The 60948-nt window shown below is 34.6% G+C and overlaps 3 protein-coding genes, 2 long non-coding RNA genes and 1 other non-coding gene across 7 annotated transcripts in view; 4 read left to right on the top strand and 2 right to left on the bottom strand.

The window, feature by feature from the left end:
- The first annotated feature begins 535 nt into the window (after positions 1–535).
- LOC127873895 (uncharacterized) lies at positions 536–3166 on the top strand. Its single transcript, XR_008046428.1, has 3 exons — positions 536–601; positions 1006–1107; positions 1464–3166. It is a non-coding gene; the product is annotated as an uncharacterized LOC127873895 (long non-coding RNA).
- A 6272-nt stretch (positions 3167–9438) lies between these two features.
- Trnac-aca (transfer RNA cysteine (anticodon ACA)) lies at positions 9439–9520 on the bottom strand. Its single transcript has one exon. It is a non-coding gene; the product is annotated as a tRNA-Cys (tRNA).
- Positions 9521–19138: 9618 nt separating this feature from the next.
- On the top strand, positions 19139–22592 carry LOC127873489 (tripartite motif-containing protein 5-like). 2 transcript variants are annotated; one of them, XM_052417381.1, is made up of 2 exons: positions 19139–20276; positions 22013–22592. In XM_052417381.1, exons 1-2 carry the CDS (start codon positions 19382–19384, stop codon positions 22126–22128), a joined length of 1011 nt encoding a protein of 336 aa, XP_052273341.1. In that variant the 5' UTR covers positions 19139–19381; the 3' UTR covers positions 22129–22592. The 2 variants fall into 2 exon arrangements, with proteins under 2 accessions (XP_052273341.1, XP_052273342.1); XM_052417382.1 differs by having other exon boundaries at positions 19204–19634.
- An 8914-nt stretch (positions 22593–31506) lies between these two features.
- Positions 31507–32931, bottom strand: LOC127873492 (uncharacterized). Its single transcript, XR_008046181.1, has 3 exons — positions 32757–32931; positions 32462–32572; positions 31507–31823 (listed from the first exon to the last, which is right to left on the bottom strand). It is a non-coding gene; the product is annotated as an uncharacterized LOC127873492 (long non-coding RNA).
- Positions 32515–38004, top strand: LOC127873491 (uncharacterized). The gene is made up of 2 exons (XM_052417383.1): positions 32515–32864; positions 35655–38004. Exon 2 carries the CDS (start codon positions 36044–36046, stop codon positions 36506–36508), a length of 465 nt encoding a protein of 154 aa, XP_052273343.1. The 5' UTR covers positions 32515–32864; positions 35655–36043; the 3' UTR covers positions 36509–38004.
- Positions 38005–49379: 11375 nt separating this feature from the next.
- LOC127872745 (protein phosphatase 1 regulatory subunit 37-like) overlaps positions 49380–60948 on the top strand; it is a 36560-nt gene continuing 24991 nt past the window's right edge. Inside the window, exons 1-6 of the mRNA XM_052416120.1 lie at positions 49380–49810; positions 55923–56020; positions 58695–58740; positions 59096–59196; positions 59692–59811; positions 60146–60296. Of these exons, the coding sequence (XP_052272080.1) occupies positions 49507–49810; positions 55923–56020; positions 58695–58740; positions 59096–59196; positions 59692–59811; positions 60146–60296 (820 nt within the window). The 5' untranslated portion in view covers positions 49380–49506. The remainder of the gene's footprint in view (positions 49811–55922; positions 56021–58694; positions 58741–59095; positions 59197–59691; positions 59812–60145; positions 60297–60948) is intronic.

The following is a 60948-nucleotide window of genomic DNA, read 5'->3' as shown; positions in this document are numbered from 1 at the left end:
AATCAACATTAAATGAAAGGGGTGTGTAACTTAGATGCTTTATTTACCTATTACCATGTAATGAAATGCATTTTTGTGCATATTTTACTGAAAATCAGCAAAAAATGCTCCAATTTTAGGGGCAAAGACTTCTTTCTTTATGTATAACTATCAAGTATTCGATGAAAATGTACTTAAAATCAGGTAAAATTAATAAGTGTATTAATATCATTAAAACAAATGAAAAAGAAAACTTTATGGTCAAGAATGCGATCCAGATATCATTAAATAATATTTTAATTGATGAAGTGATTTGTAACTGTACTTTTATTTGATACATTGTGTTAATTCATAGCTTAAAACTTAAATTATGATTTTATACCAGTTATATGTTATCCATTTAAATGAAATTATATACCATTTTTATTAACTGAGTCAACTTTGAACTCTGAAAGCTATGACAACTATAATAATATAAAGAATTATTTGATTTTAGATACTAAACATTTGTTGAGTTACTCCCCTTTGATATAAATTTACCATATACATAAAAGTTAGCAGACACCAATGTCAAACTTGTTTTGTCATTTTCACAGTTTCATTTCCATGTACATCTAATATGGTAAGTATTTAACATGTTTATTCATTGTTCGTTTCATAACTACATGCTATGTTTATAGATTTTAATTGATAAAACATTTTCTCAAACATCATCACAAGGAAATTTGTCTGCAATGTCATTGATGGTATTCATCACATATATTTACTAAAACCCGTTTGAATACATGCAAAAGTAGTGTGCGTGAACATTTGAAACCCTAACATGAAACCTACACTGTCTTTTGTATTTAATATTTGTTTTTCCAAAACTTGAGTAGTACTCGGATAGGAACTAGTAAGCGGACATTGTTATCACTTATTTTATTATCTTGTAAATTAACTTATTTCTGTTGATGAATTATTGTGTATGCCTAATATATGTTAATTTCTGCCTATTCTAAACTATTGTTTGGAATATATTAATAGGTTCGACAAAAGAACTTCATCAGCCAAAGGAATGCCACATTCTTCGGGGAAGAAAACATGGCTACATCTGGAGAGAGCTTAAAGATCTACTATGACTGTAAAGTAAGAAAGTATGCATTGTTAATTGTAATTCTGTTGATCCTTTATTACAGTCATTTATTAAAGAGGTTTACTAAATAGTTAGATATAAATGTACTTACAATGAGAACACAGGCAGTTATAATTATTATAAAATCAAAGATGATTTTTGTTTGCTTCAAAAAATGAAGCAGAGGAGTGTACTGAAGACATAAATGACTACCATGTGGTGATCCTGGTCTGGTATGACAAAAATAATGATATTCATAAATATCATAGTTTGATTTCTCTCAAACATGATCATTGAGAGTAGAACATTAATGTCATTTCAAATTCTCTATTTTTCTGCAAAGTATTTCATATGTATTTCTGTTTTTCAGGCCCAGATGGTCCTATGATGACTCAACAATAGATGACAAGGAAAACACAAGAACACCTTTTTAAGACGAGGTCCACTTTTGAGAACTTTGACTGGAAATCATAGTGCTTCATTTGTGGCGAAAAGTGCAGCTGTCATAGAGACAATACATCAAGAGGTTTTAGCAGAAGTTGGTCCCTAGGGCCAAAAAAAAAATGTGTGTTTCGGGAAACGGCTGAATTTTTTTTAGGTATGGTAGGTATTTTTGTCTGATCTTTGCGATGGCTCACATGCTTTTGCAATGGGAATATCCGGAAAAAACATCGTACCGAAGTATGCGCGTCCTAGAAATTGGACCATATTCCGTTTCTTGTTGAATTCTCAAATGCGCATAATTGAATTTGAAATCCGAAACACTCTTCCCTATTTATTTTTTACTCGACGTTATCACATTCTTCAAACAAACTGTAAATGTACAGTGTGTTTTTATCTTTTCTCTCGAGAAAAGCGCGCGCAAATTATTCCCTACATGAACAACGTCACGTCAAACGCATGGAAAGCGTGCGTGCATTAAATTTCCGTTCAATGTTCCGTGGTAAATTTTAACAGAATGATATAGCGAATGATTTGGAATTTGACATTTCCTCAAAATTAATTGCAAATCAAACACAGTGTATATTTAATTTATCGTTAAGGACGTTTACATAAGTCACTATTGAAACAGTTATTGTACTGTATACTGGTGCAACAGAAAATCCAGACGAAACTGGATTAAATGTTGGGTGTTGTCAAAACGAATCCCGTATTAAACCCCCTTGGGAAGAAACACCCTTCCCTAAAAACAGCATAGCGGAAGAAACTCCCTTTCACATTTTGCATAAACGGAAGAAACACCCTTCCATAGCGGAACAAACCCCCTTCCAGTTTTCAGACAGGCGGAATAAACCCCCTTCATAACTGTTATTCAAACTGTTCGAAAAACATTGACACGTAATTAGATTCACAATTTTCCTGTTTGAAGCAATAATAAACATTTTGTATATTACATGCTCACATTAGTATCACTACATTATATATATGATACAGAGACAAAATATAAACTCAATCGTGATACATCGGCTATCTCGGATTCCTCCGTAAGATAGGCCTCGTGGCTAACGGTCGCCATATTGCCTTGTATTACTACTTTACTACCCAAAAGGTTGTCAGTCTATTGTTATGAGGCTGTATACGATGCGCGTTGAACTAGCGCCAAACTTTTTACCGAAACTTTGATATTAATAGCACTATTAACGTTCATTTGTGTTGCATTTTGACCTATTATCCAAGCGATTTACTTTTCCATTATTATTTAATCACCCTATCATCCAATTTTTAAGATGAAATTACGGTGTTTACAAAACCAACCAAACCGAAAGTGAAACTGGATGCATTACGTTTCGCGATGTAAACATTAAATATTTGTTCAGTTTGAGGAAGCGAATCGATAATAGACGTTGGAATATGTATGCAATACAGACTATCATTGCCGATTGTAATACTGGCTAAAAAATACCTTTTATGACAGGTCATGTATAGAACGTTAATCAAATAGTGACCATAAATCACTACAAATGTCTGGGTTGTTCATTAATATAATTAATGCACGTTTCTGATCTAATTGCCTGTATCTAGTTGTAATTACCATGATATTGATAAAATTAAAACGTTTTTTTCATAAATTAACATTACATGTTTTATTTTTATCATTTAGGGAATATATAATTGTATCATTGTCATCATTAAATATTCTGAAGATCTAAATTATCTTGATTACTTTAAAGTAGAATTTTTAAATTTTACTCATTATTTTTAATGAATTTGCACATTTGCTTGATTCAAAATAAAATGTATTAATAAGGGTTTCAGTTGTTAGTTTTAACCCATTTTTAGTTCGATTAAATTTAAAGTACTAACTACGTACATGTATGTAAAATGCTATTGAGTTCGTTTCCTGGGCCTAGAACCAGTACTTAGGTGTCTCTTGGAGATTTCTTAAGAATGCTCCCACACTGGGGATCACACCAGTGACCTCCAGAGCATTATACAATTGAGGATGCATCAAGATTAAAAATGGTACATGTATAAATTAATAAAGAATCAATAACAATCAGAAACTGTGCATTTTTTTCAGTATTGTGTGAAAGGATTTGAAGTAATTATGTTTTTTTGAAATATGATTTATGTGAATTTGAATAAATATATAAAATTTAGTGATTTTCTCAGACAAAACTGTTTATTACATACTAAAGTATTCAGAATGTATTATTGTAATATTCATTCAAATTTTTTAGTACAAAAAGCACTTTTCCCTGGCATTTGTATTTATAGTACTTACATATTTTATAATTCTGACAGCATTTATAAACTGTGTTCATGCAAGCATGAAACTGGTTTCATGTTTTGAGTATTTAAACAAGAGGGCCATGATGGCCCTGTATCGCTCCACTGCTGAAAAAAGGTTGAAACAAATTTCTCTGCATGTGCAAATACTTAAATATAGGCCCTATTTAAGCACATGTACACTTTTGTGACCTTCTGGACTGGGTCAAATTTAACCCCAGGGGCATAATTTGAGAAAACTTTGTAGAGGACTACTATATCTCACTACATACAAAATGTGGTAGCCCTAGGTCCTAGAGTTAAGGACAAGAATATTTTTTAAGTTTTCACAAAATAAGCAAGATATAAGCGTATATAATGTTCAATTTTGTGACATGCGGTTCAGGATCAAATTTGACCCAAAAGGCATAATTTGAACAAACTTGGTAGAGGACTATAAGATGTTACTGCATACCAAATTTGGTAGCCATAGTCCAAATGGTTTTCAACAAGAAGATTTTAAAGATTTCACAAAATAGGCACTTTAAAAGCGTTTATTCAATTTTGTGACCCTCCCCCCCTCCCCCCCCTGGGGCAGGGTCAAAGTTGACCCCAGAGGCATTATTTGAACAAATTTGGTAGAGGTTTATTAGATGTCACTACATACCAAATTTGGTAGCCCTAGGCCCAATGGTTATGGACAACAAGATTTTTAAAGTTTTCACAAAATAGGCCCCATATAAGTGTATGTTCAGGACTATTAGATGTCACTATATACCAAATTTGATAGCCCTAGGCCGGATTGTTATGGACAAGAATTTTTTTGAAGTTTTCACAAAATAGGCCTTATATAAGCATATGTTCAATTTTGTGACCCTCGGGGCAGGGTCAAACTTGACCCCAGGGGCATAATTTGAACAAACTTGGTAGAGGATTATAAGATGCCACTACATACCAAATTTGGTAGCCCTAGGCCCAATGGTTATGGACGAGAAGATTTGTAAAGTTTTCACAAAATATACCCTATATAAGCATATGTTCAATTTTGTGACCCCCGGGGCAGGGTCAAATTTGACCCCAGGGGTATAATTTGAACAAATTTGGTAGAGGACTATTAGATGTCTCTACATACCAAATTTGATAGCCCTAGGCCCAATGGTTATGGACGGGAGATTTTGAAAGTTTTCACAAAATAGGCCTTATTTAAGCAAATTTTCAATTTCGTGACCCCCAGGGCAGAGTCAAATTTGACCCCAGGGGCATAATTTGAACAAATTTGAAAGAGGTTCACCCCAGGAACATTCCTAAGAAATTTCATCAGAATTGGACCAGTAGTTTAGGAGAAGATGTTTAAAGGAAAAGTTTATGCATGGATGCACGATGGACACATGACCTTTGGCCAGTGGAGCTAAAAATCAAATTAAACATTTAGTTTTGATGTAAAATCAGTTTTTATATGCAAGTGTCTATTTCACTTATAAATTAAAACAGCATATTATTCATTATTGAAAAGATTATTCCAAGCTTGATGTCATATTTCAACTTTGCATAGTGTAGTTAATTGAACATTGTTTTGAACTGTATGGGCAGCTATATTTTTTAATTTATGTATGTTGTATTATACAAAATGCATTATTTCTACCACAAGTAGACCATATAAGGCCTACTGCTACTAAATAGGCACTGGTATGAATTTGACACTGTTTTTGATGCTCATACAAAACTTTAATTATTACAACACTTTAGTATATTAAATATTTTCAAGTTTTTGTTCAACATTTTTTGCAAAAGAAAAGAGTGTCTTAATGCATTTGAAAATATACTTAAAACAAACTAAAAATGCATTTTAACATACCTTTTTCCTGGTAAAGTGTATTTGGGATGATAAAAAATACACTTGAAGAGTATTAATGCTGGAAAAATGCAGAAAAAAATACATTTGTTTCTGTTAGAAGTGTGTCTTGTCTGCATTTTTAAGTGTATTAAATACATCAAATGCAGATAAATACAATGCCAATACTGTTACATGTATTGTAATGGACATACAATGCACTTGTTCTTGTAATTAAATGCTTTAGTGAATTGAAATAACCTTTTATAACGTTTTAACAATTAATAATACCTTTTTATATAAATTTTCTTTTGAAATATGACACTTAATAGATTTTTGCCCCACTAGTAAGAGATATAATTTGTGCTCATAATGCTTTATCATTACACTATATAATATCATTTGTTGTATGAAAATTACCCGTAAAATTCATGTGAAAGCTCAAGAGATCAATAGCAGCGTGCTATACCCTGCTCCTTTTTACATGACTTGATGGTATTTAGTCCCCAATTCTACATGGCCAAGGGCAAATTAATGTGCAGATTTGACAAATAAGTCATAACTGGGATCCAATAGGCAGACTTTCATATTACTTGTATTTAATTTAAATCATGATCTGAATTGCTCTTTGGCAAATCTTCGTTGGTCACAGTATTAAACTGAATTTTGTTCACGTTGTAGTGATTATATTTTCAATATTTATCAGACAACATCTTTCTTCAAAAGTTTAACACGATTGCTTGGTTAATTTAGAAACAAGATCAATGCATCATAACATAAAATGAAAAAATGTGTAATAGTAAAAATGGCAGCAAAAAAGCACTAGATTATCTGCCTTAAATCTGAGACGTTATGTTAATGTATTGGAATTTCTCATAAATAATGTGTTCCATAGTTGTATAATTGTATAGTCCCATGCATGAGTGTTGTCAATGTCACAATACCAATTAAAATCTATAATTTACTAAAACAATTTGAAGTTTGATGTGTGTTTTTTTCAAGATCTGTTATATATATACATGTATATATATATATATATATATATATATATATATATATATATATATATATATATATATATATATATATATATATATATATATATTGTTGAAAAGTTAACATGCAATAAGTTTACTGTAATTAAGTGACAAATAGTTTTACTGATTTGGTTGGATGCATATATGCAGATATATCATGGTTTGTGCAGAGGACAGTAGCAAAAACAAGAGCTGTCTCCGTAGGATGACATATGCCCCCGATAAACGCTTTGATAGAAGTTATGAGCATTTTTCAAAACCTAAACGCCGACCCTAAGTTCAAGGTCAAAGGGGTCAAAATTTGTGTGTGTATGGGAAGGCCTTGTCCATATACACATGCATACCAAATATGAATGTTACATCTGAAGCGACATAGAAGTTATGAGCATTTTTTCGAAACCTAAATGCAAAGTGTGACGGATAGACAGACGGACAGTGTGATCACTATATGCCCTCCTTTAGGGGCATAAAAATGTGTTTCACATTGTTTTGGTAAATTAGTAATGTAGTTAAAAGAACAGAATCATCAATTATAAAGTTATTGATTATAAAGTGTTGCTGGCATATTTGATGCATTCATCTAGCTATAAGAAGGTCCCTGTTTTATCCGCACTGGCACTGAGCGAGGGTTCTCAAAATCTTTAAACAATATGAATAAGTACATATAGGGTCGAGAAAGCCTTGTTGATATGGGGGCTAAACACCTGAAATCAAAGCGACCCAGGTTAAAGGCCGAGGCCAAATAAATAAACCAGACGCCGCATGAGCCTGCTATACTCTGAACAAGTATTTTTTCTTCTCAGAAAACTGGCTTAAGTGTCTTACTAAGCTTTAGACTTTGAGTTTCAGTGCAATCTATCTAAAATAAATTGGTTTAATTAAATATTTTGTAAAAAATAAACATTCTGCACAAATTCAATTATTTACTTTACCTGTGTGCATGAATCATTTCAGTCTTGATGGTTAGTGAACTATGTCAAAAGCACCATAGCTATGAAACACTCGTATTTTGAATATTGCAATGTTCCACAGAAATGATGCTGATGATAATTCTACACGATCATGACATGAAAAATGATGAATTATTAGATATATTTCTAAATTCCATTTCCACCAACAATTCGGTTATTCCACTGCCAGTTCACATGCTTCGTACACAGTTGAAAATAACACTATTCCACTCAACAACCGTGACACATGTACTCAATTTTTCAACTTTTCGCAATTAAAATTGTTTTCTACTGTTATTGTTGTTGTTGTACTTTTGAAAGTAGTTCGAAAGATGGCGACTATTAACCCAGAGATTGATTTATGAAATAAATCGTCTGCTGATCCAGAGTGAATATAAACTGTGCAGTGACAATCTTGTGTCAAGCTCGTATGTACCAATAAGGGTCGTCGTCAACCGGATTTCATGTTTTAGTTGTATACGTATACCAGGCCACTTTTATCTACTGTAAAGCATTTAGAAAAACACAATAATGAAAAAAATAGTGGTTGATGTATAACAACAAAAACACAAATAACACTATTAAAAAGTCTTATAAGCGGTACGTGGACCATATCTTGTGCCAATTTCATAGATCTATATGTGGGCTTGTAATTGCTAATTATATTTAAAAAAAAACAACAACAGATTGACATAATTATACACCGACGTTTTACAGGGAGTTATTTAGGAGTCACGCTGTTGGGCGGTCGGTCGATTGGTTGGACGGATGATTGGTTTGTTTGTTTGTCCGAATCAAATGTTTAAAGTTTGTTGAGCGAATTCATTTTTCAAGCTATTAAATCAAAACTTTGCATATGTAATCCCCTTTAAAGTGAAGATGTGCAAGACACTTTTTCATGAGCAGTGATCCACACGTTCTTGAGTTATTTAGCCTTGATAGTAAACCTATTATGGCAAACGTATACAATTTTCTCCGTTTGTGAAGTGATCTTTTTCCATATTTCTCAAGCGATAGAATTGAAACTTGAAATATGGCAATAACATGAAATGTATGATATTCAAGAAAGACACAATTTTGTTTGCTGTTTCAAAGTGGTGAGAGGACATGTTAACGTAGCGCACCTCTAATGGGCACATATCCAAATATAATCTAATTAATTATTTTCTTAATCAGCATCATTTCACTGAACTACATGCAAATTTGTAGGTAGGCTTTCCATGCTTTTTAAAAATATATACCGTTTTTTAAAAACCACCCTACGCTCAACTTTTGTACAGTTTATTTTCACCCCTGGGGTATATAAAAGTTCCATAATTCATTCAAATTTCCGAATATGGGCATGCTTTTGGTGTGTATAGATGCAGTAAAGGTGTTTAAAATTTAAACAAGATGAAATAAGTATTCTTTTACATACATTTATTTTTTTACAAATTTTTATCTATGGAAGAGCGCCATGAAATGCAAGTGATTTCAGCCAAGTAAAAATTGGGTCGGTTAAAAACAAAGTGTCATAAAATTCAAAATAGTTTCATTTAAGTTATATTTTAAACATAGTTTTTATAGAAACACTATATACAGCAAAAATACCAAGAAATAGATTTACCGTTTACTTTTTGAAATAAAAACAAAAATGCAACATGCATCATTCGTTTTTTTCAGCTGTTAATCACCTAATTTAGCCATAACGTTGTTTTAATTTTAAAAATTGAAGGATGTGCATAAAAATTTCAACATATTAAACAAAAAACATAGCATATATGCTACATTAAATCAAATTACGTTAGAAAAGAAATAAAACGTGTCGCAAAAAGTATGCGATGTCGGCAGGATTCGAACCTGCGCGGGAAGATCCCAAAAGATTTGTAGTCCATCGCCTTAACCACTAGGCCACGACAACTTCAAATTTGTGCAAGCTTAAATTAGATATTCATAAGTAAACAGGTAAAAAGGCTCGCCAATCTTTGAAGAAATCGCGAAATCGTATTTTTCAGATGATATTTGGATCAAAGTCAATATTTATTGTAAAAATAATGTATTCTAAAGGAATTACGTAAACATATAACAAAATTCGAACTTTGAAAAAAATATAATGCATCTCTCGGAAATAACCGATCATTGAAGATCGGCAATGATCGTAAAATAAATCGCGGGAAATCATTAGAGGTGCGCTACCTGAAGTCATGTTTGTGACAAAGCTGTAGTTTATGTACGTAAAATGCATCACGTATAACGATCATGAAGTTTAAACTTAATTAGTTTTAACCCAATTCCAAATCATGGAACAATTGTTAAGAGTTTAATGGGCAGATATATTGACTTTATTTTAACATTAATGAACTTATGCATATTGCCACTTTTAACCTGAACGTGTTTTTAAATAAACCTTGTAAAATTCTACTTGCAAATTATCTGATAACCTGTGTACTTATTATATTATGCTTGCAAAAACTGTGCATATTTGTTTTAAATGAGACACTCCATACATATATATCAGCACATGTAATTTAATCATGAATAAGACACAATTCTAATACAGGGAGCTTAATCTCCAAGTATAAACATGCTTGACATTGATGTCAATAGATGCTACATGTTCTCAACAAGATATTGTTCCCAAACAGTCGATACCTACAGATAATTCTTACTCACTTTAAGATCAAAACCGTCGGTGGATACCGTAATCCTGACAAGTAAACAATGATGAGAAGCTATTTATCAAACGTGATATGGAGAGTCCTCAGTTAATCTGCACTAATCGGAGCAAATTATCAGCTACATTTGTTCGAGTGGACAGAAACAAACGCATTTATCTTGTAATCTAAAAGTTCTCAGTTTAAAAATTATTAAAGGGCGGTTAACTGCATTGCTTGTAAAACTTGGTTGACGAATTAAATTGTTGCAAATTTTTGCCCAGATCTTCGACTTCAATCTGAAAGAGCCATATATACATGAACATAATAATCTGCAATTCTGTCGTGTGTGTTTCTTTCCCCATAGTAATACTGTATTCGAATAGTAAAGCTTAATGCGAGTGAACTTGTTTATATTCAAGGGTGAAGATAGCTTACTTATAGCCCTCTACTGCTTATTAACCCAAGCTAAAATAAGTCGTAGCTTGCTGATTCAAGCCGAAATAGGTAACAGTTTGCAACTTCGATTATACGCGTGTCACAGTACAGAATGCATGCTTAAATATACGTAGTACGTTTGAAAAAAGAGTCTTGCTAAACTATAATTAGTACTTATAAAACAAAGTGTCTTTTATTTCATTGAAACGAATTTTGTTTGAAGAAAACAAAATGTGTATGTTCAAAAGCGCTTGGTGCGATATATATGTTTACTTATTTTTGCGTGTGTACTTAATCGATTAACTCTTAAGGCTTCTAGCGCAATCGCTTGTATAATTATATCTATGCAATTACTTATAGCAAATTGTTCGTTATTCTACCGATTACAATGCGTTTTTTTCAGTAACGTGTTCATCTAAATTGGAATTGGATTAAAGGTAGATCCAAAAGTGTGCTTCTGCTCGTTGGCGCTGTTCGGCAAATGTTGCTGTAATTTCACCCGACTTATATTTTAAGTTGTGTCCAAATACATCCTTGCTTGAAATTAATTCTTGAGTCAGACAAAAAAAAATGTGATAAAAGTCATAAAACTTATCCTAGGCGGTAAAACAGTTTGGCCGCCTGTGAGAAGTTTGTTTGAAAAGCTCTCCAAAAACAAGGATATTATCATTAAGTGTGTGAAATCTTAACTCTGCACAAATGTAAAGACAATTATCCCCATCAAGTGATTTCTACTGATAGCATGTTCTGATTCCTTCGCCAAGCTGTTTGTTTTCACTGCTGATGTGTGCACAATGATTTTATCTTATCTGAGTAAACATTGCTCTCGACGATTTTTTGTGACAATATTATGTGCGTCGTCTGTTCGTTATCATGTACCATATTAACACTTCAGAGCACACATGGATTGCTCAATTTTCACGAAACTTTTTCAGCACATTTGTCGCAATGATATTTCGGACAACGTCACTATGTCAGATAAAAAAAGGGCTTGTTAAAACTCTAGAAGAAACCTGTGTTACACAATCTTCATGAAGCGTACCCAGAACATGTGTTTCTATGATAGATCAGCAGAGTGTTTGGAAACGATTTTTGTTCGTTAAAAACATGGCTGTCTGCGGGAGGGGGGTAGCAGCTGTTATAACATGGGTATAGTCAAACCTTGTGACACTCTAGAAGTCTGATGTTTCGCACAATCATTATGAGACTTGCATAGAACCTTTTTTTCAAATGATATATCAGCATAGTTTGAAAATGGCCCTTGTCCTTTTAAAAACATGGCCGCCGTTGGGTAGGGCAGTTTTCTTATGTGGTTTTAGTGAAACAAGGAGGCGTGGCAGTTGTTCGAGGCTATAGTGATATATTGTGGACGCGCTAGAAGACAATCATCATTAATTTCAATCAGAACAATTTTTAATGATATCTCGGCTGAGTTTGTTAATTATTCCGGTCTGGTTTTTCTTCTTTTGCGTCTGGGAAACCATGTAAACACTTAAAAACACATATCATTTTGTCCAATGATCATTAAACTGGCTCAGAACATTAGTTCTAATGATTTCGAGGTCGAGTATGAAATAAGTTCCGGTCCATTAAAAAACACGCTTAGCGGTTCTACTAACCTATTGTGTAGACAGCGATGTTTCAACAAAAGGGATTAAAATGTGCGAAAGCGACTCTTTGCGGATAATGGAACGTGTTTGTCAAAATTGTCAATACTATGCGTATCCTTGGAAAGTTATGAAATTCTACGCTGGATCATAGTGTGCAATCGATAATTGCCGGGCGTAACATCGAATGATTGATAACGATAGCGGAAGTGACAAATGCGCGGTTATTTTCGGGCACTATTTTTTTCAGAGATCTTTTTTTTACAAGACGAAAAAAGTAGGGTCGGGACCAAAATCGTAGGTAGGGTCGGGTTACTCGAAACACGCATTTTTTTGTTTGGCCTAGTTGAAACTTCTATATCTTCAGACTCTAACTCTCTATATCGCAAAGTGTAAGATATTGCTACTGCAATAAATGATGTAGCAATTATTGACAGATTGGCAAGTGTTCCAAATGGGGATATCGTAGCCATTGAGGCTCGATAACATAGAAAAAAGGTTGTTTGACTAAATACTACCAGTGTAATACTTATGCATTTTCCGGGCTGACACACAATAAGGCCACTTCTGAAAACCAAACAATTTCATACACAATAATTGATGAGATAATTAAAATGAATTTGAGCATTCTATTGTTGTTGATAAAAAGGTGTTCTTCTTTCCTAAATTAAAAAAACGTTTTGTTGAAATTGCTGAATCAGAAGGATGTTCAAATGATGCAAACTCTTATAAAAGTTCCAATTTGAAAAAGTTGTTTGAAAATTTTGGCCAGAGGTATCCTTTATTCATCAGCATGAAAAGCCTGACCTAGTTTGTTCGTCTAGTTTGACTATTAATGATGCTGTCAGAAAGTCAAAGGAGATGGAACAGGTCATTCAAGATGACAATGAGTGTTCATACGATGAACTACCAGAGTCAGAGGACGACACAGATGAAGCTGTAGTTCATAAGGGGATGGGTATTTTGAGAAGACGAATTATAGAGAATAATCCTAAATTTGATGACTTCTTTTACGCTCCGGAAGAAATCAAATTGTCAGGTCAGAAGCAGTTTGTGAAGCCTCTTCTTTACAAGGAAGTGTGTTGGTTACATACAAAAATGCTACAAGAAAGCTTCTGAGAGGAACATTACAAGATGTCTAGCTGTTGCTTGTGACCTAACTACACTTATCACGTAAAACCCATCCCCTAAACACCTGGGCTTAGAGATACACCTCAACAACGAGTTTGGCAGCCGCCATCTGATTGAAGATATGTTCTCTCTTGTTTATTCCATCTCATATCCAGATCTTCGGTTATTCTTGACATCAGCAGCCCAACAGAACATTGCATCACACAAAATAACAGACTCTGGTGGTATTGTACCAGACAATATACTACCTATTGACCAAAGGGGGAAGCTTGTAGTAGCAGTTGCTGATAACTGGAATCTGAATGAGCAATCAGTTGATGGTAAAAGGACTTCTTCTTCTTCTTCTTTGCGTTCGCGCATGGTAAAAGGACGACTCATGCGATGACAGGCATGTTGGTCAGCAGTGCGCCAGCCGAGTCAACGAGGATTCCACGACTTCCGAAAGCAACAAGTAGGACGTTTGACTGTCAGTCACTTTCTGGTTTACAGGAGTTGTTTTTCAGTGTTTGTAACTTGAAAACATAATTTGATATTTGCATCATTTGTATTAGTAAATACAATGTAAAACCTCATAATTTACAACATTTGTAAATAACGTTTATCAGTCTGTATCAAGCACTAATACCTGGTTAGATTTGATTGTTGAATAAAGATGATACATGGAACACTGCATAGCTGTTCTTTACATTTGCCTTGATAAGTCTTAAAGTATTTATTAAAGATTAAAAGCAAACTTATTAAACTTGATGGTTGTAATGCCAAATGACTTTCCACGAACCAGGAAAATGGCCACATAGCGTATGTAGTCTTGGTTACCATAGTTACCAACACAATTTTAGGCATTTACTTTTGTTTAAAATGAAGCTTGTAAATGTGGCTATATAACAAAGAGGTTAGTTATCACAGCAAATGTAAAGCATTTGAATTAAAAAAGAGAATGATATGTCAATACTCAAATTTTCGTTTATTTTTTCCATTTTGACCATGAAATGACCTTGACCTTGACCTTTGATGACCTTGGTGATCTGTATGGTAGAAGCCCTATATCAATGGATTACTTCGATCAGATATTAAAGTCAGTACATATAGGTTTTCCATAGACGTATTCAATTCATCTTTATTAGTAATTGAATCATAAAACAGCGGCCATCTTGGACGCCATCTTGGATTTCTAAGCCCTCCAGCAATTTCCAGAAAAACGACATCTTGTTCTGTAATCTACAGACCCGGACGAACATTTTTGTATCTTAAACCCTCTGTTTATGAGTTGTGGCCAGTTAGATGTTATAAAGCTTAAAAAAGTGCAGCAATATTACTGGTTTGTACTATTTCTTAGTGTTAGTACTTTTTATCATTTTTAAGTTAAATGAACTGTGTCACAGTAAAAGAGACATTAAGGCGCTTGTGGCCAGTTTGGAAATAGATCAGCCTGCAGTCGCTTGAAAGCTGTTTGCTTAAAAGCGTTTTTCTGACAATAACAAATAATTTAATTGGATACTGATTTGACTGCGCTTTTCCTGTGACCTGGCTCAAATAAAAGAATTGTCATTAATCAAATTATTTATTTCGAACATTAATCAATTGTTTTTCTTGTCCCTCGGGATCAATGACTCCAGCACTTTCCTGTTGAGAATTGAATACTGCTAAAGGCGATGCTAGGGGGCGTGAGAGATGTTGCACCTTCCAGTATCGTTCGATTGTTCATTGTCGGCTCGGGTACTACGTACATGTACCCCGGGTACTCTTAAGTATACTTACATGTATCCCGGGTACGGTAAATATACTAAAATGTACCCGGGAAATTTAATCCTAAATCAGTCGTTGTCAACTATTTTTTTGTAATAATTATATATACACATTTATGTCAATTTTCTGTAGAATGGCCTCTATATTATCGGAACACATACCCAAAAAGCATGTTGATGCAGTGTTTTTTGAAGAGAAGTGTGTTTAAGATAATCGGTTGCGCGTTTTACGACATCGGATTTTGGGCGCGAATACAACTCGGGTACAGTCTAATATGGACCGAGTACAATTATGTTTATTTACCGTACCTGGGGTACATGTAAGTATACTTAGAGTACCCAGGGTACATGTAAGTATACTTAAGAGTACCCATGGTACATGTAAGTAGTACCAGAGCCGACAATGACCAATCAAGCTTCATTATCCCTCATGAACCGACTCAAAAAACCGAGTCGGCAATATTTGACTTAATTTTTGGTTTGGTTGCTCTCGAGGGATCGAAAATTTCAGAATCTTTCTAAAAGCCCTACGGGTTTGATCCCCAGAAGCGACATTGAAAACTAGCATACTTTGTTATCTAAAAGGCTGCTAAACCTGATATACAATGATAATGTGAATTTTCTCTCACATGATGTTCATCAGTCATATTATATAAAAACTTACAGCAGTAGTAAACAACTGGACAATAATTAATGAACGCATTTTTCATTTGTCTTTGACACTTTGATTTTGACATGGCCTAGATTTAAATATGTGACTGGACTTTACCAGCACTCTTGTAACAGAGCTAAAGTTTAAATTTACCATTGAAGATCACCTAAATCCAGATTTGCTGTTATAGACGTGTGGAAAGTTTTAAGGGTGTGACAAGTAAGCAAAAATTGGTCATTACCCAGAGGCCACAACTGATCTATGACTGTATTAAAACAAGAAAAATCAGTGCCTGATTTAGATTTCCTTAGACAGTTCAATAAAAACTAATTTCATAAGCCTGGTAACAGTTTAACGGTAATGCTACCAATGTGTCACACCAGGGCCTTGAATTTGAAATCTAGGACATGCATGGTCATTTCTTCATGAAATCAGGACACAAAATTGTATTTTAAGTCCTTAATTGACCTGGCTATAGTTCTCAGATTATTATAAGCTCAGTCAGTATATTTATATCATTATTTATGCTTTGTGTATTGTAAACATATACACAATCATGCAGTTACATGATAGCAATAAATAATATCAAAGCTACCCATACTATAAAGGTCATTGACAAAGCCTATGGTCAAAATGTGAACACATTGAGTGTAATCGCCCTCTCGTGCCAGCAAAAACAACACGTTGACAGGTTGTCATTTTTGACAGTTCTACTTTCACTTTCATTTTGTGATATCAAACTATTAACAATTATGTGGCTGAGAAAAATATCGCCATTGCTTTTTATGCCCCCGGTAGGGTGGCCTATATCAGTTGAACTGTCAGTCAGTCAGTCAGTGTGTCCGTCCGTCCGAAAACTTCAATGGCCATAACTTTTTTAATATTGAACATAGCAACTTGATATTTGGCATACATGTGCATCTCATGGAGCTGCACATTTTCAGTTGTGAAAGGTGAAGGTGAAGGTCATCCTTCAAGGTCAAATGTCAAATATAAAGCGTCTGTCTGTCTGTCCGAAAAATTTAACATCGGCCATAACTTTTTCAATGTTGGCGTGCATGCGTATCTCATAGAACTGCACATATTGATTGGTGAAAGGTCAAGGTCATTCTTCAAGGTCAAGGTCAAAGGTCAAATTTTGCAATATTGAAGATAGCAACTCCATATTCGGCATGCATGTGTATGTCATGGAGCTGCACATTTTGAGTGGTGATAGGTCAAGGTCATCCTTCAAGGTCAAAGGTAAAATATATGGCTTCAAAGCTCCGCAGCAGGGGGCATTGTGTTTCACAAACACAGCTCTTGTTTTATATATTTTCTGCACATTTCTTCAAAACACTTACATCAATACACGATTTTCTTCGTTAATTCAATCATTCCTGACAGACTTGTGTACATATTTCGCTTACATTTTGACGCGCGTAGGTAGGACCGCATTACCGCTTCTGAAATGTGTATTCATACTATTGCCTTCGAGTAACTTATCTGATGTTTGACGGAAAGGGCCGAAAATGTACGAGTGTTGGTCAAGTTCCCCACAGGTATTACTTTCCCGTTCCCCCAATATTTTTTCCGTACCTAAAATTTTTCGTACCCAATTTTTTTTTCGTACCCAATTTTTTTTTCGTACCCAATATTTTTTTCATCCCCAATTTTTTGTTCGTACCCAAATTTTTTTCGGTCCCAATTTTTTTGTTCCCAAATATTTTTTTGTACCCAAATTTGTTTTCATACCCAAATTGTTTTCGCAAATTGTTTGTACCAAATATTTTTTTCGTACCAACATACACAATTGTGGTGATTGTGGTGATGTAGATAAACTTTACTTGATGCTTTTATATCCATCCTCTCAAAAGCATCGTCACACCAGTACTGTCAGTACTTTGATTTTTGTTTTTGTCTATCGTATCGCTGAAGTTATTGTTGAACTAATGTTCAACGTTTTATAAATTGAGAATATTAGCGTCAACTTTTTCCCAAATCTCTCAATTTACGACCTGTACTACGTCATTGAGTTGTATGTGAGAGCGTAACTTATTGCGTTGTTATCGCCCGTAAACTTTCCTTTGTTTATCGACAGGCGCACTATTAATAGCCTCATATCATGAATGCCAAAACACCCGCGAAAAAGAACCACGTGACCAAATAGGACGCTAAACGCAAATACCATGTGACTACGACTTTTATTATGTAAGAACGCTTCGCAATATATGTATCCCGGAAAAAGCAACTTTTTGGAAAAACCCACTAATCTGCTGGTACAAATAAACATGACCCATTTATAATCCTTTCAAAATCACACACCGTATCAACCGTTATAATTTAAAGTAAACTCTCATTGGTTGATTTAATGGACCAGCGTTGTTTGTACCGGGGTGATTAGTGGGTTTTTCTTAACTCGTGCTTTTCCGGGATAGATCTATTCCTTTGAAGCCGGGGCCTTGTGATTGCTATTACGTAAAGAATTGACCTCTAACTGAAGTAAGCAAAGAAAACGCAGCACCTAATTGACCCATTATGTGCGAAGGCAGATTGAATTTTACTAATGTATGATTTGCCTATTATAACACACATTATAATGCGGTAAATATGCGACTTAAAAGTAAAAAACACTATAATTAAACTTTTGTTTTGAATTAAGTTATTTAGAAACCAAAATTCCAAAACTTATTTCAAAACAGCAAGACTACATTTTTTAGAGAATATTCTTGTTATATTTAAATGTTTTTTTAACAGTTTCAGCGATAATGAAACATTTTTTATGTTGTCTTTCGTATCCCTGTAATAATTGTTGAATTCGTGGTCAACGTATTATTAATTGAGACCTGTGAATATAAACAAGCGTAACCTTATACTAGTGCGTTATTCTCACCCGGACTCCCCTTTGTTTATCGCCAGCCTCAGATTTATGAATGAGATGAGCGAAAATACTACGTCACGCAGACGCAGCAGTAAGTGGACTATTTTAATCATTCATAAACAATCTCCTCCGCGACACGTACAATACGATCATTTTTTTTTCTTTTCTATAAAACACCATTCGAAACTATTGCATTTAACACGATATTAATATAATGTTTCCATTTGTGAATAAACATAATTGGAGAACTCAAACCTCTTGCATAAATTATACAACTCTTTCTTCGCGCGTAGTAAGCGGGAAATGGGCTAATCATACCTAGGCCGTACCGTGACCATCTAAATACTGAAGCACTTGATATTGCGAGGCAATCTTTGCACATGACATATACATGAGAGCATTGAACGACAACTTTGCTGGGTGATTGATAGCGAGGTAGTACAGAGTTATTCGATATTTTACTTCCGAGTTGGGCGTTCGGTAAAAATACGCAACAAATAAAAAGAGAAATATCGCCATCTTCGTGCAAAGATTTTGATGTGAATATAGTTTTACTCATTTATTATTTGGTTTAATATCATTTTAAGCTAAAGAAAATCGTGTTTAATTTACATGTATCTGTGTTTGTTATTTGGAATATTAAAGAAACTGTTTTTAAAATCGAAAGTGGACGATTTTATCAATAGAATTTCGAAATGGAAAAGGAAAACACTTTTGTTTCAAACCAAGACAAAGCAAGCGATTTCGATTACAAATGTGATGCAATGCCACTATGCGAACCCTGTTTTAGAAATAAATCTTCTAAGGCAGCCACGGTTTTCTGCAAAGACTGTTCAGAGCTGTTTTGTGACCAGTGCAGTCATCTTCACACGATATTCAAACCAGGCAAACATGATATCATTATTGTTGCTGACATTGATTCAATCCGCGTCGTGGTGGACATGAAAGGTAAGGACGTTTGTCAAGAACACAATGAGAAAATCAAGTTTTACTGTCAGGACCATTCAAAGCTTTGTTGTAGTAAATGTGCCTTCTTACATCGGAAATGCGAGCATGTAGATGAAATTTCTAGCTCGTATGAACAAACACATTCTGAGCTTAATGCGCTGAAGGAATCATTGCAAACAATAGAATCCGATGCTGAATACATTATTGATTACTGTAAGAAGTCAGAAAATGGCTTGAATGAGTCCATTAAAAACATGTCTAAAGAGGTAGCTGAAATGAAAACCCGATTCATTCAACTGTTTGAAGACGCGGAGAAGAAGATGTTAACTGAGGCCAATGCAGTTAAGTGTGAAGAGTCGAAAAGGTTAGGTGGCAGGTCTGCAGAATGTGCGAAAATTAAAGTAGAGATAGCTCAAATTGTACATACGTGTTCTAGTGTTTTGGAACACGGAACGCCACAGCAAATGTTTATATTGTTAAAACTTATTGACGAGAAGCATCAACAAATGAAAGGAAGTATCAGTGCACAACAACAGTTGCAACTGACACCAAAACTGGCAATGTCATTTCCTAGAGAGTTATACGAACTATTTGCATTGGGAGAAAATGTCATGAAGCTGAATAGCTATAACAACAAAACAGGTACTTTATTAAAATACAAAATACAATTTATATTGTACGCTATATTATATTGTCTGCTTATTATACAGCGGCTGTAATTCATTTCATGTATCTTATTCTACTGTGATAATTTAGTTATTTAGTTTCAACCTGTTTATATAATCTCGATTGCACAGAAAGCCTAAGGCTTATTTAAAACGCTCTCAAGTTCGTTTTCTGGGACTAGATCCAGTGCTTGGTGACTTTGGGGGGAAATCTAAAGAACGCTACTACAATTGGGATCGAACACTTGACCTCACGATCGCTTGTCGGACACAATATCCACTTCGCCAATGTAACCTGTAAATCTCAGCTGATGAACTACAGAAAGATGGGGCAGTCAATTAATTTTGCACACAAATCGTATTACTTTAAAGTAATTATTCCAATATGTAACTATAACTTGTTTTTTGAAAGTATCACAATAAAAACAACTACTAAGTATTTAGGTAATTATATTATATCATATTTAAAGAGTTAAAGAGTTTAAATGTATTCTACAAACCAAAAAGATTACAATCCTGTATGCAAATTCCAAACACACTTCAAGGACTTTTGTTTGAAAAAAGGGTTCTTGAATCTATACATTATTGATCAGCCATCTCTTCTGAAAAGTCTATATTTTAGTAACAAAGTTGATAGTTCAAACAATTTCAACATTCAGCACAATATTCTCTTCCATACACGTCTACACAAAAATGTCACTCTTATGTTCTTAAAGTTCACTACTTGGCAGATATTTTCACAAACAAAACAACACATTTCAGTCTTTTTTAGACTGCAACAAGAAAACGTCACCAGTAATGTACACCAGTATCAAGTAAGTTTAATGAGTGGTCTAAAAGTTTAATTGCATTTAAGATTTTCTTAAGCCTTGATTGACAGGGTTCTCAATAACTTTTGAGCCAATTGGCCCAAATGTCAAACCAACAGGCCTTCTAGGGGGGTCCGGGGGGGGGGGCATGCTTCCCCTGAAATTTTAAAAAATGAGCACTTGATTTCCTGCATTTTGGACCATTTTATGGCTATTTTAGTGGTCAACCAGGCACTTAAATTTGAGCATGTTTGTGTGCATTTTATGAATTTTAGCTTTTTTAACCAACAAAAGATAAATGGAAAAAGCTCTTTTTAACTTAACATGTGATTATCAGAACGTCAAAATATTTCACTGCTTTTTGACCGATTCCAATATGCGCCTTTTCATTGTTTTTGTTGTAATGCGTTAAGGGATATAATGAAGCGACGTCTTTGCTTAATAGCAAATAGGAGCAAAATTACCGAATAGACACACACATTTCGAAAAGTCAATTGCCGATTTTCCAAATCTGAGCGATTTTCAACCGGCCAAATTCTGATTTAAAACGGCCGATTGGGCCGGCGGCCGGCTCTTATTGAGAACCCTGGATTGAACAATTTGATGTTTTTCATGCTTGTTACATGGGCATAATGCATGTGCGTCAAGTGTTGTCACTTATTAGCCTGTGTAGTGTGCATAGACTAATTAGGGACGACACTCAATGCTTAAAATTTATTTTCTTTAAGAATGGGCTTCAATTAAGAAAAAAAATACAATAAAAGGGAAAGTGTTGTTAATGATAAGCCTGTGCAATTTGCACAGGCTAATCTGGAGGGGCACTATAGGTGCATAAAACCCCTTTTACCCTAGAGTGAGGCTCTATTGTTTTCACAAAAACTCACAATTCCAACGTTGCCTGCAGGTATTGATGAGGAAGACATTGATGTCCCCACTGATGCAGGAGATGCTACCACAGAAGACATGCCACCCCTCGAAGAGGTGGAGGACGATGCATCACGCATGGAGGAAGTCGACTAAATACACATCAAGGTGCCATCAAAGACTTTTTTTAGAGGTGGCCCAGAGTGGGGCTGTTGTCAAGCTGTTTTATATAGCATCATACCATCATGTGGCTTTGGTTTTTACATCATGTTCATATCGATGTTGAGTTTATCATTTAAAGTATCATTAATACTTAGCATAATGTTTACAAATTTGAAACAATGCGTATGTGATTCAGTCTTAACATTTTAAATGTTGTTTGAGACCCAAAACTTTTCATCATTAAACCAAGCAATTTTCAGTATCAGTTTTGTTCTGTTCAATCTGTGATTATTTTGTATAAAAAGCATTTGTTTGCTTTACAATAAAAAAGAAAAAAAAACTCATGAAGAATGATTTCAAACTTTAGTGTTTTGATTGTTTCTGTAGTGTATGTACTTCAGTTTCTTCAAAATGTGTTTGAATGTTTTCTTCTATGATAAAATAAAACAGTTAAATTACTTGGTTTCTGTTTATTGTGTTTGCACATGAACACAAGTTAAACTATATTTGTGCATGGATATGTAATAATGCAACTATATTTAATGCATGTATGAATCGAATTCAATTTTTGGTGCTGAACCAGCACATAAGTTTAGATACATCACAAAAATGTTAATGGCAATAAGGCACTCTAGCTCACCTTATCATAGTTCTTAAGGGCTCATGAGGAGCTAATGTGGTCAGACTATGACCGGTCCCGTGTCGTTAACTTGGTTATAATTTTCTGAAGTGGCAAATCTTAATATTGTGCCTCTGAAAACTAGTTGACCAGGTCAAAGCGTAGAAAAACCTTATGACCTCTTTTTGCGAAACCAGATTAATGATTATCTCATCGAAACATTTTCAGAATATTTATGTTTACATTTTCTGTGACAAGTTTGAATCTGGGTAATAAGCTAATTGGGTCGAATCATTACAAAACTTGCTTCCACTCCTTAAGCCACATTGTCATGACATAATTTGATGACATTGTTGGATTTGATATTAACAATATGAAGGCCAATTTTCAAACTGGGTAATGTGTCCATATACATAATTATATATATTTATAAGTTTTGCTGGTCAAATCTAAGAAAACCAGTATGACCACTATAGAAGCAACCTGAAGTATTGAATCTGGATGAAACATAGAATGTTTATCTTGAAAATATCAAGTCCATGTTGGAATTTGGGTCAAATGGAGTAAAAAGCTAGGTCAAGTTTGCAATATTTTTTTTTCCTTCAATCAGGTGAGGTTTTCAAGGACATCATGGCCCTTTAGAAGATTTATCCTACCGGTAACTAGACATATCCTGGACATGCAAAATTTTATTAAAAACGCATTTTGAAAGTACGAACAATGCTGGACCATTTGAATAAACAGTTGATAAGGTATCTGATTTTCAAAGGCTTTTAAATGGATCAACGTTGTTAGGCCAGATAAGTGAGTTTTCAGAGATATTTGAGACCAGTTCAGGACACACTTTTGGCCCCTATGCCCTGCACCAAAGGTATATGTTTTATGTCCCGGTAGAGTGGCATATAGCATTTGAACTGTCTGTCCGTCCGTCCGAAAAATTTTAACATTGGACATAACTTTTGCTATATTGAGATCAACTTGATATTTGGCATGCATGTGTATCTCATGGAGCTGCACATTTTGAGTGGTGAAAGGTCAAGGTTATCCTTAAAGGTAAAAAAATACAATCCAGGGGAAGTAATAAGCTTGAAAAGGGAGTTTCTAAACCTGCCAAATGACATATTGAATTTTTATTTCAAAGCGGCGCAATAGGAGGCATTGTGTTTCTCACAAACACATCTCTTGTTTTCTCTATATTTGACTTCTCAATGAAAGCTTTATGTTGAAAAAAAAAACAAAAACACTAAATTTGGACATAATTGATTTCAGAGACGTTTCAGTAAATAATTCTTTACATCTATATTAAACCAAGTTTAACTTGCAGAAAATTATTTGTGGCTATGCATTTCATTAATGTTTTAGAACTAAAAACAATATAGACATGCAATCATGCTTATCTTAAAAAAGGACTCCTTTGTCTCCACAATCAAGTCCATCTGAGGAGCCGCTTGGAACTTTTAAGTTATACCCGAGCCAACAACAACCTATTAAGCATTAATGCTTCCCAAATAGTGAATTTCTCATCATGCATGATTTTAATCCAACACTAAATTAACAACTTATGAAGAGAGCTGTCTTGAAATCCATTCTCTCCCCACTCTGATTGAATTGGGGCAGTTCTCAGTACACTGTATAAAGATGTGGCAGTTCTCAGTACACTGTACAAGGATGGGGCAGTTCTCAGTACATTGTATAATAATGGGGCAGTTCTCAGTACACTGTACAAGGATGGGGCAGTTCTCAGTACACTGTATAAGGATGTGGCAGTTCTCAGTACACTGTATAAGAATGGGGCAGTTCTCAGTACACTGTATAAGGATGGGGCAGTTCTCAGTACACTGTATAAGGATAAGGCCATTCTCAGTACACTGTACAAGGATGAGGGAGTTCTCAGTACACTGTATAAGGATGTGGCAGTTCTCAGTACACTGTATAAGGATGGGGCAGTTCTCAGTACACTGTATAAGGATGTGGCAGTTCTCAGTACACTGTATAAGGATGTGGCAGTTCTCAGTACACTGTATAAGGATGGGGCAGTTCTCAGTACACTGTACAAGGATGGGGCAGTTCTCAGTACACTGTACAAGGATGGGGCAGTTCTCAGTACACTGTATAAGGATGTGGCAGTTCTCAGTACACTGTATAAGGATGTGGCAGTTTTCAGTACACTGTATAAGGATGTGGCAGTTCTCAGTACACTGTATAAGGATGGGGCAGTTCACAGTACACTGTACAAGGATGGGGGCAGTTCTCTGTACACTGTATAAGAATGTGGCAGTTCTCAGTACACCGTATAAGGATGGGGCAGTTCTCAGTACACTGTATAAGGATGTGGCAGTTCTCAGTACACTGTATAAGGATGGGGCAGTTCTCAGTACACTGTATAAGGATGGGGCAGTTCTCAGTACACTGTATAAGGATGGGGAAGTTCTCAGTACACTGTATAAGGATGGGGCAGTTCTCAGTACACTGTATAAGGATGGGGCAGTTCTCAGTACACTGTATAAGGATGTGGCAGTTCTCAGTACACTGTATAAGGATGGGGCAGTTCTCAGTACACTGTATAAGGATGGGGCAGTTCTCAGTACACTGTATAAGGATGGGGCAGTTCTAAGTACACTGTATAAGGATGGGGCAGTTCTCAGTACATTGTATAAGGATGGAGCAGTTCTCAGTACACTGTATAAGGATCTGAACATTGTACTGGTAAACCAGCAAACCTAGCTAGTGTCTGTTGGTAAACTGATCGCCAGGATGTATTTTGAAACATTGTTGAAAAACGGCAAAACCTCGAACTAAAAAAACTGAATGAAAAAAAATGATCCAAAAAATTACAAGCTTGACTATGGCAATATCGTGATGTACTTCTTATTCTCAATATATGTATGTATATATTAATCCCAAACCAATTGCATTGATGGTATAATCTATACCTTACTTAGATTTAATTTGCAAAAAGATTAAGTTTGACAGATCTGTTCAAATCTAAATTTGTACAGTGCTAATAAATTAAAATGTTACACAAGATGCTAAGTAATGTAATCTTGGCTTGTTTCTTGGGCGTCACAACTCCAAGTTATATGCCTGGTCAATCCAGGCATGCTCCATAGGATTGTCTTAAGATCTGTGTATCATCTCAAAAGCAAAGTGAAAATGGCTATCTGCAAAACGCATAACACAAGAACAGCATGCGAGTTTCTCGCAGTCTGTTTAGGTTTTATGCTGTTTGCCGCTCTTCAGTATCTAAGGGTTGGAAATAAAGCCTTTAAAACTTGAATTTAGCACGAGAGGCACATGTATTTAATTAAATTAATTAAAAGTTTGCAGTGGTGTAGTGGATGAGGTGTCCGCCTGGCAATCGGGAGTTTGTGGGTTTGCTCCCTACTCAGCGAACGTTCTCATTACCTCCTCTATAGACACCAAGTACTGGTTCTTCCCAGGAAACGGACTTGACAGTGTCCATATCTGCCTATAATAGGCCTTACTGTAATAGTCAGCAATTGACTGAAGGAAGTACGAAGTAGAAATATAACTTGCTAAGGGACCACACATGCGTCAAAAACACATCTATGTGGGAAAGGGTGAAGATCTTTGTATTAACTCAGAGGAGCCAAGAATTCCAGTGAGATGTTATTGCTTAGAATTGTTAAATAGTTTGTCCATGATCAAAGTACTGGCCTTTTTGAAATGATTTCTTAAAATCCTTGCCTGATATGTGGACAGTTTGGGCAATTTTGACTACATGTTTATAACAAAACACAAAATTTTCAATCAACAAGAAATAAAAGTAAGGGGAAAAATAACACAAGTTGGTTTTAATCCTTTTATTACATAGCAAAATTTAATTTTGGTATATATCAGATACAATACTCAACACTGACCTTTAGGCAAGAATAAATTCTTACAAATTATTCCCCAGTACTTTTTAGCTGAATCGCAATTGACCAACCAACAGCATTTGATTGAACAATGCATTCTGCCAATCAGAAAGCCTTGACTTGGTTATTTTACGGAGGTGTCTTGTAAAAACATTTGTAAACTGTTAACTGTGCTAGTCAGAGATTTAAGAGATTTAACTGAAAAGTTTTTGCTATGAATTCAATAGCCATTGGTGCGTTGATTTGAGCTACCCTCTGGGAAAACAGGGCTTAATCAATGTGCATAAAGTGTTGTCCCAGATAAGCCTGTGCAGATTTTTTGTTTAAAGTAAGTCGAGGCCAAAAGTGTCTTCCCTGATAAGACTGTGTAGACTTCAAAGGCTTATCTGGAACAACACTAAACATGTGCATTAAGCCCTGTTGTTCAAGGGGGAGGTTTATCTGGAACAACACTAAACATGTGCATTAAGCCATGTTGTTCAAGGGGGAGGTTTATCTGGAACAACACTAAACATGTGCATTAAGCCCTGTTGTTCAAGGGGGAGGTTTATCTGGAACAACACTAAACATGTGCATTAAGCCATGTTGTTCAAGGGGGAGGTTTATCTGGAACAACACTAAACATGTGCATTAAGCCCTGTTGTTCAAGGGGGAGGTTTATCTGGAACAACACTAAACATGTGCATTAAGCCCTGTTGTTCAAGGGGGAGGTTTAGCTGGAACAACACTAAACATGTGCATTAAGCCATGTTGTTCAAGGGGGAGGCTTATCTGGAACAACACTAAACATGTGCATTAAGCCCTGTTGTTCAAGGGGGAGGCTTATCTGGAACAACACTAAACATGTGCATTAAGCCCTGTTGTTCAAGGGGGAAGCTCATATTTATTGCCCTACAAATAATGCATGCATCTACAGTTCACTTATTGTCCAGTTTGTGCATCTGAGGTATACAGATTGTGAAAAAAAGAAAAACATTCATCTTGTAATTTTGATAATGCAATACTGCATTACCTTGCGAGGAAAAATCCAATTTGAAAAGATATACACAACAAAACTGAAGAATACAACAAGAAATAAACATCTAGCAAATATCAGTAATAAAAGTAACAATTATAAACTCTGGTACAAAAAAACGCTATAAATATATAAACCTAGAAAAATGATAGACACATAAAATTTGCTGTTTTTTCCATTGGTTCCCAGCAGTAAAATGAGATTAATAGGAAGGTAGTTTTTATAAAAAATGGACATAACAAAAATACTGATGTCTAACAACATTAGACTTTCCGTTTCGTAAGGCAAATGACAACATTTCAGAGTGAAGGCTTCATTATGTGTTTTTCTTAACAACCTTGATTTGTTAACAGCTTTAAAATACATACAATCTATGCATGTTATAATTTAGCAACATAGTTGTACAGTAATACTGGTAAAATACCCTGCTATATTGTTTGGCGTATTGTGGAAGTCAAACAGGATTTTCATCTCAATCGAAAACATAGTAAACAAGACTATTGCCAAGCAATATATGTCCCCTACCGGCTCCACCATTGTCAGAAATTCCACCATTGTCAGATTTTTTTTCTCTTTTTTTATATTTGTTGCCATAGCAACCAGAATTTTTGACATAGGAACAAAATGAAATGACGTGCATAATGTCCATAATGCCATCTATCCATGTTTCAAGTTTCATGAAAAAATATGAAGAACTTTTAAAGTTATCGCAAGATCCAGAAAAAACACCATGTTCAGAAGTATTTCTAGTCTATTTGATGCCATAGCAACCAGAATTTTTGACGTAGAAACAAAATGAAATGACGTGCATAATGTCCATATTGCCATCTATCCATGTTTCAAGTTTCATGAAAAAATATGAAGAACTTTTAAAGTTATCACAGGATCCAGAAAAAACACCATTTTCAGCAGTATTTCTAGTCTATTTGTTGCCATAGCAACCAGAATTTTTGATGTAGGAACAAAATGAAATGACGTGTATAATGTCCATATTGCCATCTATCCATGTTTCAAGTTTCATGAAAAAATATGAAGAACTTTTAAAGTTATCGCAGGATCCAGAAAAAGCACCATTTTCAGCAGTATTTCTAGTCTATTTGTTGCCATAGCAACCAGAATTTTTGACGTAGGAACAAAATGAAATGACGTGCATAATGTCCATATTGCCATCTATCCATGTTTGAAGTTTTATGAAAAAATATGAAGAACTTTTTAAGTTATCGCAGGATCCAGAAAAAAACACCATTTTCAGCAGTATTTCTAGTCTATTTGTTGCCATAGCAACCATAATTTTTGACGTAGGAACAAAATGAATGACGTGCATAATGTCCATATTTCAATCTATCCATGTTTGAAGTTTCATGAAAAAACATTAAGAACTTTAAAAGTTATCGCAGGATCCAGAAAAAACACCATTTTCAGCAGTATTTCTAGTCTATTTGTTGCCATAGCAACCATAATTTTTGACGTAGGAACAAAATGAATGACGTGCATAATGTCCATATTTCCATCTATCCATGTTTGAAGTTTCATGAAAAAAAGAGAACTTTTTAAGTTATCGCAGGATCCAGAAAAGTGTGACAGACGGACGGAAACACAGAGCGCAAAGTCCCCTCTGGTGAAACCGGTAGGGGACAATAAACCAGTTCTTTAAATCTTCTGTACTGTGCAGATGAAAGTTTGAAAAAATGTTGTCAATGTATTTACTATTTCATTAGCTCATTTATTTTCAAAACTGAATTTAAAATCCAACAAATCTTGTGCAACTTTTTAATAAGGATAATTAAAAAAATATCAGAATACTCCCAGTACGTGTCCAAACAAATAAGCCACGTTCTGGGAAAATAGGGCTTAATGCATGTGCATAAAGTGTCTTCCCAGATTAGCTTGTGCAGTCAGCGCAGACTTATCAGGGACTACACTTTTCACAAATGCACTAAGCTCTGTTTCCCCTTAACTCAAATATTTATTGCTGATTTATAGTCTGACACTGTTTTCTAATAGTAATTCAAGTCTGTTTTCAAAGTATGATCTATACCTTCATCTGCATTGTAATCACTGTCTTTCTCTACCTCTATGTCCAACTCATGATCTAACTCGTTCAGCTTGATACCTGTCAAAGATTGTGATACACACTTTGCACATCTAAACTACACCTCAAACCAGGCACTAATCAAAACATATGGGCCATGCTCTGCCATGCTCTGTGAAAAGGGGGTTTAATGCATGTCCGCACAGGCTTATCAGGTAGGACACTTTACTCTTATATGTTTTTTTCGTTTAAAGATTTAAGCGGAAAGTGTCGTCCCTGATTAGCCTGTGCAGACTGCACAGGCTAATCTGGGAAGACACTTTACGCACATGCATTAAACCCTTTTTTCACAGAGCATGGCCCAATTCAGCCTGCTTACTAGTATATGTCAACAGCCTACAACCACATGAGTCATGATCTTGGAAAACGGGGCTTAATGCATATGCATAATGATAAAGAATCGTCCAAGATAAGCCTGTGTAGTTCATCTTGCTTTAATGGAATTCTTCTTAATGAAAATCCAGTCTAGGGGAAAAGTGACATTCCTTCTTCACCAGTGCGGACGGCACAGGCTAATCTGGGAGGATAGTTTTCACCCATGCATTAAGAGCCGTTTTCCCAGGGTGAGGTTCATACACGTACCATAACCATGTTTACTACAAACCAGTCCAGACGAGACCATGCAAACTTAACTATGATGCAGTGATACAAGAATCTTATCATTCATCCTCTTTACTTACAACCTCTTTTTTTTACGACTTTCTTAAAATGTCTACCAACTAATTGCTGTGCAATATATTCACATAAGTCATGACTGCTGTAAACCAAAAATATAGACGCATCATTTTAAAACTTCTAAGGCAATTCTTTCTTACCATACAACATTGAATGATTACTTACATCAAAATTATAAACCTCTTAATGTTTCAGCAAACGGTATTTAGTAGCGACAAAAAACTTTTGATTACAGAAGTAATTAAACAGGACTCAAGACAGAGGTCACGTACATCTACCAAGCATCGACTTATTTGTATCTACCAAGATACAGAGGCCCGTCTTATTAAGCATTTTAAGATGAATTTAAGTTACAATACAATCTTTGAAAAAGCTTAATCACGAAGCACTAACTTCAATGCTGAGTTACTTTAAGACTCAGGCTATAACAAGAGATGTGTTTGTGAGAAACACAATGCGCCCTACAGCGCCGCTTTGAAGCCATATATGTGACCTTTGACCTTGACCTTTCACCACTCAAAATGTGCAGCTGCATGAGATACACATGCATGCCAAATATCAAGTTGCTATCTTCAAAAGTTATGGGCCATTAAAGTTTTCGGACAGACGGACAGACTGACTGACGGACGGACGGACTGACAGACAGTACAACTGCTATATGCCACCCTACTGGTGGCATAAAAATGGGCCTATATGCATGTGCATCCAGTGCCAATCAGGTACAAAACTTTCAAATTTTATACTTAAAATAAATAATAAAGTCTCCTCTTAGCAAAAATCCAGTTAAGGCAGTGTCATCTTTGATTTGCCTCTTCACACTGCTCAGGCTTATCTGGGAAAACTTTTACGAACATGCATTAAGACCCGTTTTCCCAGAGCAGGGCTCATTTGTTCTATTCATGTCATGTCATTCTTTCAAACATTTTTTTCTTTTACAAATATAGACATAAATATCAATTTGATGTGACCTACAAATTTAGTCTTTACTTAAATTTTCCATAACAGCTTTGAACGGATAGATTGCAGTAGATGTGTCCACACACAGCCTGACCAAATGTAAAACCACTCAATGTTTGTGTCTTTATGAACCACTTTATGCATTCATGAAAAGCTAATTTGGAATATTTTTCGAAAATGTACACAAGTCCTATAGACTTTATTTTTTTGTTCATCAAAATATGAAACCCACAAAAATTAGCAAAAGGAATCGATAATAAATGTATACAAAGTTACATAAGACCTCCTGAAAATGAAATGATTTTATAGTCACAATTGCCAGTGGATTGCAATATTCTGTTATACCTTTTCTCTAGCCCGCTCTGCCCTCTGTTCTCGGATCTTCTGTCTCTCTTGTCGCTCCTTCAATTTCGCGTCTCTTGTCTTTTCCGCGGACTCCAATGCCTCTTCAATCTTAAAATAAATTATTTTTTTGAATCCCCAAAGAATTGGGCCAAGCTATGTGAAAAGGTGGTTTAATGCATGTGCATAAAGTGTTGTCCCTGATGAGCCTGTGTGGACTGCACAGACTAATCTGGAACGACACTTTACGCACATGCATTAAACCCCCTTTTCACATAGCACGGCCCAATTGTTTGTGAATGTTTTACTCTGCAGTCAAATAAAACTAGAGCAAACACTTGTGGATAAGCCTTATTTTAGGAATGCTGTAATTTCAAACCAATATTTCATCACGCCAAAATGAAATAAATGTATGAAATCATTATCAATTTTCAAGCAATAAGCTATTATCTTTAAACATTGCAGCACGGAGTGTTTATTGTAATCTAGAGTCCGTGATTGCAGTAACTTGAGTTTTAAGAGCACATATTAAAATCTCAGAAAGTATTTAAACAAAATATTTAACAAATACTAGACAATCGTGTTTATTACCAACACATGTTTAAAGTAGTATATAAGAATGACTATTTAAGCATATACATATTTTAATTACTGAGACCTTTAAAGTTAGATGACATACAATCTAATTTCTCCTCAAAATGTAGCTTAATCGGGTAAAACATAAGTTAAAATAATTCTGCTTTTTATACCTTTTCTTGTTTTTCCTTCTGCTGAAATTCCTGCTCAAATGTCTGTGCCTCTAAAATTTGTAGCCGTCGCCTTGATGCTTTCAATGAAGCACTCTTTTTTCTTCGGATTTCCTGAAAAAGAAGTCAATTATCCATCATAGTTTTATATATACAGTTCTTGGCAACATTGCAATCGTATTTGCAAGATCATGTAAGAACCTACATAAAATTCACATGTATGTATAGTTGTTTAGAAGTAAATAAAATACAATAGTCGATTGAGAGAGATCTCAATTATATGTCATAAATCCCTTACTTGTTCCCTCTTCTCATCTGCTTGTCGTTGTTTCTCAGCAAGTTCTGACGCAGTCAACTTAGGAACGTTTAGTGGGTCAAGTCGCTGATAAAAGACATAGAAGTACAGGTAAACAAAGTTTTAAATTATTTTCCTATAGCACAAACTTGTGACGAATCGGCCAGTATACCAAAGGTTTTATGTGTAGACAGTAAACAAGAGCTGTCAGAGGACAGCGCGCTCGACTATTCGAGTGCTTGACAGAATAACGTAAGCCATCATGAGTAAATTGTTCATATTCAATAATTTATTAGACGATCTTTCAAGAATAAAAAAAGAAAAAAAAAATATTTTTTTTTTGGGGGGGGGGGGGTAGGGGGGTGTAGGGGGGGTGAGAGGGGGGTACAATGTGGGGTGTGGTAATTTATAAGATGATGTTTAAAAAAAAATTGGGGGGGGGTGGGGGGGGGGTAGGGGGATGAGAGGGGGGGGGGGTATAATGTGGGGTGGGGTAATTTATTAGATGTTTAAAAAAAATCTTTTTTTTTCGGGGGGGTGGGGGGTAGGGGGGTGGGGTGAGAGGGGGGTATAATATAATATGGGGTGTGGTAATTTATTAGATGATGTTTAAAAAACAATTGGGGGGAGGTGGGGGGAGGGATTCTGGGTAAGTGTTGTTTTGTCAAAGTAATAATAAAATGTGATCATAAATAAAGAAGTTATGGCAATTTTAGCAAAATGTTTAATTATCTAAGTGTAAAAGGGGCCATAATTATGTCAAAATGCTTGATACAGTGGTCTGCTCTTGTTTATAGGTTGGGGTCATGTTGGTAAACAAGTATGCAACATATAAAAGCAATACATGTATGTCAAAGGATATAGGAAATATTTGGGGTAGTACGCAAACTTTAACATAGATTTATCAATAATATGCATATTCTAAGTATAAAAGGGGCAATAATTATGACAAAGTGCTTGATAGAGTTGTCTGCTATTGTTTATAGGTTATTCATGTACATATCCACACGCTCAGTCTAACCAGAAAATACTTCCACTAGCCTTTATAATGTCAGACTTTTTTGTTGAAACAATTTCATTTCTGTGTCTTAACATCTTCATACTTTTGAAGCAAAAATTCAATAGCTTTAATTGATAGCAAATTCAAAAAAAATATTTTTTACAAACATTCTGTTAAAGAATTGCACGAGTTAAAAAAATAATGAAAAATTTCGCTATATCGCCTCTTTTTTGCAAACTTTTTATGCCCCCGGTAGGGTGGCATATAGCAGTAGAACTGTCAGTCCGTTTGTCTGTCTGTCTGTCTGTCTGTCTGTCCGAAAACTTTAACATTGGCCATAACTTTTGCAATATTGAAGATAGCACCTCCATATTTGGCATGCATGTGCATCTCATGAAGCTGCACATTTTTAGTGGTGAAAGGTCAAGGTCATCCTTCAAGGTCAAAAGTCAAAAAATACAATCCAAGGGAAGTAATAATCTTAAAAAGGGAGATAAATTCTGAGCCTGCCAAATGATACATTTAAATTTTATTTCAAAGCGGTGCAATAGGGGGCATTGTGTTTCTGACAAACACATCTGTTGTTGAGATTATCTTCGTTTGATATGTGCAGGCATTCCAAAGAAAATCGAAACGTCACAGAGATAATCAATATTACCAGATTCTCTTTGTCTGCTACTACATACTGCTTATTAAGTATGCCCCCTTCGAAGAAGAGGGGTAATATTGTTTTGCTCGATATCGGCCGGTCGGTCGGTTGCTGTGTGGGTAAACCAGTTCGTTTCCGATCAATAACTTGTAAACGGATTGACCAATCGGCTTGATACTTCCCATGTATGTTGACCTTTGCAAGTATATGACACTTATTGAAATTGGGGTCACTAGGTCAAAGGTAAATGTCACTGTTACACTTGTGAAAATTGTTTCCGATCTATAACTTGTGAACGGAGGGGCCGATTGGCTTGATACTTCCCATGTGCATTGGCGTTGGACAGTAGATGGCACCTATTGAAAATGGGTACTAGGTCGAAGGTCAAGGTCACTGTCACAAGAAGTGTGAAAATCGTTTCCTATCAGTAACTCGTCAACAAATTTACCGATTGGTTTGATACTCTGTGCATTGGCCTTGGGCGGTAGATGACGCCCATCGAAATTGTGGTTACTAGCTTTATCCTTGAGATGCATACCTGATTTACAGACAGTTTTAATGCTCACGGTATGGTGGCATATAGCAGTCAGATTGTCCGTATGCTTGTTTGTTCGTCTGTTATTCCATTTACCGGACCTTGTTTTTAAAATATTTAAGATATTAATCCGATATTTGGTGTCTGAGTGTACCTACATGACTTACAGATAAAGTGTGAGTTTTGTTCCGGTTCATAGATTTTTGGCCAAGTTATGGGCCTTGTACTTCACATTTTCTCTAAATTAGCTGCGTTGCGACTTCAAAGCGAAGTAGGAGGCATTGTGTTTCAAACAAAGGTCTTGTTCCATTTGTTTTTCGAATTCTATATGTAATGTTCAATAATGTTTTACATAAAGAACCAATAATGATTTTCATTACATAAAGAACCAAAAATGATTTAACTTTGGAAGTGAAAACATGTGAAATTCACTGCCGTCTTTAAAATTGAGTTCTTGTTGATCATTGGAACATATTTTATCTCATTACTTTGAGTTAATTGTCGAATCAAACATACGTGGAAAAACTGAGCTTTAATGCTATGTTTTTTCTTATCTACCAGTTAAAACTCATTTGGATGTACGCAATTCCGTTCTCACACTATTCTGACTATACATACTTTTATAGCAACTTCTACAACTATAACATCTTTTAACTGTTTCAGTCGGTATTCCTACTACTATTACTTATAATAATAATGATAAACATGTATTTTCAGATCATGCACGTTCAGACTGCCAATCATCCCTGCCTAGACCAGTAACTCTGGAGCTGCTCGTGTCCGTTGATCTACCAAAAATTGGAGATGACAAGAAGGATCCTTTCCTCACTGGCTTGGACTTCCTGCCGGACGGGAGACTAGTAGCAGTGGATAACAGTAATAAGAAATGTATCATATTTAATGAGCTGCTGCAGAGACAAGGATCACCATACACATTTAAGTCGCCTCCCCAAAGCGTATGTGCGTGTCAGAATGGACTCGCTGTAACAGTATATAACAAGACATTACTTCTCCTGTCCGTGAGTTCTGATAATGTCATCGGTCTGAAGAGGGAAATCAGCACATCATCAGAATTCGCCTCTATATGTCACAAAACGCCGTCTGTCATGGTTGTGAGTTCATACGATAATCCACGGCCTGCTAGAATGATTACATTGTACGGTGTTGAGTCAGACTTCGATCATGTTAAGTTCCCTAAGAAGACGTACGGAATTGGAAAGAGCAAGTGCACGTATGTCCAGTCCAATAACACGCTGGTTCTGACTGACAGACATGCACACACAGTGTACATGTACGACACCGTTAAGGGAACCTCTGAAGCAGTCATTGATGGGAATATACAGAAGCCACGTGGTGCCTGCGTTGGGCCTGGTGACTCGGTGATGGTGTGCAGTAATAAGAAGAACTCCATCGTGCACATGACCGTTAATGGTGAAATCCTCGGCACCTACCCAGTGGATATAAAGAACCCGAATTCACTGAGTATGAATAAGGATGGTACCAAACTGGCCGTGTCAAACAGCGGTTCAGGCATGAACAAACTTCAGTTGTATAAAATATCACCCACTTAAGCGAGCATGATGCAGTGACAAGAATTATTCAAGTGAACTGTTTCACAATAACACTTTTCTTCTAGTTGATTGTGGGACAATAAACAATATCTTATTGGGCATTTTAGTTGAGCTTTTATACAGTTGTGCTGCGTTTAAACCATTGTGATGTTCCTTTAGATCCGTTACATGTAGATCTATTTGATTACCAATTAAACAAGCTTTACTAAAATTCTCGTATGGTAAAAATTATGAGAGTTTTAATAGAAGTGATAAGTTGTATTTATCATTGTTTGATTTTACAGTGTGCTGTTAGTATCTGTTATACGTGTATTTACATATATTTAGTATTGTTATTATATAGTTGACACAAAGATGTATTCTTGTACTCAAGTTATATGTAATAAATGCATATCGAATCAGTTTCCATAAATAACATGGCAGTCCAAGAAACCGATCTATTCCCAACCTAGATATTGTTGCCATTGAAGTTGTAACCTTGATTTTGAGCCATAGTGACCTACGTATGCTTTTCCTGCACATTCAGATGATCAGTGTTTATCAGATTAAGTAAACGTATGCATGTTTATGCACAAGTTCGTGGAGTTTGAGACTTAGCATGGGGGGAGGGTGGGGGCATGCGTTTACGGGAGCGTACCGTGTTTACGTGAGGTAAGTGGAGAGTTACTTCCACTATAGAAAAATGTTTTGTGTTTTTCGTGAAGGAGTAGCGGATATTTTCACCCGATAAGCCACTTTATATTTATATGTATTATAAATGAATACGGTGCTTGCGCTTACGTAGGTTTTTTGTTTCAAGATCGTAGACGTGGTAATAAAAAAGTGGAATCCAGAATATTATTTATATGTATGCAATGGTAGCAACACGGTCTACTGTTCAGTTGCCATAAAATACGATTATGTAGTGATAATCTCATTAATTTTTCTGTATGGATATTTGAAGATGCGTGACAAAATATTGTTCAATTTTACATTTACATACACAGGGCCAGGAATGCTAGCATTTATGTAATTAACATGTTACTGGTAATTACATGTATATATTGTTAGGGTAGATTTTGCATACTTTTTATATTTACGTTACTGAGATTATTTACTTTGTTTTGCTTTAACGAGGTATTTGATGCATTCCCAAATGACATGCTTTATTCTAGTCAGAATAGTTTGTGATTCTGTTGAAAAATGTGTTATATACTTGCTATACTTGAGCTAAGAAATTCAATTTTTGGTCACGAGATGCCAAAGTGCGAGCTTAATTTTGTATTCCTCAGTCTTGCCAGCTAGGTGGGACCTCTCCATTACCGTTTTAAAATGTGGGGGAAGATAGCAAGCTATCTTGTTGGCCATTTTCTAAAGAAACCTCCACATTTTACTGTATAACATAATTGCTTAATCTCCTTATGTCTTAAGTTATATATATTGGTGTATATATTTATATATGTTTTGAACCTTTGTTATATAATAAAAACGGTCAGTCAATGACCATTTAACCACAGCATGTGTTTTGTTTGTTACTACCACCCAGTGCATAAAATGAATACGGTGCTTGCGCTTACCTAGGTTTTTTGTTTCAAGATCGTAGACGTGGTAATAAAAAAGTAATTGAAGGAAAACCGTCCACAAATCTCATCATTTTCTCTTATAATGCACAGTAATAACCAACGTGTACAATAAAATATAACTAAACTCACGATTATTTCAATTTTTCGACACCGTTTCATCTCTGATAACTTATTAATTGCCTAAACATTGCCGCCGCCCCACCCCATTCGGAACTGACTTCCTTTTAAGCACATTTTTAGACCTGAGTCCCAAACAGCTCTTTCATATGTTAAGAGATTGACACGAAATACCTACCCATCTTTAATAAAGTTTATATGTGTACTTCAATATTATAGTTTTATAGCATGCTATGCTGTGCAATATGTGTTTTCTTAATAATTTTACTTACTGTACAATCATAATAATGCTGTACGAAAAACCTGCCGACCAAATTAATTAATTCACCTATTTTTAAGAGGATTGGTTGTTGGGTGGCTGATGTACGCGATAATAGAATGTTCATCAGCCATTTTCAGTAATATTTTAATTAATTTAATGTATTTGATAACGTTTCGACATTATTCTGATATGAACTTAGGTTTAACAACTCTTTTACTACATGTATTTCCAGATAATGCAGGTTAGAGGGCGACAATAAGTGCATCTTTCTTTGCAGTATATGTATATGTAATTAGGAATTTAAACCAGCGGAGGACTGAGATACCATGCCCCATTAATGGACCACATGAGTTTAACTGTTGAATATGCCAGAAATAATCGTTCATAAGAGCCGGACTAAACAGCATGTAAAAACACAAGAAACAAACAAAAACCTGTAGGGCTGATGTTTGTAGTGTTTTGTATAAAGTCTACATAGACAAGTCTGACATATAATTGATATGAGTGCTAATTAATTATACGTTTTGTTCCGTACACTACAGGGCCGTACCCAGGAAATGTTGACTGGGGGGCCCAAACGGGGAGGGTGTGGGAGGGGTTGCCCCTCCCGAATAGATTTTTTTTTATTAGGCACTGTTCAAGGTGAATTTTAATGCATATAGAAACATATGTTGTGTTATAAATTTATGGATATATAACAAGTAAATCAGCACCTTTCTGAAGTCTAAAGCTTTAACCATAACGGGCCGCGTACGCGTGAGTAAGAAAGTGACAGTTTGTGACATGGGGGAGGGGAGTCAGGCCATGTGTGATGTCACACATATATTTTAAAAAAATTGTATAATTTATTTATCATTTCTTTAGTAGAATTTTAAAATAATTTTCAAAAATTTGTAAAACATTTGAATTAGTTTTATGTCAAAATAAGACGAATTGCGTATTTCCTGATTCTGTTGTTCGTATGTTTAATAGGCAACTTGGTTGGGCCGGCTTATTCAATAGGCACAACCTCCACACAGATTTCAATGACGTAAAAATTGGACTGTTCCATTTTTAGTTAGTAAATGGTTAAAAGAAAATCTAAATTATAATTTCGTTTTTATTAGAGGTTAACACGTGGATAAATATTCATACTGCTCATCGTAACAACCCTACAATTATAAAAGCCTGTAATGTGAAAGTTCTTTTACCGGTAAGTGAAATTTTAAAACGGTTTGATAGTGAATTGAGTTTTAGATTAAATTAAAATTAAGTATTAATTTTAAAAAAAAGTTCGAAAGTGTAAGTTTGTGACGTACTTTAGGGTAGGGGGTCCAAGATTTTGTAACAGTTTGTGACATGCCGGGGTAAAAATGGTAAAAAAAAGCGTGAAATGCTTTATCAACGACCCCTTGGTGTTAAATTCGCACACATGTTTAAAGCTTTAGATTTCAGAAATGTATTACACTTTATAAAGAAGTAAAAGCATTTGAAACTAAAAAACCGTTATAATGAAATGTAACATAAAATATGACTGTAGAGGAGGTTTGATTTCAGAGAGAAAATACTACTATTGTTATATGTCAGTAACTGACATATAACCTACTAGTATTTTCTCTTTGAAATCAAACCTCCTCTATATAAAATTTCAAAGTAAATTCATTATTAAATGTTTATCATCTACAAGACATTTTTCACAGAAATGTTTACTAAGCTATGACTCTAGAGGAGGTTTGAATTCAAAAGAGAAAACACTATTATCGTTCAGACCTACGACCTTCTGTATCAGTTCCATCCATTCGCTGTTTCTCTTTCCTTGTCCAATCAAAAGACGTGTTACATCCACCATCAAAATATGAAGCATTGAGCACAATGGGTAATTGACAGATCGGGGATGTGTGTTCAAGGTGATAAGAAAACATTGCCTAGGGGCTTATCTCCACTGGCGAGTAAATTAGCGCTAATCCCCGTGTGTATCAGGGGCAATAAAACACATCTGCACATTTGTATTGCAGGGAAGTGTACTGTGGGCCCTTTCATGTGAGAAAATTTGCAGTAGGCCCATTATTAAAAAAAAATAACTCGACAGCCAGCTGGGGGGGGCCCGGGCCCCTGGGCCCAGTGCCTGGGTACGGGCCTGCACTAGTATGTCATGATGCTAGTTTCTCACGTGTTTTTTTTTTAATTTAAATAAACCATTGTCTGTGTTACGTTATTTCTTACCACGATGTCTCTGCATACACTTTCAAGTGTATTTAGCACTTTAATACATGATATAAAACATTTGGATCGGAATGAATTCTTTATGTATTTGACATATTAACATTACTTAACATTAGATGAAATATTAGGAACAAATGAACTAACCTAATATAAGTGAACCAATACTTTATTTCATCAATACAACAGTCTTAAATATAATGTATTCACATAAGTATAAAAGAGAAAAAAATACAAGTATATATTCATCACTTCTACTGAAATCATATCCTGTACGGCATATACACATTTCTTTATATCCACTACAAGTTCATTTTGGGGGGATTATAATATATTCACTAACTCAGACCTTGTTTAAAAGAAGGTTGTCCAAAATGTGTCACATCAAAGTTACATAGATGTATCAGAATCGTTATGGTAAAAACGCCACATTTCATGGTATTTTATTAACAGTAAACATTTAAGTTAGCAACAAGATAAGTATTGATGCAAAGCATGAAAGGGCGTCGGGAATTTCAATGTAAAAGGCACTCAATGAAGTTACATGGAACGATTTTTTTCTACTGTAAATATTAATATATTGGCCGATTAATTTAAACAAAATAGAAAAAGATACTGGTATAACCGTTATCTATGATTTTATGTTATAACTCCCAAATAACCATTATATATGATGTTGTGTTATAACCCCCAAATAACTATTCTCTATGATTTTGTGTTGTAACCCCCAGATATTTCATAGTTCATTTTATTTACATTGGTTTCCTTTTTTTACTGGCATCCGTGTGCAGTTTTCATTAATGGAACACAACTGTGTAGGTTTTAGAAAATCTGCTTCATCTTGTAAGCGTAATTTCATATTTTTCTCAACTTCAAGGGGAGATGATTCTGAACTTATTCTTACGTTGCTCATTTACGATAGGGGTTGAGTACTCATTGATATGAAAACACTGTAAAAGTTTTAATGTGTTTACGAACCCCCCACCCTCTCACACATATATTTCATGGGCATAATAAAAACAAAACAAAAATGTTACAATAAAACAGCATATTTATTTAAACTAAAATGTCTACATCAAAACAAAAAGTTAACATAGAACACAACTAAAATAATTTGATTCTACTGGGGCTCGATTCTTGTGCCTCTCACATGTGAAGCGAGCGTGTAACCACTACACTGCGGAACCGCTTGAAAAATCACCTTCTAACTAAAATATTAATAAGCTATTAATAGTCGGGTTAAATGTAAACCCGGAAGTTTAAACGCTGGATAGTGAGCGGGGTTAGAGGTCCATACCAAAGGGTCCATACCACTGGCAAGATACGGGTCAGGCCTGCGGCTTTCTATATGTGGTTCTTAAAAAAACACCCTGTAGGAGGACTTGATGGTAATGAGACTGGGGTGCTGTGATGGTGCTCCTCATTGATAAGCGGCTGCTTCCTTTATCAAGACTCATTATTACAATTAATAATACGTGTCGCGCTTCGCGCTCTATAGCGCCTTTATTAGTAACTAGGTGGTTGCTAGGATAGTGGAACAAAGAACTTTTGTTTTATACAAAACCAGAAAGTTTCACCAGTTCGCGTATTTGCCCAGTCCCTGTGATCTTTTATTATTGTCCAGTCCCTGTGATCAGTTATTAATTAAAAGAATTAGCTTTGCATTATTGGCAATAAATGTTGTAGTAAATGTAATAGGCACAAATGCAGTACTTATTTACACTAATTTACACACAAAATCACCACTATGCAAGATATTCTGACAACAAAAATATATGCATTGATCCGTAAAAAAACTTCTCCTCCCATAAGCGAAAATTAAACGTATTACATACTAGTCGCCGCACTTCAGTGCAACTCCAATAAAAAAACATCCACTGATATGCATCTTTTAAACAAGCGTCAGGTATTCTAAATTGTTCAGGTATTCCGAATCGCAATACTGGCAGCACTGGTCACAACAACTTAAATCGTCAAAAGATCACCGTCTATCATCACCACCGGAAATATGAATATAATGGATATTTTAGAGTATGGTAAATGTTCAGTGTTACTGTCTCCTCACAAATATTATAACTACAACGAAAATTTGCGAATCTGAAACATTTTTTTAATTAATTGTGTCAATTTACCAAAACGTGAACAGGCCCCTTTAAATAGCATCGTTAAAGGAACCCTTAAAAATGATGAAAGCATCCAAATTGTAATACTTGTAGCCCCTTACTGTCATTATAATAATAATTAAATAAGGATTTAAAAAGCAAAAATTGCCGAAAATAACATACATTAAAGGTTAATTAATAATAAGTGTTAATAGATTTGCAATGCCTGTAATTTTATAGGCTTTACATAATGTTAAATGTAAATAGCCTAGTACACGCAAATAAAATTGTCACCTTTCTTCATAAAAAAAAGTGTAGACAAAGGTAAGCTACCATTTAATATTTAACAAACCTTTAAAAAAAGTGTCTTCCTTTATTTCGAATTTTGACAGCAATGCCAAAGAATGTTAAGTCTGAAATGACGCTCCACGAAAATGATAAGCAAATCCGTCTCATCTTCAGCTTCTCGAAAACGCTAAGTATAAAAATACAGAGGGGGTAATTGTGAATACGGCCGGATATGTTTTACAAGGTGCCTGTACCACGTGACTTTTTCGGCTATGTGTGGGACAATCGGATGTCAACAAACCATCGCTTTAGGTACGTTTCTGATCATTTCTTCATCAATTCAAAACCATTTTCAAAAAAAAAACAAAAAAAAACAAAGACGAGAGCCCGGTCATTGTCAAAATACACAAATGTGTTAAGTTTGCGCAAAATTAATTAAGTATTTTTTCCAAAAAGTGAAACCGCGTGTTTGAAAACACACAAAGTGAAATGCTATGTGTGGTATATTTGTTATTCAACCAACAAAAACGTTCATTATAATATTCTTGAAGGTTTAAAAAATAGGGCGGACATTGTAATTCTTCATAGAGAAGCTACATATATTGTATGTTTGCGCATATACATCTGATTCGGAGTCTTTGTATAAAAATGCAATAATGCTATGTGTGGGACACATTTTTGAAATGCTATGTGTGGTATGCAAGAATTTTCCCGTCAGTTCTGCATTTAATCTGAACACAGATTTGTAAGAATCTAAAACATATACTTCAGTCTGTACTGAAAATATATCAAATTAACCAAATGTTACATGATAGGAATACTGAAGTAATTGTGTAATTTTTAAACAATTTATGTTTAATTGAACATAAATTTTAAATAAAATACACTGCGTTATTGTTATCCAACCAATCGTCTTTTTTAACAAACACGTTATGGTGAACTATAATAATTTCTTTTTTTTAAATTATTGTCTTTAAATAAATATCATGATTGATATTTCTGCCTGATTATTAAATTCGGTCCTTTTTTATAAATGAATGACAAAGAAAGTAAAAGCACTTATTTTAAAATGCGTTTTACTTCTGTTGTTTTTCAGACTTGACAAGGATTAGTCGAAGGATTTGTAATGCTTTAAGGCGCGAAGCTGTGTTAGAATTAGATGAACACCATCAAACCACACGGAAGGTGTTATGCGGCAAGTTAATTATCAAAACCACAGTGACAGAGACGGACCCAGCTTCATTCTGTGATGTTTACGGAAAGCTATTTCAACTAACTATGCAAACATACCATTTAATATGTATTTTGGCATAATCAAAAGAAAGTGTATGTATTGATATTTGTGTATATTTATGTGTTTTGTATCTATGTTATTAATGAAATTGATTAGATGAATATAAAATCTGAGTGTATATGTTAATAAAACAATTGTTTCATAACAAATAACAATATAAATCCAATGATGATTGTTTGTGGTCTATTAAGTTCATTTAGTTTCCAATATCATCTCCATATGAATATCTTAAGTATATTAAAAAAAAAAACTTAATTAACAATAACATTGCTTTATAACCAGCATGCACAGGTTACAATAGAAATTAAAGCACCAAGTACATAAAGAAGTACATCAGTATTCGCAAAGTAACAAATCTTGCTATACAAAATATAAATGATCTTATTAACACGTAACAAATGATAATCGCAAAAAAAGTCTTGGCTTTGGGGTTTATTATACCGACAAACATATTTCACTGTATTAATACTTCATGAACTCAATTTCAACTGAAATCTGAATAACTGAAAATAGTGTAAGATGTTTAATGCAAATACTCATTCGACCCGGTCATGGAGGGGGCTGCAAAATCTTGTTACCACCGCATCAAGTAATAAACAATACATGTTGTTCAATTTGTTGAATTGTCAAATGTGTATTTGATGTTTACTTTGATTGTTTTCTTTCACTGCAATACTTGCACCATCTGGTAACAAAACAAACAGTCTTTTAAACTTTTGAACATTAACTATATATGACAACTTTTCATTGATCAAGATATCAGTACGTCTCTTGAAGGTGCTTCCAAAAATACTTTAATCTCCCTGAAAAGAACAAAATACACATGAAATAAACTGTAAAACTTAAAAAAATAAACAAATAAATGTCATGCGTGATATATAAGATAGCCCAATAGGATTTTGATACGAATACATGATTTTACAGAAAAATAAGTTATTGATCTTTTTGTCTATTTGTTTAAATAATGCTGTATTATCTCATTATGCTTATTTAATAACTCTCGTTACAGTCCAATATGTTTACACATTCCTGATGAAAAGCACACTAACATAAGTTCAATAACACTTTTTGTAATGTTGTTACAATTATATTCACATGACACCTTGCACAAACAATCATTACGATTTTGTGTATTAATCAAGTGCCTTAGTTGAAAGTAACAATTCACTGAAAATTTAACATTTTGTAACAATCAATTTATAGAAACTCACAAGAAAAGGTTTGCCGCAACAGAAATATTTTCCTTCCCGTGCGTGAGTGGCTTTGTGTTTGGAGATTCCCGACTGTGTTTTGACCTCTCTTCCAAAACAAATGGCATTTTACAAGTAAAATATATGAATATAAATTATCGACAATCATGATAATTTTGAGTAACATGAACGTCGTGATTATCATATTTTAAGCACGCAAAACAGTACCAACAATGTTTTATTGACCAACTTGTGTTATTTAGACAGACTTAAAATATTATTGATGTTTATGTCAATCTTTTGATTCTCTAGTTTAGTTTGGATACCACACATAGCATTTCAAAAACGTGTCCCACACATAGCATTATTGCATTTTTAAGCACACACTCCGAATCAGAAGTATTTGTGCAAACTTACAATGTATGTAGCTTCTCTATGAAGAATTACAATGTCCGCCCTATTTTTTAAACCTTCGACAATATTATAATGAACGTTTTTGTTGATTGAATAAAAAGTATACCACAAATAGCATTTCAATTCGTGTCTTTTCAAACGCGCGGTTGCACTTTTTGGAAAAAATACTAAATTAATTTTGCGCACAGTTGTGTATTTTGACAATGACCGGGCTCTCGTCTTTGTTTTTTTTTTTTTGGAAAATGGTTTTGAATTAATGAAGAAATTATCAAAAAACGTTACCTGAAGCGATGGTTTGCTGACATCCGATTGTCTCACACATAGCCGAAAAAGTCACGTGGTACAGGCACCTTGTTTTAAGTCCGTAACATTATTAGATCAAAGCTATTTGACGAATGTTTATAATGAATGTTAACTGAATATATAAATGTATAAATTGAATAAAATATTGTTTGATTAAAATGTTTATGAAGTTATCAGTTACCGGTAATATTAAGTGTTTACTTTCTTAAAATAAAATCTTTTTAAAAAGTACACAATTCCGGTCAAAAATCATATAAACACAAAATTTAAAATAAGTCCGGGTCTGTTTTATGAACTGAAAAAACTGAAAAAAATACATTAGAATTACGTTCTAATGCCGCCTCTTTTTTCTGCCCATAATTATTCCCATTATTATAGTGATGATTCAAAGTAATCAAATTTAATCTAAACACTTATGATTCAACTTGGCATAACCAACAGCCATCATTAGACATTCGACATAAACGTGCATCAGAGGCCAAAAGAATCATCCCTCAGCTATTTTGAAGACATGCAAAGAGCTCCCGACTTATCTGAGGGTGTCTTCCATAGGAACAAATATGTCATGTTTTCAAAAACAAAATTGAAAAGATCAGGATGATTTGCATGTTGTACAATTTAAGCACTTAAATGTAATAAAATTGTAAGGGTTTGGTCTAAACTCTCGTCCACAATGCATATGAATAATCAGCAAATGAAATTTAACTTAAGTTAATTTTATATTAACTCAAGCGTTGATATTAAAAAAACACCTTTAACTCAATATATAAAAAATATTTATTCTTAAATTCACATTTTTAGCAACAACTATGTATAGCATGTTGATTTATCGAAATATGTTTAAACAAACTTAAAAGCCTTATTTAGGAATTGTCTTGTGCCTCTACATTATGACGTTACTATGACGGTCACGACACAGTTATAAATCAAAGCGCTTAAGGCACTGAACATGTTCTCTATTGCACAATCTTAGACGCAACTCATTTTTCACAATTATCTTATAGCTTTTTAAATCGCAAGTTTGAAATGAACACAAACCATTTAAATTTATGAAGAGTGTGTCTTAATGAACAGGTCGAGATGCGTGTGCAATGTTTATCATCATATTTATGTTATAGAGATAACTTAAACAAAATAACGATAGCATCTCTCTTTTTTAGACGTTCTGAAAGCATTAAAAATATGATGAAACTGGTATCATGATAACCAGTTAATATAAAATAAAATTTGCAATCACCAACATATTAAATAAATATTGTGGGAATACCGAATACCTATCACACTAAGAATATAATTTAATGGTGGAAATTCCCTTTTCAAAACGTTTTGACACCATATACAATTCAAAATAAACAATAAGATATTTGATGAAAATAAAAATAAAAAAATCTGCGAGCAGTACGTTTTTACTCACGAATAAGGTAGTCAAAAAGACAGCGCTGTTGACCCTTACTTTGTTGTCTATGTATGACTTGTTACCCTAGTAGTTTACACGGTATCAACTATAGTCTCTGACCTTAACATCGGTATAGAACACTCATGCGCTTTTTCGGCTAGCTGTTTTACCCAGCTTTTTACTTTAAATGTGACTTCTACATAAAGCCAGCAGGCACGAATTAATACATTCGAATTTTGTATAGGCTGATTCGAGAGAAATCTCCCGAATTTGGCTGCATCACTGTGTCTGTGCACAGCGTATAGGATTTAAAACTGTTAAATGTACGGAATTCCGGACTATTCTCTGCATATTCAAACGCCCAGTTACAATAACGCGTTAAAATCCATCTCGCACAATTTCAGGTTCTGTACTCGGTCACTAAATCAAAAGGAGAAGACATAATTGACTATCGATAAACGCAGTTTTTCTTTCAATATGATAAAAAAACACTACCGAAATAGTATAGTGTCACGTTAAGAGGAAAGTCGTTTAATTAGCAAACCACCAATGTTTGCCGTACTAGGTCAGCACGTCTGGAAATCGTTCCGGAACGCCTAAATAGTCTACCCTTATTTGCCATTTTGCTGTATTTGCTTTTTTGAATTCAATTTTATACCGAAATTCATTGTGCTGAAAAAACTATTTACAGCTCGCAATGAAATTACATAAGACCCGCGTCATGCGAAAATGAGTCTTATGCCATAAGCGCCCATCATAGCTATAGCCCACCCAGCCTGCATATGTCTCAGTCTGGTTAGGAGATACATAATGAGACCACAAAACCTTGAGCGAGTTTATAGCGGACACTATAGCGTCTGACCAGACTACGCAACTTGAGCTACGCTGGCCGAAACGCCATAAGCCCCACTTTCGCATGACGCGGTTATGAAAGTGTGATTTGAATGTTTCGAATGAAAACTGCGAGGTACATATAAACACGATTTCGATGATGGAGAAATAAACTTATAATAAGCCATGTGAGGACACATATACGATGTGAACTCTCGTAGTATAATTTGTATCAACTAACAATAATGTGTGGTTTGATTATAATAACACGATATTCACATTATGTTTCCATTTGTAAATGAATATAGTTGAAGAACTTAACCCTTTTGCATATATTATACAACTCTTTCTTGGCAGATGCGGCAGTTATCAGGTTTATCGTAGTCAGGAAAACTGGATTGAAACGCTCGGTAAAAACATGGTATAACATGCTATTCACCGCACCAATAATCATTACCCCAGTAGGTGTGCGGGTCCAAAAAGAAGGAATAAAGTAGAAACCTGTACTTTAGTGAATCACATAAGGTTTCTCAAGTGTTTATATTTGAGAGTTGTGTAAATACTAATAAGATGCTTCGTAAATATCAACCGCTGACAGTCTGGTTATTTTTAGAAGATAAATCACAAATACGTAAGTCATTTTAAGACGGTTGGAAATTGAATATAGTGGGAACAAATCCATACGAAATGACCAAATTAGATATGAAGATGACTTTGGTATACACATTTGCCGATAATGGTACGAAAGGAACAGTTGCCGAATCTCATGGCTGCGAAACTTGTAGGGACTACATTTTATTTAGTATCGTCTGTTACCTGGAGTTTGATAGGCTAGGCATAATCTAGGACCATCCAGTTGACGAATCAGCGCTTTGTTAACATGCAGACAACAAAATCCTGTTGCGCATGCGCTTATTATAATATGGAGGCTGACAAGTAACGAAACAACGTATTCAAAGTTAAAGAATTGCAAAATTCAAAACATTGAATCTACTTAAGAGTTGACCTTACAAATGAAAAGTCCAAAAATGTTTTAAAGAATGGATGAAAGCAATAACAACGATTTGACATCCCTCGTGAATGGAAATATTGACTTGCCAAATTGTAACTCCGAATCCTCCCCATCAGCTGAAGTAAGACCGGAAGTAAACACTGTGGAACAAATTGATGAAAATAAAAGTGACTGCGTGGATAATGCGTCAGAGCAATTACCTGCAGTATCAGAAGATGATGTAAACTCACAGTCAAAGCGAAACGCTGAGAAAAAGGACCGTAAAGTCAAATTCCCTACTGATTCACAAATTGTGGAAAGCTACCTTGACCCTCCGGATCCTTGGAAAAATGGTATTCAATTGGGGTGCTGGATGTTTCGGTAAATGACCAGTTCGGTAAATTGATTTATAGAGTAAAAGTCGTGGATGTTTCGGTAAATTGATTTTATATAGGAGGTATACCTACAACGAGGTGTTAATGACACCTATTATCGGCTTACAATAACATTGGGGGCATTTATTTGCAAACTGTGGATTACTTTTGAGTTGAGTAATTAATGCCATGCCTAAGGTAAAGAATTTAGTTAATTTTACGATTTAAATAACGCAATACTGTTGTTTGGTTTTTAAATTGGTGCTTTTATTTAATTAACAAAATTATAACATAATAGTAAAAATAAGAAATAATGATTTATGGCGGAATAAATGTAAGCTCTGCAATTACGTTTAATGCTATTTAAAAAAGTTTTTTATGATTAAAGAATAAAGGTTTCATGTTGAATTTTATATTTATTTATATGTTTTATTATTTCTTTCTGGTTGCGAAAAACACACAAAAACAATATATAAAATTTAAAACGTGTACGTAATTAATAAAAAGTAATATAATGATACGCGTTATGTTTTATAATTATGTTAAGTGCGCGTGTCATTGAACGTTGAGTTAAGCGAAGAGATACACATACTTGAAAACTGATAAAATTGACATATAACACAACGCCAGCCGAATGAATACACTGTGTAATAGCAAGCTGCCGTGATGATCATTATCTTATCAAATTAATACACTGGCACCTGACTACTGTACTGGAACAATGGGTTTTACGGCCAAAATAACTGATATCATTTTTTGCCCTAACAAATCGGTTCAATAAATAAATAATAACTGATCTACTTTGTAATCCGTTTTATTTACCATATAATATAAATAAGCAACAACTAAACCTTGGATACTATATATATATATTTGAATATTTCATGTCATTTAAAAAAAATGAGGGTGTAAGCACATATTAATTAGATACATTTTTGACGCACTACAATATTTTTACATTTTTATCACACATTTTTATCATTCAGATTTTCTAATACAAATTAGATACATGTACGACACTGTTCAATTTAATGTTACATTTCAACCATATCAGTCGTTCATCTTTCAAGCCTCGTCGTCGTCGAGCATGTGGTGGACCGCTGTGGATGGTCCGAGGGCATTGATGTGGCTGATGACCTCAATATTGCAGTAAATACATGGATGTTCAGCCATGATTGTATGATACAGTAAAAGAAATCATCTGCCTATATACATACTTTAACATTTGAGCAACAACACTTACCATAATTACTCGATAACCCGCGAAAATTTTCTCTTCATCCTCTCATTGATTTCTTATTTGACAATGACCATGATAATTTTATAATTACCTAATTACATAATAATGTTATTTTTACCACAAATAAACATCCTTTGATGTCACCACCAGTATTTTTTGGTAAACATGATTAAAGAAGGAAAACGTTTGTTTATTTCACAGTTTGAAAGTTACTGGTCGTGTATGTAAAAACTCGGCCACCAGTGTTAAAGCATGTTCACGATCTAAACATAAATATCTAGATTATTTTAAGAATAATACCTTATGTGCAGAACTGTTTGTAGGAAAAAAAAGCGAGAAATTTATTTACATACGAAACAAACATATTTGATCTTATTATTTTAAACCACCGAAAATTAACCATTACATAAACATGAGGTAGTTTGCCAACATAATGAATATGTTGCCCAGCTCTTGCCACGTGGAGGCCACCTCTTGTAAGAGCCACATTATTATATTTTTTTAACTGCTTTAATTAAGGTATTTATCAACTAAATGTTTAAAAACATATATAAAATACAAAACGATCATGACCTTAATATATAATTTACCTCCATCGATTAGAAATTTAATAGGTTGCAAGCCTGGATAATTAATAATAACACTTTGCAAACATCGTACATTTAAACAGATAATTTAATTAGTACCAAACAACTCAATTAATGTACATCAAAATTAATCCACAGTTTGCAAATAAATGCCCCTAATGTTATTGTAAGCCGATAATAGGTGTCATTAACACCTCGTTGTAGGTATACCTCCTATATAAAATCAATTTACCGAAACATCCACGACTTTTACTCTATAAATCAATTTACCGAACTGGTCATTTACCGAAACATCCATAACCCTTCAATTGTTGTGATGCCATCTTAAGTTTAATCAAAATAAACAGTTAAGAAATATAGCATTCATATAAAAGGTCCAACAACTTTGGTTGTTAAATGCAGTAATCTGAAACAAACATATAACAAAGCATCAGGTCTTCGAGTTTTGATTCTTTAATTGTATTTCTGTATTTCAGTTTTTTCTGGGTGCTGAAATCGGAAAGCCCTTTAGCACGATGCATGATAATTCATCGATACATGGCTACGTGGCTCACATAAACTCTAATGGTGTCCATTACTTTGTACATACCACTTTTCTTGACTGCTCAGGGATTTTGAAAATAGATATACAGTTGATCGGTGTATAGCGGATTTTAGTGAGTAACCGATAGGTTAAACGTTTTTTGCAAAATACTTGTATTTATGTTAAGATTTATAGTTTTCTATGAATTGAATACAAAAATCCTATCATTGTTAAGTCGATTCATGTTTTTGTTGACGTGTGTCAATGTTTACAACTGTTTCTTTTTTCGAAAGCAAAACAAGGTCAGGGTTTTTTTTGGCCCGATTTTATAGCCGAAATTCGGCTATGTTCCCAATCCCAAAAAGTATACTTTTTCCCAAAATGTGGCAAAAAATTCCCAATTTCCAAAAAAAAAAAAAAAATTTTTTTTTTTTTTTTTTTTTAAAGAAGTCTTATGTTTATTGTATCTCAATTTTAATTTAATTACATCTAACAATTTTATTTTTTTTGAATGATTATAAAGAGTTCAATCAAATTTAGTATATACCTAATCAGTGGACTTTTCATGTGGAAAAAAGGCTAATGAATTTATTTTCCCAATTTCATGAAAATGCCGATAAAATTCCCAATTCCAAAGCCATGGGCTATCTTCCCAAAAAGTGGAAAAAAAACTTGAAGGTCACGTTATGTACGCACCGTTTTTGTGAAGACAGGAAAAGTGCAGACAAATGGTTTCTTGAATTTTGCAGATTTTGTTTGGTCAACATAATGTTCATTGATGTAATATTTTAGTATTATGTGTCCTTTACAAAAGAAAGAATGCTCAGAAACCAAATTGATGTGTACCATATAAATTAAGCATGAAAGCTGCAACTCGGGATTTAGTGAATAAAGGACATGTGCCTGTGGTGACCCATATTCCGGCATGTGGGGATTGTCTCAAAATAATTATAAACTCAATTTAAGTTGACCAATACACATGTGCTTAGCGTGTGGCTATGATATTAATTAGTGAAAACATCATTTTTAATGAAAAATAATTATAACGAAAAATCGATTTCTCTGAAAACATTTTTTCACTATCAAAACACAAGCTAGGTATTCAACTCAAAATGCCCCGAATATAGGGTGCATCGCTTTGAACAGCCATTACTTCATCAATTGTGCAGCGATTTCCATGAACTTGATCTTATTAAACGCAGAAATGAATTTCCTTTCTGGAAATGTACATATTTTGCAATTATTTTTTACAAATGCTGTGTCAAATTTCAAGAAATAACACGATACATATGTAAACCGATAAAGACCTAAGCGATCTGGTAATGGCTGAATCATTGTACCATGAAATTCGCGCTGTAAACAAATAATATTTTTTTGGAAATTTAAAACCGCTGGCATGTTTCAATAGGAAAGACAAGTGTCTATCTAGGTTTAATAGTTTAATTACTTAATGCATGGTGTTTACGTTGAAATGAGACTCGAAGTCCTTAGCTATCCGTTATACAACAATCGACTGTATGCAAATTAATGCATTTGGCACAAGCAAATTTAAATTGACTCTTTTATACCAGAGCTTATTTTCTTCCTTTCCTCATTTTCATGCTATAGAATCCTGATAAGAGAGTCTAAATAACTAACATTAATATGGAAGGTGATGTCAATGTCGCAGTTATGATTCTTACAATATTTTGCTAAGTAACTAAGAGGCGACTTCTTTGCCAAAGTTGCACATTCGCTAGACCTCTAACAACCATTTGGAGTTGCATATAAAATCTGGAAGTCACTGATCTAAACTTATCTATCTTACCAATTATAGTGCTTAAGATATGGTTAAGCTTTATGACTTTTTGGCTCACATGGTCACCATATGTTGAGTGTACATTCTTATGCAGTCTACCTCGTCTACTTTATTCTCATTACTACTCTAGAGGCGATGTTTTTGATCCAGTCTTGATGAAACTTTGTCAGAATGTTTATTTTGACAATATCTACACTGAGTTTGAATGGGGGTCACAATTTAGGGTCTAAGGGAAACCTTGTTATAACTCTGGAGGCCACATTTGTGACTCAATCTTGACGAAACTTTTTTGCGATGTTTTTCTTGGCAATATGTAGGCCAAGTTTATTGGGGTCAAGTGTGTCCAAAAACTTAGTCACCGGGTCAAATCTTAGAAAAGCCTTATTTTGTAGCCAGCCACTAACCACTCGAGGGACCACATTTATGACTCAATCTTGAAGAAACGCGGTCAAACTATCTAGGCGTAGTTTGAAACTGGGTCACAAGGTCAAATCTAAAAAAATCCTTGATACATGTACCACTGTTTAACGTCATTTGTTGCTCGACTATTATATATGAAATATATATAGTGGAGCTATCCTACTCACCCCAGCGTCGGTGTTTCCGTGCCGTTTCCGTTAGCTTTAGCGTGCAAATGTTAAAGTTTTTGTACTACCCAAATTATTTTCATTGTCCCTTGACATATTGCTTTCATATTTTGCATACTTGTTTACCAACATGACCCCAACCTATAAAGAAGAGCAGACAACTCTATCAAGCATTTTGTCATAATTATGGCCCCTTTTCCACTTAGAATGTGCAGCAAATGTTAAAGTTTTTGTACTACCCCATTTATTTTCATTGTCCCTTGACATATTGCTTTCATGTTTTGCATACTTGTTCACCAACATCACCCCAACCTGTCAACAAGAGCAGAAAACTCTATCAAGCATTTTTTCATAATTATTGCCCCTTTTATACTTAGAATATGCATATTATTCATAAATCTATGTTAAAGTTTGCGTACTACCCCAAATATTTCCTATATACTTTGACATATTGCTTTTATATGTTGCATACTTGTTTACCAACATGACCCCAACCTATAAACTAGAGAAGACCACTGTATCAAGCATTTTGGCATAATTACGGCCCCTTTTACACTTAGATAATTGAACATTTTGCTTAAATTGCCATAAATTCTTTATTTATGATCACATTTTATTATTATTTTGACAAAACAACATTTACCTGAATGCCACAATTGATTCCACCCAAACAATACCCCACGCCCCTACCCAGAATCCCTCCCCCCCCCCCAACCTCCCCCCCAATTTTTTTTTAAAAATCATCTAATAAATTACCACACCCCACATTATACCCCCCTCTCAGCCCCCACCCCCCCCCCCCATTTTTTTTAATCATCATCTAATAAATTACCACACCCCACATTATACCCCTCACATCCCCCCCTAACCCCCCCCCCCCCCCCCGCCCCCCCCACCTAAAAATTTTTTTTTTCCTTTTTTTATTTTTGAAAGATTGTCTTATAAATGACCACACCCCACATTATACCCCCTCTCAACCCCCCCCCTCCCCCAAAAAAAAATATTTTTTTTTCCTTTTTTTTTTTTTGAAAGATCGTCTAATAATTATTGAACATGAGCAATTTCCCCATGATGGCTTACGTTATACTGTCAAGCACTCGAATAGTCCAGCGCGTTGTCCTCTGACAGCTCTTGTTTAATTTTAGTTTTGATTAATTTTGGTCAAAATGTTATCTTGAAGATAACTAGAGTTTGTTGGCATGAATAACAAAACATGCACTATAACATACCAACACCATATTGTTACAGCCTCTCCCCTTTGTTTAAAGTGTTGTTGGCACCTATTTTACAAAAAGGTCTGTAATGCTTTGTAACAAAATAATAAGAAAGAGATAAAACATAGAATATTCTTTACAGTTCCAGAATGGAGAACAGAAGACTTGTTAAATGCGTACAAAAGTAGTTGTGAGCGCCATGGGACTAAGCCATTGAATAAAATACTCAAACAGTTACAGGCAAGTTTAACTTGTGATTGTGGAGTGAGTTTCAATAGATATGTTTTTTTAGCTCACCTGAGCACAACATGCTCATGGTGAGCTTTTGTGATCGCCTTTTGTCCGTCATCCGTCGTGCGTTGTGCGGCGTCAACATTTGACTTGTTAACTCTCTAGAGGCCACAATTATTGTCCAATCTTCATGAAATTTGGTCAGAAGATTGGTCTCAATGATAACTTGGATGAGTTTGAAAATGGTTGCGTTTGTTTGAAAAACATGGCTGCCAAGGGGCGGGGCATTTTTCCTTATATGGCTTTAGCAAAATCTTGTTAACTCTCTAGAGGCCACAATTATTGTCCGATCCTCATGAAACTTGGTTAGAAGATTCATCCCAATGATATCTTGGACGAGTTCGAAAATGATGTTGGTTGGTTGAAAAACATGTCTGCCAAGGGGCGGGGCATTTTTCCCTATATGGCTATAGTAAAACCTTGTTAACACTCTAGAGACCACATTTATTTTCCGATCTTCATGAAACTTGCTCAGATGAATTGTCCCAATGATATCTTGGAGGAGTTCTAAAATGGTAACCTTTGCTTGAAAAACATGTCTGCCAAGGGGCGGGGCATTTTTCCTTATATGGCTATATACATGTATGGCTATAGTAAAATCTTGTTAACTTTCTAGTTTGCTCAATCTTCATGAAATTTGGTGAGAACATTTGTTTCCTGTGTTGTAAAGTTTGGTTTTACTATGTCAATATTATGTGACATTAACTGTATTATGTAATTTTTCATAGTTAACATAACTGTTTTAGTCATTAACACTTGAGCCTTTCAACTAAGAGATAACTGAAAGAAAGACAACATGTACATGATTTTGCAGTATTTATGCAGTATTTATCTCCCTTGTATAACCTGGTTCATTAATCTATTTTTAGTTCTGTTCTGGAATTTGGGAAGATATTAATCATTGATAAATGCACTGTTCTGTGGCAAAATTGACTACTACTCTGCCATTGATCTCTTCTGAACTGTATAAAATAAGCTGTTTTGGCTGATTTAAACACCTTGATTCTTTTCTTGAAAAGTTAACAGCTCTTGAAAAAGGTTGGAATTTTGAAATAATTAAACTCTAAATTATTTTTAACACCAGCATCAAGACATTTTGGCATTATTTTTTAATTATTCTTATTATTTAGATTATTTTTATTTGGCATTTTCTAAATTAGAAAGACTCTATTCTATTTCAATAACTTTAGTATTTTTTTCTTATTTTTACATTTGATTCACTGATGTTTCCTAATCTCCATTAATATTGTTCTTTAGATTAAATTAGACCTATTTTGTAAACTAGATTTTTGAAGCACTTTCTAGACTAACAGTAACTTATATTTATATCAGTTTTTTTGACAGATTTTGAACTTCTTTTTACATTCATTAAGGTATTAACTGTATGTTGTTCATTTTTGTAACGATACTTAGATTCTTTAGACTTGGCTTGTACCTGTTCTTTTCTGTCATTGTTCTTCATTTTCCGAGTTCTTGGAATAAAAATTAGTTATTTTTGTTAAAGCTGCCTTGGTTTTCACTTATAAATAAATTCTTTGAGTGTATTTAGGTGTCCCTGACTGAACGCATTTAGTTAATTGAATTACAACCAGTCAGTATAGTCATCCTGACCGGAAATAAGAGTTTGTCAAATAAATATTTCCGCATTACATAAGTGCTCACAAAGTTACATAACTTGTAACCGTCCTGTAACCGGTTCATTTGCGTAAGCGAAGGAGACTGCACCACCACACCTGGATAGGACAGTTGAGTTCGATAATGGTTTGGATCGGTAAAATAACATGGCCGCCAGGGGGGGTCTTTTTCCATATATTTATATAGTAAAAAAGCTTGTGAACACTCTAGAAGTCACATGTTTTGCCTTATCATCATGAAATTTTGTCAAAACATTAGTTATGTGGATGTCTCAGATGAGTTTGAAAATGGTCCTGATCAGTGAAAAAACATGGCCACCAGGGAGTGGGGCAGTTTTCTTTACATGTATATAGTGACAACATGTGAACAGTTTAGAAGACACATTTTTTTCGCAATCTTCATGAAATTTGGACATATCTTGGAAGAGTTAAAAAATGGTTCAGGTCTGTTAAAAAAACATGGCCGCCAAGGGGCCATTTGTTGTTCATTCTTCATGATACTTGGTTAGAACATTTGTTCCATTGATATCTTGGGCTGCAAAGAACAGGTCATTTCTTTTTATCTCAGGTGAGCGACTTTGGGCCTTTCAGGCCCTCTTGTTTATGTTACAACATAGTGTTTGATATTTGTAAGTTATGAACACATATTAACTGCAAACAATTTTCAAAACTTTAACTCTTTTTATAACCTTTATTGCCATAGCATAAAAGCATGTCTCTATATTGGGAGTTTGTGTCAACATTTATTCCTTATTATTCCATTAAATTATGTATTATTGATGATTAAAAATTGCATCATTCCAGATCCAATTTTGGTATCAATTTTTCAAGATTGCATTAACAAACTTCCCATTGGAATGAAATCCAAAAGGACCCTTAAATGACTTACAACATAAACTGCATTTGAACATGCTTGAAGTAATGAATATAAGTTAAATAATCTGTGAAGCAAGCTAAAGTAAATAAACTGAAAAATACTTTTATTTCAGTGCATAGAAAATGTTGGCGAGAGGTATGAAATCCTGAGTCTTAAAGGTAAACAAAGTTCTCTCTCTAGATTAATGTTTAATTAAAAAATGACATTTATAATGTAAAAATAAACTTGATGGATGATCTGATGAACTCAAGAGTATTTTAGCAAGCAATAAACGCCCTCTCTAAATCTTAAACAATTGAACAGGGCTGCAATTGAGGTGTTGATATTTGTAAATTGGTAATTTTTCTTGTTAAAAAACAACAACAAGTGCCTCACCGTTATGCTAAATAGATTATTAAGAAAATTAAACATGAAAATTCAAAAGCAGGATTCAGTTTCAATTAACATCTTTCAATGATTTGTAGAATTCTTTTAAAAGTAAGGACAACTTTATGTTCTTCTGTGTTCAACCAGGTGAGCGTCTGGACCTGCGGCAGTGTGAGAGTCTCGAGGACATTCTCAAGCATGTTCGGTTCCGCTGCATCGATCTCGAGGCAACACACCTTGATGATGAGGTAACAGAGAGGTGCCCTATGTTTATGTGCCAGTCTCCAAAATATGCATTCCTGCCTGGCTTTTTCGTGCCCAGTGATTCACATGTTCCTGAGTTATATGCCATTTCATGTATAATACTGCATTATCTGAAGTGTGTAGCGAACTACTTCTACATTTCTCAAGCTGTTAAATTGAAACTTTTAGTAGGTCTTCACCATCATGGCATGAAGTGCAAATGTGCAAGACTTTTTTACATGCACAATCATCCATATGTTCCATAGTGTTTTATCGAGGCCTAATCTGTGTGGCTCTACGCTGTGCCCATTTGTTTTGTCCAACACCATGCCCATTCCAAAGTCAATGAGCGCCTCATGCCTTTGCATAAATTGATAATATCGGGGGCCTTTGTTTTTACCTTCGATTGGATACGAGTAAGAAAAAAACCAGATAAGTTTAGCTGCCTGTCTGAAGCCAATTGGCATCTTGTATCAAAGTTGTAATGATATCACTTGCAGATGGCTGTTGCACTTTTCGAAATGATTGAATACTACGAGTCAGCATGCAAGCTCAATATATCGTTCAACAAGGGTATAGGACCCAGAGGGTGGCAGTCTTGCTCCAAGCTGGTTAGAAAGGTAAGTCATTTTGTGATCATGGGCACCTTGTAGCAGGCGCAATTTCAGTAAACACTTTTCATCCTATTGTAAGTCAATATAATCTATTTTTTCTCTATTTTTTTCTTGCTTATTTTGACGAATTTTGCAAAAAATATAATGTTTAAAGAATTCTACCTTACATGATTGCAACATAGAATAGCAGCAATTTTTTTTTCCCAATTGGGAAAAGTACCGGTACCAGCCCAATTGGGAGAAATATGCGCGAAAGCTAACCATGTGTAAGTCATTCTATAATGATATATCTACTCAATTCATACGCTATGAAACACTTGTAACACTTATTCTACTTCAGACTCCTTGTTTGATATTTATTGATGCTCGCAATTGTGACCTCAATGAGAGAGTGATTCCAATATTTGGACGTGCACTTCGAATGGGCTGCTTCCTCCAGAGGCTTCAACTCCAGAGTGCAAACATCGCAGGAAGAGCTCTCATTATCCTAGGTTGGATTAAGTGTAACCTCTCAATAACTGAACCTTGTTGTAGAAAATCTGGGCTTAATGCATGTGCATTAAGTGTTGTCCCAGATTAGATAAGTGTGAACAGCGACAACACTTTTTGTCTACATTGAATATTTATTTAGAAGAGACCTCATTCAAGTAATTAACTGCACAGGCTTATCTTGGACACACATTAAGCACAGTTTTTTCGCAGCGAGGCTCAATTTTTTATAAACAGTGAATTTAGCAAGTAGTAAATATGACATTGTTTAAAAATCTTTTAAATATAAATCAAAAGAATGCATTGCTTTTTATACTAGAATCTATAAGTATATGTAAGACTGAAATAATTGAGCTGCAAAAGCCTGCATATGCATCATACAGTATCTGGGACATGTTGGTTTACTTGTGTCAGTCAGTAGGTAGACTACATTTTTTACTATTCCAACAGTTTTTAGATCATCTATAGAAAACTTCATTAAAATGTTTGTGGGCATATATTCTTAAAGTTCAAAAATTTACCAAATTTCCACAGGGACTTAAGGATTTCAGCTTTGATTTTTTATGCCTCCGGTAGGGTGTCATATAGAACTCACACTGTCAGTCAGGCATTCTGTTATCAGTTTTTTTTTACGCAAGGCTTTAAGAGTTGATT

The sequence above is a fragment of the Dreissena polymorpha genome, chromosome 3 (assembly GCF_020536995.1).
Source record: "Dreissena polymorpha isolate Duluth1 chromosome 3, UMN_Dpol_1.0, whole genome shotgun sequence".
In the NCBI taxonomy this organism is placed as follows: domain Eukaryota; kingdom Metazoa; phylum Mollusca; class Bivalvia; order Myida; family Dreissenidae; genus Dreissena; species Dreissena polymorpha.
Note: the sequence above shows the minus strand (reverse complement) of the source record. Positions and strands in the feature narration are given on the sequence as shown.

Bases quoted from the DNA above. Each gene is read 5' to 3' on its own strand.
- LOC127873489 (XM_052417381.1), top strand. From the start codon at position 19,382: ATGGAAAAGGAAAACACTTTTGTTTCAAACCAAGACAAAGCAAGCGAT. The intron at 20,277-22,012 runs GTACTTTATTAA...CGTTGCCTGCAG, and splicing joins TAGCTATAACAACAAAACAG to GTATTGATGAGGAAGACATT.
- LOC127873491 (XM_052417383.1), top strand. From the start codon at position 36,044: ATGGTTGTGAGTTCATACGATAATCCACGGCCTGCTAGAATGATTACA.